General features: G+C 49.7%; 2 protein-coding genes across 9 annotated transcripts in view; one reads left to right on the forward strand and one right to left on the reverse strand.

Moving 5' to 3' along the window:
- Positions 1 to 2,533: 2,533 nt before the first annotated feature.
- Positions 2,534 to 37,314, forward strand: Smox (spermine oxidase). 8 transcript variants are annotated; one of them, XM_036184379.1, is made up of 9 exons: positions 2,534 to 2,767; positions 23,745 to 23,978; positions 28,571 to 28,797; positions 32,296 to 32,469; positions 32,611 to 33,370; positions 34,266 to 34,426; positions 35,384 to 35,427; positions 36,401 to 36,490; positions 36,885 to 36,951. In XM_036184379.1, exons 2-8 carry the CDS (start codon positions 23,771 to 23,773, stop codon positions 36,486 to 36,488), a joined length of 1,662 nt encoding a protein of 553 aa, XP_036040272.1. In that variant the 5' UTR covers positions 2,534 to 2,767; positions 23,745 to 23,770; the 3' UTR covers positions 36,489 to 36,490; positions 36,885 to 36,951. The 8 variants fall into 8 exon arrangements, with proteins under 8 accessions (XP_036040272.1, XP_036040264.1, XP_036040270.1 ...); XM_036184374.1 differs by lacking the exons at positions 2,534 to 2,767; positions 35,384 to 35,427 and adding exons at positions 20,532 to 20,944; positions 22,984 to 23,252 and having other exon boundaries at positions 36,885 to 37,314; XM_036184371.1 differs by lacking the exon at positions 35,384 to 35,427 and having other exon boundaries at positions 2,537 to 2,767; positions 36,885 to 37,314.
- Positions 37,315 to 63,410: 26,096 nt separating this feature from the next.
- The window catches only part of Adra1d (adrenoceptor alpha 1D), an 18,105-nt gene continuing 11,232 nt past the window's right edge, over positions 63,411 to 70,283 (reverse strand). The window contains exon 2 of the mRNA XM_036183097.1: positions 63,411 to 64,764. Within this exon, the coding sequence (XP_036038990.1) occupies positions 64,169 to 64,764 (596 nt within the window). The 3' untranslated portion in view covers positions 63,411 to 64,168. The remainder of the gene's footprint in view (positions 64,765 to 70,283) is intronic.

The following is a 70,283-nucleotide window of genomic DNA, read 5'->3' on the forward strand; positions in this document are numbered from 1 at the left end:
AAAGAGGGTGTGGCCTGTGAGGAAGGAGCCTAGAGCTGCTGACAACAGGTTCTCACTGTAAGGAGCAGGTAGGGATAGGAAGACCAAGTCTGGGTCTTTATTTATTTATTTGGGTCTTTGCACACTGCTGGGCTTTTCTGTTACACAAGTAACTAAATTCCCCATTTATTTGCTCAAAGGCCATCTGAGTAGTTTCCCATGAGACCAGATTAATATTTTTATTTGCCACCACTCTTTGGAGCAGGTACTATGTAGTAAGCCCATTTTACAGCCGAGGCAACGGAAACAAGGTAACTTGCCTAAGACCAAGTAACTACCCAGAGGCAGAATTCACTCAAGGGCTTGAACCCTTAAAGCCATCCATACCCACTCTGCTCTTTGGTGGAGGGTGAAGGGGTCACAGAGGAGGGGATGATGTCTACCTGAGTTTAACCCCAGGAGGACCTGGTGTTTAGGAGAGTGGGAAGAGGGACTTTGAGCTTGGTCAATGACAAGACCTTTCTGAGTGAGAAGAAACTGCATGTGAAATGGACTTGCCCCCACTGAAGTTGGGTCCTAGGTGGGCCCCTCTCTCTGTCAGGGAACATCAGAGCTCATTTCTGCAGTCTGCTCTCTGGGCCTCTTTTTTTTTTTCCATTTTCATTTGTGGTTGTATTGTGTTCCCCAAAATATTGTGCACTCTAATAATTTATCTGGGGTCAGAGAAAAGACAGACAATAGATACAGAGGCTAGAAAATGGTGGCACTCACACCTTTAATCCTAGCATTCCAGAGGCAGAAATTCCTATGGATCTCTGAGTTCAAGGCCACATTAGAAACATCCAGGCATGGTGACACATGCCTTTAATCCCAGGGAGTAATGGCAGAAAGTAGAAAGATATATAAGGTGTGAAGACCAGAAACTAGAAGCATTTGGCTGGTTAAGCTTTTAGGCTTTGAGGAGCACAGTTCAGCTGAGACACATTCAGATAAGGACACAGAGGCTTCCAGTCTAAGGAAACAAGATTAGCTGAGGAACTGTCGAGGTGAGGAAGCTATGGCTTGTTCTGTCTCTCTGATCTTCTAGCAGTCACCCCAATAACTGGCCTCAGGTTTGATCTTATTAATAAGAACTTTTAAGATTCCTGCTCCATTCATTCATTTATTTATTTTTCTATTATCAGCTTGATAAGGTATAAATTCTTATTCTAATAGTGAAATGTTGCATTGAGGCTTGTCTGGGCTTCTTTTTAAAATTCAGTTTTGGGCATTGGACCCAGAGCCTTGGATATGTTGAAAAGTGTTCTTCTGCTGAGCTACCCTCCACTCCTTGTTCCTTTGCCAAAGGCTTGTGTAGCTCGGCCTGGCCTTGGAGTTGGTGTGTAGCCAAGGCTAGCCTTGAACTCTGTAACCCTCCTGACTTGGCCTTCTGAGGCTGGGATCACACATATTTGTCACCACATCCTGTTTCTCTCCTGGTTGAACCTATAGTGCTCAGCATTGGCTGTTTCAGGCTGAAATCAGGGGAGTTCAACAGGGGTGGAGGCCGCCCAGGAAGGTGTCTCTCAGCTGATGCATCAAGAGCTAAAGCTGTCCAGCTAGCTGAGACACAGCCCAAAGTAGAGGCTTTGCTGCCACCAGGGGCTTGTATTCCCTTGGATCCAGTGCTGACCTGGTGTATTACCAATAAAACATGAAAAACTGAATAGGGGTACAGAGATGGATAAATGATTTTCTTTCTCTTTTTTTGGGGGGGGGGCGTTGTTCAAGACAGGGTTTCTCTGTGTAGCTCTGGCGGTCCTGGAACTCACTCTGTAGTCCAAGCTGGCCTTGAATTCAGAGATTCACCTGCTTCTACTTCCCGGGTACAGGGATTAAGCAGCGTTCTCAACCTGTGGGTTATGACCCCTTTGGGGCCGCATATCAGATACTACATATCAGATATTTACATTATGATTCATAACAGTAGCAAATTACAGTTATGGAGCAACCACGAAATAATTTTATGGTCGGGGTCAACACAACGTGAAGAACTGTATTAAAGGGTCCCAGCATTAGGAAGGTTGAGAACAACTGGATTAAAGGCATATGTCACCACTGCCCCGCTAACAAGTAATTTCTAAGCAATTACAATTTTTTAAAAGAAAAAAGTGCCTCTTAATATTAACTTTAGCTCTTATTAAGAACTTGAAGGTTTTACAGGGAAATACACTTTGTAAGGGCCACTTCAGACCACGGCCCTGGCTGTGAGCGGACTGGTTGGGATGTGAGTGTTCTTTCCCTTTCACCTCAGGTTCCGGGTTGACGTGGACACCCAGCCGAGACCTGAGTGAGTGGAGGCAGCGCCGGAGGAGAGGGGGGCTCTCTTTCCTTTCGAAAGGGCGGCTCCTGGGTGTGGGTAAACTGAGGCGGGCGCGCTCTTCCAGTGCCGGACGACCTCGTCGGCTTTGCGGGGCGGGGCAGCGCAGGGCTGGCTCTGTTCCTAGGCAGATGGGTGGGTGAGGCGTCCCACTTGCGAGATAGGGGAGCGCAGGTGGCTGTGTCGCCCGCGGCTCCAGGCCGGGTGGCCTCGGGCTCTCCGCCCCCGGTGGGCGTGTCCGGGGCGGAGCGCACAGGCGGGGTGGGCCGGGGACGCGAGGCGGAGCGGGGCCCCCGCACAGGCCGCGGCGGCTGGCTCGGCCCTACGGTCCCGGCGGCGGCTGCAGGAGGAAGCCCGGCGGCTGCGGAGGAGGGGAGGCGGAGAGGCCGAGGCCGCTCGCGAAGACGCTCCCCGGCTCGGCAGGGAAAGGTACGGCGCGGCCTCCCCGACCCGGGCGCGGGCAGCCACGGTGCCGCGCAGGCGAGGGACTCCCGACGGAGGCCGGCGGCGGGCGGTGGGCAGAAGCAGCTGCCCCGGACGGCTGCGACCCCGGGGTCTGGGCCGCATCCCCCGGGCGTCCCGCTCGGCGGCGCAGACAAAGCCGGCTAGACACTCGGGCGGCCCGGAGGGTGTGCGCTAGGGAGCCGAAGGAGCGCAGCTCGCGGCGGCGGCTGCGGGGGCCCGGAGTCTGCGGGTCTCTTTGGGACAGCGAGAGGAATGGGGAGCAGCTCTCCCGAGGGCCGTCCCGGGGCTCGCAGTCTGCCGCAGGCTTGGCGGGAGCCAGGCTCACGAAGGGTAGGGCGAGTTGGAGCAGTGGCTTTGCCGGGAAGGGGTGCAGAGGCCGGCTGTTGGCTTGGGGGTGGCGCGGCTGTGGAGCAGGTGAGCGATCACGAACCTCTGGGATCTTGCACCAGGAGCAAGCACGTGCCCACGGGTTGTTCGAGGAACCGACCGATAGTGGCACAGCATGGCCCCGCCTGGGGTCCGCTTGGCCGAGCTTGGGGGGAAACAGCAGGTGCTGAGTGGAAGTCAGCGGGGCTGGGGGTAAATGGAGGGTCAAGAAAGTGTGTAAATGGCTCTCATATTTGCGTTCCGCGACCTCTTCAGAGGAAGGGATATTACAGTGCCTGAAGGGCCATGCTTCCTGGTAGGCTCCTGGGCCCTGTGACTATGCCCATATGTGCCCCCAGGGTTTCTTACCCACAGGTTATGAGAACAGGCTTATGTCCTCCCTCTCGTTCCACAGTCTCCCTTTTTAGCCTTGAATCTCACCCCCTTGAAGGCAGGGACCCAATTCCCATTACAGTGTATCTTCCTGGGAAGTTCTGTTCTTAGCAGCCTCCCTAAGAGGCACCCAGGGTCTCCAGCGACACTGGCCACTCTAGCAGGCTTTGCCCACCTTGCAGGTCTCCGAAAAGCTCCGCCCCAGAGTGGTATCCTTCTCCGGGCTCTCCAGTCCCTCCCTCCTGCCTGTCTGCCTTAGCCTGCTTTATTGGAACCACTTCACTTAGCTCTTAAATGTTGGAGGGCTCCAGGCTCTGTTCTCAGCACCTCCTTTCCTGACACCCCCCCCCTCCCCGCCTCCCCGAGACAGGGTTTCTCTGTGTAGCTTTGCGCCTTTCCTGGAACTCACTTGGTAGCCCAGGCTGGCCTCGAACTCACAAAGATCCGCCTGCCTCTGCCTCCCGAGTGCTGGGATTAAAGGTGTGCGCCACCACTGCCCGGCCTGACTCCTCTTCTAATGCGACATCATCTGTTCATTTTCTACTCCAGTTTCCCTCTCTTCTTCTTTTTTTTTTTGATTTTTAGAGACAGGGTTTCTCTGTGTTGCTTTGGAGCCTGTCCTGGAACATGCTCTGTAGACCAGGCTGGCCTTGAACTCACAGAGATCCGCCAAGTGCTGGGATTAAAGGCTCGCACCACCACCACTACCACTACCACCACCACCACCACCACCACCACCACCACCACCACCCCCGGCTTCATTCCTTCTTATGATTAACAACAACAGAAACAATTTACGAACACAAAGATCTCTTTTTTGATTTATTTTATGTGCATTGGTATTTTGCTTGCATGTAGGTCTATGTGAGGGTGTCTGATCCCTTGAAACTGGAGTTACAGACAGTTATAAGCTGCCATGTGGGTGCTGGGAATTGAACCCCAGGTCCTCTGGAAGATCAGCCATGGCTCTTAACCCCTGAGCCATCTCTCCAGCCCTGAACACAAAGACCTTAAGTGTTTCATGCTCATCATTTTGAATAGCAGATTTTGTCTCTGGCCCCAGCTGGGTCTCATCACCCTCTGACTGCTTGTCCTGTCCTGCTTGACAGAAAACTAATGTGGATGAAGCAGGATCCTGAGCCCTGGGACAGGAGCCTCTCAGGTCCTGCCATCTGAAAATGGCTGGTAATCTGCCCATCTTTTAGGACAGGCAGCATGGACTCCTCTCTACCCTCCCCTCTCAGCCAGTCCCGGAACCCTTGGCTCTTTCCACAGAGTCCATCTAGGATCTGTTCCCCATGCTTTGAATCTGTTGCTACCACCTTGGTCGACTGCCCCATGCCAAGCCACCCTTTGAGTCTCTTCCCAAATGCTACAGCGGCCTCTCCCAGTGTCTCCCCTTATCTTCTTTGCATCTTTTTATTAAACAGAGCAGCAAGAATGACATAGAACATTCTGATCAGATCATTTTGTTCCTTGACGGCTTATTACACTTGAGTGAAATCTCACAACCTTCCCATGGCCCAGCTGGCCCTCTGTCACATGGCCACCGATGACCTCCCAGCCTTATTTGACTCTAGTCACCGTTCTGGTCTCTCTGGCAGACACATTGAGTCACTTCAACACCCCGAGCTTTTCCCTGGCCCAGAGACTTTGCTTGTGATGCCTTCCTTGACTTGAAGATGACTTTCCAGGGCTTTTTACTGGACATGCTTTGCTTACATTTTTTTAGTTCTAAATTTAAGTATTCCTTCCCCAGATACCATCCTAGCCTGTGCAGAGGGCCCCTCCTCTACATGTGATTCACCATAGAACTTGCTTTACTTTTTTCATTTTATGTTTAAGAGTTCATAACCCCTTGTTACAGTTGTCTGGACTTTGTTTGCCTTCTTAAGGGCTAAAACCTTGACTGGTGGGCCCAAGGCAGGTCTCCTAAAAGCTCTGTCTGTTGACAGGTTGGCTTATTGCTGTATCTGAAGCATCTTGCTTGGTGCCCTGTAGGTAACACTCAGGAAATCTCGAGCTGCAAAGGTGAGGTTCGGCTAGGCAGAAAGGCATGGATATTACAGTCAGCATGGGAGACTCCTGTAGCCTTAAGTGATCCTGAAGAGTTTTGTTTCCACAAAAGCAATTGTGCAAATTGCTGCAAGAATGTGAGCCAGCAAGTAGGATGTGAAAAGGGGAAGCTGAGAAAATAGGGTACCTTGGGGTCATTCCTGTCTAACCAGGGGAGACCAGGCATGTGGGGACCATTGTCGGCCTGTTGCAGCTAAATGATTTTCTTTGCTTTCTTGGCTAGAAATCAAGGTGTACATGTGTTTAGACTGTGGCTATACAGAGTGTAGGAAGCAGGGTCTCTAATTCAGGACATGGAGACATCCTGGGATTTAGTTCAGCCTACTCCCTTGGGTGGCTTTTGCATGTTCCATCCTAGGGGGCCAGAGAGTTGAGAGAAAGAATAAGCTGGTGTTGGGGGTGTGTCTTTTTATGAAGCCTCATCTTGCTATCCCCAGCTTTCCAGTTTGTACAGAACAGTCAGTGGAGTGTTGAATCATGGGGCTAGTACTTCAGAGTAGAGGGGGAGAGCCAGGGACCTCTGATATGGAAGGGTGGAGAGCTGGGATCTTGACAGGGGAATCTAGGATAGACCCACATGTCATACTGTGAGTCAAGTGCTGGAGTTAGGAGCTACCAGTTGGTATCTGGGGCAAGGCTGGCATGGCTAGGAAATGTCATGGACCGGCATAGGTGGGAGCAAAGAGAGCATCCTGAGTAGAGGAAATCTGGCCAAGGGCAAGTGGGTAAGAATAGGTCCTAGTGTGCTCAGTGGGCACTAGGTGTTGTTTTAAGGACATACTGCTCTCAGCACCTTACGTGGTTGCCTTTTCTTCCATTTTATTGAAGGCACGCTGCAGGTCCAGTACTACAACCAATAGTGGCAGAGTGAGGTCTGAACCCGAACCATCTGGCCCTGGGATCCAGGCCACCTTTCCCTTGCCTCTTAGATTTGGGACGGTGGAGGGCTTCTTAACACACAAGGGCCTTTCCTGCCTTGCACGGGTGCCAGATACCCTTTAATGCTGGAGCCCTTGCCAAGGTGGGCTGCCACGATTCTCCGCTTCAGGCCTCACTTTCTCTTCTGGGATGAATTGGGGTTCATACACACTGATATCAGGGTTCTGCCGAGGCCGGGTTTGTGCTTCGAGTCTAAGCACTAATTAGAATGTCACCTCGTGGTTTATGTCCCTGTCACTGCTTCTGTGAATTTCCCCTCCCCAGAGAGGACGAAGCTCAGTGGGGGTCCACAGACAAGCGAGCCTCTTCATGATCCCGCCTAGAACAGTGAGGTGGTGCTTCAAGCTTGACTCTTGGGAACCCAGCTGGGCTCTGAGGTGGGCTGGATAGGATGTGAGTACAGAGCCAAGGGATAGAGAAGAGGGACTGGAGGTGCATTGGCCTCTCTCTGCCTTTCTGTAAAATGGGATGAGAGAGGCTTTTTCTTTGCCCCTGGAGGTGGTGGAGGTTGGTAGTTCTGTGGGACTACATTCTTCTGAGGGTCTTTCTAAGAGGTGCCTGAGACCCAGGCCAGGGCAGCTGTGCCTGGGAGCCTTTTCTAGGGACACCTCCAGACACATGACCACCTCTAGGGCTCTGGCTGGCTGAGGAGGGGCAGCTGACCACACAAGGGGTAATGTTTATTACAAATCCTGAGCCCCAGAGCTTAGAGGATCTGTTCTTCCACTTGGGCAGATCCTCCATCTCCTCCCAAGAAGAGAAAGTAGGATTGTTGGACATTCTCTTCTGCATTTGGGGAAACTGAGGCACACAGCAAGCACATTGCTGTAGTTGTCAGGAGGTTCATGGAGGAGGCCTGTCTATGCCTGCGTCCTAGTTTGCTGAGTTGAATTGGAGGCTAGTGCAGAGCCTGACCTGGACCCTAGGTCGTCTTAGATGTCATTGGCACCTGGGATCTCCTGCACCCAGCCTGGTGTTCAGAGGCAGCTAGGACAGAGGGTGTGGTCCTCACTGTTCAGGCACTCAAAGAGACCGGCAGTGCCAGGTGCACTTCGGAGAGGCTTCCTGGAAGAAGTTGTGCTGTTGAGAGTGTCCCGAAGCCTTTTGAGGTGCCATTCCCAGCGTGGAAAAGGAGGTCAAGTCGGGGAAGTGGGTTGAAGCCAGGCTGGGAAAAAGCTTGATTGCCCAGCTGCAGAATCTGGACTTATACCAGGCCCCAGGGAACCACCGAAGGTTATAGGTCATGGCTGTCACAATGTGATTAGAGCTGTGGTTTTACAAATGCTTCTCAAACTTGAGCACAGACATCCCACCTGTTCGGCTAACTAAAATGCAGGTCAGTCTCGTCTGATTCAGTGGGTCCAGAGTGAGGCCTGGGAATCTGTATTCCCCCTTTCCTTTCGGCAAATGGGTACAGAATGGTCCTAGTGCTCAGTGGGTCCCCCTTTCCTTTCCTTTTCTGTCTGGCTTTTCTTTTCTTTATTCTTTCTTTCTTTTCTTTCCCGACAGTTTCTCACTGTGTAGCTGTTCTGGAACTCCCTAGGTAGACCAAACTGGCCTCCAACTCCCAAAGACCTTCCTGCCTCTGCCTCCAGGGTGCTGGGATTAAAGGTGTGCACTGTGCCTGGTTGAGGCTGCATTTTTAAGAGCATAGACCTTGCAGAATTGCTGCTCCACCGGCCACTGTCTATGCAGTGAACTTCAACCCATGTCCTTAGTTTAGATGGGACCTATAGCAGGTACTCTCAGCCCCTTGTGGGCTGTTTTGGCAGAGTTCAGGGAGCAGCCTCCGTGGGCAAAGGAGCCAATGGGGTGGGGGGTGTAGAAAGGACTCGGTAAGATAGTAGGGGAGGACGCTTGTGGGTGGCCTGCTCGGAAGTGGGGCTAGATGAGGGACCTATGCGTGCTTGAGTCTCAGATGCCGGCATCACAGGCCTGATTTCTTGGAGCTCCAAGATCACAACAGGGTGTCTGGAGTGACTGGGCCTTACACAGGGTGACGTGTGGATGACAGGCAGGACACCTTATCTCTGCCTACAGCCTAGTCTGGTGGGGGAGCCAATCTGGGGTGAGCACCCTTCCTCTAGCCAGGGCGGAGCGAGAGATTGGGACTGCAGCTGGCTTCAGCTCCAGCACAGCTGTGACACTTCTGACAAGCCCTCTGTCTTCCTGGAGCGTGCCCTCTCCTTCCTTTTGGCCCTGTGGGAGTCCCTGTTGCTGCTATTGATGGTCACATGAATGAGGCTGTGGCTGTCCTGGTCACCTCCCCAGTGTATTTGGGAGTCAGGGCCTGGGCAGAACCACCACAGGCAAGTGTCTGCTCCCTTTTGCCACCTCAGTTTCCTTGTCTGTGAACAGAGAGGTTCTGTTCCCCTGTGGAGTGATGTCACAGAGTTTGTTGGGTGGGGTTCTGTGTATTTTCTGTGTACCTAACTTCTGGTTTACCATTAAACGGTGTGTGCTAATGATGCAGTGGAGTGGGTGAGTGGTGTGGGAAACTGTCTGGCTTACCTAGGGCTCTCCTGCCCAAGGCTCCTTGCTCTCCTGGCTTAGCATAGCTTAGTCGGTTGAGGTCCCATTAGATGCTTGTACCAAGCTTGCAGTCACCTCTCTCGGGCAAAAGGTGGGACGACAGACACTGAAGGAGAATGCCACCCTGTGCCCGAGGGGCTGGCAGGGCTGGGGTTGGTCTGCTTTAAGCTTGAGTTCTACAGGTGCTCTGCCAACCCTTCGGAGGAGGGTACAGGCAAGCCTGTCTCCCCGTTTTGCCAAGTCTTCCTGAGGGGTGAGGGAGTACTATTCTCAAGGACTGCTGTAAGCTTCCTTAGGGTTAGGAAAGAAATAAGAGAAGAAACTGGCAGGTCTGCTCTGCTGTCCTGTTGGGAGGGTCAAGCTGCTGTGTTTATGAAAATTGGAGGTCCAGACAAGTTATATAGGAAAGAAAGATGATCGCATGTTTCTCCAGCTTATTTTGCTAAGGAAATGATGTGTTTTTAAAGATTTCCTACTATCTTACTGAGCAGGAAAATACCCCTTGGGATGCTGTAGTGGAAGAATGCTGCCCCCTGGGAACCGCAGACATGGATGGTGGATGGGCTCAGAAGCACTCAGGAGGAAAGGAAGGGTTGAGGGCTAGTTTCCTGAGAGAGGTGGGCTTGATGGGGCAAACACACTTAGACAGTCGTGGACACAAAGGGCTTGCAGAGGGAGGGATAGGCTAGATGGATCCCAGGTCCAGAGTTGGTCTCTGCTCTCTTCATTGGGTGAGTGATTGACGGACCCAGAAGGTCTAATCTGATGCCCAGGACTTCATGGCCACAGGCTTGGACCTTCTGATTCTGGGAGGGATGTCGGCCAGTGTCACACTGTCCTGCCACTTCCTTGATGTACGCCTCTCTCACCCTCTCATTCAGGAGTTACCTAAGCAGGTTATGATCTATTAGGCAAGAAGCTGACCCTCCCTGTGACTCAGTTTCTTATTTATGCCACAGGGATAATATATACAGCCACGGGGGCTGTGTGACGTGGAGCACCAGTTTGAAGTTTTCACCTGTGTGATTAACAAATGGATGGAAGCAGTGTCTCCAGGAAGGACCCAGGGAAGGGCCTACCCTGGATAAGGGAGGCATAGAGGCCAGCAGAGACACCCCCAGGCTGGGGTGGAGTCCTGCTGGACTAGGGCCGTGCTTAGGAAAAGGAAGAGTGGGGGGGTTAGGGCAGCGGGAACTGGCTTCGGGAGTAGTGCCCAGTGGGATGAGGAAGTAGAGGAGGGTAAGACATCACAGGCTTGGTCCTGGGGGTCAGAGGAGCCCTGTGAGAGAACAGTGGCCACGCAGGACATGGTGCTAACTGCATGTAATCCCAGTAGTAGGAAGCACCCAAGAGTTTCAGGATGGGTTCTATAGTGAGACCCTATCTCAAAACTTAACCCAAAGCAAACAAAAAATAGCAACAACAAACATGAAAACGTAAGAGACTGGTAGGAACCTGTCTTAAGTACTTAGGCCCTGAGGAGCCAAGTGATCAGGACAGTGATTAGTGAGAAACATGGCAGTGTACACAGTGAAGAGGTAGGGTACAGGAACCCCCAGTATCTTTGCCCCTTCATGGCTCAAAGCGTGGGGAGTGGTTAGGTTGCTTATGTGACTCTTAGCCTCAGAGTCTGTCATTCTGCAAAATATTAGGACCTTCTCAGAGTGGGTGTGGTCAGCACAGGACGGGGAGGAGGTGGTTTGCTGGGGTGCCTGCCCCCCACCTTCCTGTGACTGGTGGGGACGGTCTGGGCCCCCCAACCTCCCCTGCACATCTGTAGTGTGAAGAGTCTTTGTTCAGCAGCTCAGGTGGGGAGACGGTATGGCTTCCCAGCAGTCCCAGAGGAGGGGCCAGACTGCCATGTCAGGTGCTGACAAGCTGGTGCCTCTGCTGTGGGCCCACTGGGGAGTCTGGGAAGAGGATGATCCGTGGGGCCTCTCACCAGCCTCAGCCCAGCTGTGGTATGTTGTGTTGCTGTGTTCTTGTTCTTGAACAGGCTGGAGTCCTGGGATCTCTGTAAGTTGGGGGTTAGAGGACCAAGGTGAGAGGTTGAAGAAAAGCATCACATTTAGGCATAGCTGGGTGACCTGGTGTGGGGTCTAACACCCCAGCTGTTCAGTCCTCTGCCTTCGTAGGGAAGGGTGTTAAGGCCAGTATGGTTTAAGAACAGGAGAAGCCTCACTTGGAAGTGAGTTGGGATTTATTAGAAAACAAAGCAAAGAACCTAGTCACCCCTCCAGCTATGAGCTAGTTCCTGCCCCCACCCTGCATGCTGAGACTGGGGCTACTGTCACCTTTCACAGAAAGGGGACACTGGTCAAACCCAGGTTCTGCACCATCTGCCTTGATCCTCTCTCCTCATCCGGTAGTCCCCTCAGAACCTGTACCCAAACCTTCAACTGTGCCCACCCCCAACTCTGCCTGTCTGCTTGCTGTCTTGATTCGGGGGCTGAGGATGCTGTCCCTGGAAGGCTAGTGAAATCCTAGACTCCAAGTCCAATAGAGTTTAGGATAATGCTGTCAGGAGACACCGAGGATGGCCTGCAGGCAAACACTGAAGAAAGTGTAAAAAGAGTTTTCATTATTCAGTACACAGGACTCTCACTCTCCTTAACTTTGGAAAGTTAACATAAAACCATACATAATGCAAAACTTTGTGAGTTAGATTGGAAAGGGTTTGGCGTTCGGAGGGTAGCTTTGGGATGGACATTGAATGCGACCCTTATCAGAATTAAAGAGTGAGCATCAGGCTTAGTGTCTCACAGAATGGCTTTCATGACCTTTCTGAGTCACGGTTCTCACTTCTGTAATATGGCGGCATCGCTGTGAGGACTGGACCTTCCACAGGAGGGTGTCTAGTGCTACACTCGTGCCTTCAAACTTGCCATAAAAAGTCGTGGCAATGGCAGAATGCTTTGAGAGGCCTCTGACTTCAAAAGCAGGGAGTGACTGAGTCTCCTTGAACTTAACAAGAAGACTCGAAGGGGATGTCTGTTGTATAAACTCAGTGTCTTAGCTCCCCGGGTGCTTTATGGGCTACGTCACAGGCCCTAGACCCAGCTGTGGCCTTTGCTGGGAACACCATTGGCTTTGCAGACTGCTTGTTTGGGTATTGTTTGTGCTTCCTGCATGGATAGTGTGAAGAGCCCTTCGGTGGCTGGTCTCCTGCACTTGTTAGCACCCTAAAGTCACCAGGAGGGGGAAGTCTTGGGCTAGCCAGAGGAGGTGACTGACCGTCTAGTGGGGCTCATGGATTGTTACTCCTGGTGGCTCCATTTGGCCTGGCCAAGCAACATTGTTGTATCCCGTACCCTGTTAGGGCAGGAGGGGCAGGAGGAACCAGTGTGAAGGATTGAGTCTGACAGTGTTTGCCTGGCGAGCCTAAGCTAGCACCTGGGGCAGGGAGACTAGAGGGGTCTGTAGCCTACTCCGCCAAGCACCCAGGCCAAGAGGCAGGTGGCCTTCTAGTGACAGCCCTGGGTTTTGGCTGTGCAGCTGGGGTGAGCTGCCAGGCTTTGAGGTGACTCTTCCCAGCCCCAAGTGTCTGGCATAATGTGTACAGTGTCAGTCTGTAGAGCAGGGTAGGACAAGAGAAGTGTCCCCAAGCCTGGGGCAACCCTTGGGTCTGCCGCCCCGGTTGGGGTCCTGAGTAAAGACTGAGCAGAGGTTGACCCTGCCTCAGCCTCTGTCTGCTCTCTTCAGCCCTCTTCTCCTAGTCCCTCATCTGTACAGCGGGTCGCAGGATGCTTGGGAGCATGAAGGATGTAGTGAATGGAAAGCCCAGCCCAGAGCTTGGTACAGAATAGGAAAATAAAATAGCAGTCTGTCTGCTCTGGTGTTCTTCTGTTGTTGGACTGGGGGGTTCTTTTGTTAATGCAAATGCTTTTTGAGATCATGTACCTCGGCTTTGTAATTTGTGCTGTAATGGGGGGACTTTTGAGTGGTAGCTTTGCTAGAAAGGAGTTTATTGAAGACAAGGACTCCCTCCTTGCAAATGCTCCCCAGATCCAGCAGATCTTAGATGTCTCTACCCTTGTGGGGCTGAAGGGTTTCTTTGCATGCAAGGAGCACAAGTCTCATGCTGGGTTAAGTGGAGGCTCTGTGACCCAGGAGAGAGGACAGGCTTGCTGGAGGACCCCCACCCCCCACTGGGTCTACTGTCAGGCACAGTTGGGCTTTGTGCAGAGTCACGAGGGACACTGAGGGATGGGGGGGCGGGGAGCTGAGCTGAGCGGCTGAGCTGTGTTCACAGCCTCAGTTCTTGCAAGTGGTTTTGAAAGAGTCAGCCAAAAGTGCTGACTATGCTGGTCTGCTTTGCCCTAGAGCTGTGGCCAGTGTGTGGGAAGGGAGAGGAAAGAAGCCCGTGGGGAAGCCACTCCTTCATCTGCCAGCTGACACCTCCTAGGTACCTGTCTTTCAGTACTCACCAAGGGTAGATTTCTGTTGCGTCTGGCCCTGGGCATGATGACTCACATCCGGGGTGATGCTGGGTGCATTTGCCTCTTGATGTAGGTGGTGCCTAGGCAGTGCAGGTGATGCCCAGTGCAGTTCTCCTGTGTTTGGGGGGTGTGCTAGCGGCTGTGACCTGCAGAAGCCTGTTCACCTCTGGTGATGACCCTGGCAGGAGAACAGAGCCTAGGCTTCACCCCTCAACCCCTGGGGCCTGCATCATGGTATTTGGTCTTAGGTAGGTTTTGACTTTTCCCACACCCTAGACTTATCATGAGGGGTAAAAGGGTCAGCTAGATGACAAAGAACTAGTCTGGGTTTATCCTAGCCGTGTCATGACTGGCCACTGAAGTCACGCTTGTGACTTGAGCCTTGCCTTGACTCCACATCCTGCCTCTGTAAGTTCCGGGAGGTCCACACAGCATTCTCACTTCCTCTGAGCCAGTGCCTTCCCTGTCCCCCACCCCAACTTCTTTCTTTGTGGCTCTCGTAAGCTCTGACCTGCCAGACTCTTTTTTTTAAAATTATTAAATATGTTTATTTATTAAAACTTTTTTTTCCATTTTACATACCAACCCCAGTCCCCCCTCCCTCCCCTTCTCCCGCCTCCTCACCTCCCTCCCACTCTACCCCCATCCACTTCTCAGAGTGGGTAAGGCCTCCCATGGTAGTCAACAAAGTCTGGCATACCAAGTTGAAGGAGAGCCTAGCCCCTCTCCATTGTATCAAGGCTGAGCAAGGTATCCCACCACAGGGAATGGGCTCCAAAAAGTCAGTTCATGCATCTGGGATAAGTCCTGGTCCTGCTGCCAGGGACCCCACAAACAGATCGAGTCACACAACTGTCACCCACATTCAGCGGGCCTAGTTATGTCCCTTGTAGGTTCCTGAGCTGTCAGTCCAGAGTCAGTGAACTCCAACTAGCACCGGGGTCACTCTGTGGGTTTCCCCATCATGTTCTTGACCCCCTCTTCTTCCTGTCAGGTTCTTAAGGGGGCAGCTCTAGCTTTTCTGTATTCCTGGTGCCCAGGGCTGCCACAGAGTAGCACTCATTAAAACCTGCTCAATGAATAAAAGATTTGTCCCTACCACCTGGCTCTGTTTCAACGTGGATTTCTCTCACGCTTTGTGTATGCTGTCCGGTCTCTTCAGATCTGCCCAGCCCAGGCCTAGAATGCCCCCGTGATTTAGTAAGAAACTCACATCCTACCCACATGCCCTGTGCCCACCCAGACTCCACAGCCACTGGGACATGCATGGCTTGTGGAGACTGGGATGCCTGTATGCTGTTGGTTGAGTGACTCCTTCCCTTTGGAGGAGAAGGTGGGATGCGTCCTCCCTGCCCACGCTGAGATGTCTATTCCCAACTCTTTGGGCATGGCAGGAAAGTTAGGTGAATACCTCTGGGACCTGGGACTTCAGGCCTCAGCAGGAGACCTTTGGTAGGGGGGATGGGCCGGAGGCGGGGTGGGGTGGGGGCACCTTGATCTCATGTGGAGTGTTATTCTCATCAGCAGTGCCTCTAAGCACCATGTCTGGGACCGGAACTGACTCCTTCGCAGATTGTATTAGGGTCCACAGTCTGGATCTTAGCTCCTGGTTGTACCTTTGAGTTACCCAGCTGTGAGCCTCAGGACCATCCTGTCTCTATAATTTGATGGTCTGCCCTCCACAAGGTCAAATGCAGTACCAGGCAAGGCTGCATCTTGTAGGAGACAAAACATGCAAACATAGATCTCATTGAGTATTTCTGATGGGGAGCATAGGACCCAGACCAGGGCAAGTGTGATGGCTGTTCCCACTTCAGGGACGAGAAAAGGCTTTTCAAGCTTGTTCAGTTAGACCCCAGCCCTGTGTCCTGGGGTCTCTCCTGCAGGGAGAAGAGTTTCTGCAGAGGCTGCAGAGGAAGGAGAAGATATGGGTGAGTATGATGGTAAGGATGCGCACGGCTTGAGGTGTATTCAGACCTGGACTGCAGAGGACTTTGGAAGCCAGTCAGTGGCAACATGAAAGGGGACTTTGTCCATGATCTGGGCTCAGCTTCATCAGCCTCCTCCTCTGATATAGCATCAGTTCCCTGCAGTCTCTGCATTTGGAGCCTGCACCTGAAATAGCTTCACAGATGAGCCTAATGCTTGGGCTCCATTCCATAGAGTCTGACTTAAATGAGGTGGTGTGAGTGTAGGTGTTTGTAGACATCTCCTGGGGAATGGGATGTACCTGTCAGTGGGCCTGGTTTCTAGTTCTGCTTTTCAGAATGGAGGGGGATGGAGCTCCTGAATGACAGAAGTGTTACCCGGGGATCTCCTTCCCCCTCAAGGCTTCCTGGATAGGAAACTGAAGATTATTCATTATCTATTTCTGGGCAATAAATTACCTCAACGCTAGTAGTTTTAAAACAGCGAAATCGTCACTTGTAGCTCGTCTGTGAGTCAGGAATGAGGATGCAGTTGAGCTGAGTGGCTTTGATTCAGGGTCTCCCAGGAGGCTGCAGGCATCTGAAGGCTCAGGGGCTGGAGGATCTGCTTCCGTGGTGGGTCACGTCTGCTTGGCAGGATGGTGTGGCTACCGCGTCTTTTATAACCCAGTTTCAGATGTCGCATTCTATCTTTCTGCACTATCCACTTAGCTGCAAAGGTCAGGTGAAATGGAGAGGGCTACACTAGGGTGTGAGTATGGAAGGGGCTCTTGGGAGGCAGCACGCATGCATTCTGGCCTGGTAGGTCCAAGCACCAGCAGCAGGTGAGATACGGGCTGACCCTTCTCTGCTAACGTGTTCTCTGTCTTACCACAAGACAATAGGAATGTCTCTATGGGGTGGGGAGCTCTGTCAGGCTTCACATTCCTGCTTTGAAATTACTTAGTGTGAGATTACTTAAAAGGCCTGTGACCCTTCCTGGGCGGGCTTCTTCCTCCAAGCTCCACCTGCATCTTTTCACCTGGCACAGTCTTCTCTTTGGTGACTCCCACTGTGTACAGGTGGGGGCCCGTGGGAGAATAAAGCAATGTTGCTGCTATGTGTGCTCAGCTCTAGGCCTCTGTGTGCATTGTCACACAACCTGTTTCACTGATGAGGTCCCCTGTCTTAGGTTTCTGTTGCTGTGATAAAACACTGACCAAAATTTAACTTGAGGAAGAAAGGGTTTATTTGGCTTACATGTTCTGAGTTACAGTCCATGGAAGGAAGCCAAGGCAGGAACCTAGAAGCAGAAGCAGATGCAGAGGCCATGGAGGATGCTGCTTACAGGCTTGCTCCTCATGCTTGCTCAGACCGCTTTTCTTATAGAACACAGCACCACTTGTCTAGGGACAGGACCACAATGGGCTGGGCCCTCCTCTCTCACATCCTTAATCAAGAAAATGCCTTATAGATTTGCCTATAGGCAAGGTTCCTCTTCATAGATAACTCTAGCTTGTATCAAGATAACAAAAGCCAACTAACCTGTCACACATCCAGTAAGTGGTGGGAATTCAAATTACTGACGTTGAAAAGTTGGTGATCACATCTCAGGACATCCTTGAAAACTGTGGTGCTTAAGTTGGCCTGTAGGAGGGGACTATTTGTGCTTGTAAGTGAGAGAGAGAGAGAGAGAGAGAGAGAGAGAGAGAGAGAGAGAGAGAGAGAGAGCGAGCGCTCTTTGCTTGGTGATCCCCCAACTAGGCTTCTTATTGGGTCTGCCCCTTCAGGACGCTATAAAGTGCCCTATGTCTGTTCTGCCTTGCAGTGTAGCAGGAAATTGTGTCTGGCCCACGGTGCTCACCCCTCTCAGTATACTGCCCACTCCTACCCACTCCTTCCATGAGAGAGGTGTGTTCAGTGTGTGTGTGTGTATGTGTGTGTGTTGCCAGTCAAGGGCTGCCAAGAGTGCTGGCTTCCCTCCTCTATTCTGAAACAGGGTCACAAGAAGCTTTTTGAAGTTGTTCTTTTCAGAACTACATTTTGAGGGAAGAGAGGTGCGTAACAAAGGCACAGTGCTTGGAGAGAAGCCAGGCACCAGGAGGAAGCTAGGGCCTTGGTTGTCATTAGGGCTGCAGCTGGTCTGGGAAATGAGGTTCCTCTACTGTTTCCCTGTTGTGGACTTGGAGTTGCCTAATGACCATTGAATGGGGGAAGGGTGGTCAGGAGAGTCAGGTTGAGGGGCTCAGAGCCAGTTGAGATTGGGCTGGGAGTCAGATTGTGGGCATTTGATTGACACCAGGGTCAAGGTTCCATTGGGTCGGGGCTATGGCTGATGCTGGGCTCTGAGCTAAGACATGGGTTCCTTTACATGCAGTGGAGCTTCGGGATCTTGGAGGGTGACTCCACCCTCTCTAACAGTCCTTTGGGGACCTTCCTCCCTTGACCTTTCTTGTGAGGTAGCACTTACAGGTGGCCACACGTCCCTCCTGGGCTTGTGTCCTTCTCCTAGCAGTCCACAAGCAGGTAGTAGACCCCTCGATTCCCGACAGAGAAGCTTGAAGACGGGCAGGTGTCCAATGGGGCTGAGCTACGTGATCCCAGGAGGTGGGAGCGTATGTGATGCTCTTGGGATGAGTTTAGAAGTGTTGGCCGAATGAGGCCTAGAGAAAGGCAGGCCCTAGCCTAGGGATTACTTAGCAAACAAGTAGGCCATGGAGTTGGACCTCTCTGTTCTGCCCACTGTGTTCACACGTCTATTCCTGCTATTCCTGTCCATTGGCCTGACCCTCCTGGTTTGGTGCTGCTGCTCAGTGTACTCATTGTGGCCTGGGCAAGAAGGCTGGGAAGGGTCTGGTTGGGAGGCTGGGGCGGCCTGCCCCAGACTGGAGGGTGGGAGGAGGCTTGCACAGACACAGAGCCTCTTTGTTTGCCAGCACAGCAAGGCAGCTGGTGTGGGATTTCTGGGAGTTGTTTTTTCTTATCCCCTTTCTTTCTTTTTTTACCTTAGAAGAATAATTGCATTGTCTAGGGGGTCTCAAGACTCCAAATCCCTCTGCAGACCTGCCGGACAGCCCAAAGATGTTCTCCTGGACCAGTCCATCCCCCCCACTCCCCCCACTTCCTTCCTTTTCCCTTTCTTCCTACTAGAAGCTTGGAAAGAGTATCCCTATAGGGAAGATGAAGCTGTTACTGCCCCAGGCCACTAGTCCTACCTGTTGGGAGAGAGTCATGAGGTTCACAGGGCTGGTTGAGGAGGGGGTGGGTACTCTGTCTCCTGCAATTGAGGGAAGGCAGCCTGAGTCCTGGGTAGATCTCGCATGAGCAAACATTGGGCAAACATCGGGCTTGAGGGAGGGGAAGGATGCTGGTTAGAAGCAATGACCTGGTTTGGAGGGCTTCAGCTGGTGTGGTCCTGGACTCTAAAGGAAGTGAAGTGAGGAGGAGACTGGTGACCTTGGAGCCTTGGCGACTCTTCTGCAGGCAGCAGATGAAGAAATCCAGACTGAGGTGATCTGAGGGAAGAGCAGCATCCCAGGCACCCTAGGGAGTAACTTGTGTTCAGAGGGCCCAGGATGGGTAGGTAGAGTGTTTTCTGTGTCTCTGAAAGGTTGGGAGGTGATTGATCGCTAGTGGAACTGTATTTTTTGTTAGTAACGATAGCTGGGGAGCAGTGGCCCGTGGATGAGTGTGGGAGGCAGAGTTGGTCCCGGTGTTGAGGAGCAAGGGGTGTCTACCCTGGCTGGGCTGTGGACCATGCTCACTTGCTGGAGAACTGCTAGTCCGGCCTGGAATCTGGCCTTGCTCAGCGACAGGGAGGCTGCAGCCTCGGTCCTGAGATACCAGGCTGTAAGAGGTCCCTAGTGAGACACTTGTGTTCTGGGAGCCATCTGATGGCTATTGTATTTAAGAGCCAGCGTGTGGGGCCTACAGTTCACAGTCGCTTTGGGAAATGATGGCACAGCTCCTGAGTCCCAGTGAGGACGGTGCGGGTTAGAACCAGAGGCTGCTATTCTGATGTTTGGCAAGGAGGAAGTTTCCCTTAGGCCATCAGGAGGGCTGGGGAAGCCCAAGGCTTTGTAGTTTGGGATTTATGTTGTGTGTGGAGGGGAGTATCTTGGAGAACTGAGGCCAGCAGGGCCAGAGGATAAAGGGCTTTCCACGTTTGGTGTGGAGTAGATACTCAAATGAGTTGCTGGATTGTATTCTCTGGTCAGATTACTGAGGTCTAGCCAGTTAGCCTTTAAAGCAGTGGTTCTCAACCTGTGGGTTGTGACCCCCAGGGTTGCCAAATGACTCTTTCACAGCGGTCATGTAAGACTATCAGAAAACACAGATATTTACATTAGAATTCATAACAGTAGTAAAATTACAGTTATGAATTAGCGACAAAAATAATTTTATGATTGGGGGTCACCACGACATGAGGAACTGTATTAAAGGGTCACAGCATTAGGGAGGTTGAGAACCACTGATTTAGAGGGTGGAGATTGAGACTGGGTACAGGTGAGACTCAAGAGGGAGGAAGCTGGAGGGTCCCTGAGAACGTTGCGGGTGGAGGCCATAGTGTTTGGGTTGTAGGAGCGATCATGGCTTATCCCAATGGATAAAGGGGGTCTTCTTCCAAGGACACCTACAGCTCTGACTCTGGGCTGTTGAGGGATGAGTCCAGGAAGATGTGTGCTGCCTTCATTGAGTTCTGGGCATTTCTGGGAGGGGCTCAGCAGGATGGTGTGGAGGTGGTGCTGGCACTGGGCAGCAGTGGGAAGCTGTGGCCTGTGGCCAGGGAAGTGGTGTCAGGAGGCCGTGGGGTATTTTGAAGGGGGGCGCTTATGCTCTGGCTGACTTGATTCCTTGAAGCTTTGGGGCTTGGCCTGCTTTGGGACATGGATGCTGGGCAGGAAGCCCTAGAACCCCCACCCCAATTTACCATGGAGGCCAGAGCAAAAAGGCAAGTATCTATTGTTCTGTGTCTCCCTCAGCTCCCTCCTCCTCCTTCACTGCCCGGCTGAGCCAGCCCTTTTCCTTCATTCCTTTATCTGTGGGCAAGTACAGGGCATTCTGTTCTCCTGTGCATGCAGATCAAGGCGAGAGAGGGACAGCAGGCATGCACCAAGGACCATTTAAATGATTCTTCCCCAATAAGATGGTGTCTGTGTCTGTCTCTCTCTGTCTCTCAAAACTACAAAACCCCCAAAAATCCCAGAGGGGAAAAATGATAGAAACTAACAGGAAACAAGACAACAGCTGCAGCCTGTTCCATTGGGCCGCCACAGCAGGCTTTCTGGATATGCCGTCTCGTCTCGTAGTTTTTAGCTGGACCTTGGTGGATGGATACAGGGTGTCAAGGGGGCCGTGATAGACGACGTTACTCTGCTTTCTGTGGCTGTGTATGTGGTGCCTTTGGCTTCTTGTGGGTGACAAGGGTGGATGGAACTGATCTGGGACAAGGCTTCTGGAAGACCACGACTGTGGGGTTATCTGTGAAGGTCAGTGGCGCATGGGACCCACGTGGGCTCAGCTTTCCTGTTCTGCTTCCACCTGATGATACCTGTGCTCGAGGTCTCTGAGATTTGGTGTTGGGGGCTGAGAACTATTTCTGTAGTCATCTTTAAGGTGGCCTGTGGTGCACTCCAGAATCCTTTCATAATATACCTACAGCACCTGATCCTTTAGACTGATGCTGACAGTCTGTGACAGCCAAATATTATTTGACTGTCACAGCAGTGTTGTGAGGGCCTGCCAGACAAGCCTAGGAGAAGAAAGGTCAGCTGGACTTCTCTGGTTTTTTGAGATGGCGCCTTAGCGATAAGCAGGACACACTCTGGTTTTTGTTTTTGTTTTTTTTGTTTTTTCAGTAATGTTTTGCCTTATAGTCCAGGCTAGCTTGAACCTCATGATATTCCTGCCTTAGCCTTCACTACTAGAATTAGAGGTGTGTGTGGCCGTAGTCCATGTGGGAACTCCAGTTTAATCCCTGTTACACCTGATCAACACAGTAGCATTTCAAGATGTGGCTCCACCAGTAAGTTTTACAAACACTGCCGCCTTCCCATCCTTGGGGTGTCCCTGGGGCAGGGGTGCCGGCAAGGGAAATCCCCACTCTTGTTCCAGAGGATGGGTTGGGGCATGCAGCGGAGGCACGTCTCACCCGATGCCAGAACATCCTGGCGTCATTACAGCTGACGCAGGCCCTCCGCAGCTCTCCGTGTATTTACTAGCTTGTCACGGCGTCGGTGGCGGTGGCTGGCAGACTTCCGGTGGCATTGCAGCTGACCCTGCCAGCGCGTGCGATCTGCCACATCCTCACCTCTAAATTTAGTGCTCAGGGACCTGGGCGAGAGCAGAAGGGAAGGGAGCGAGAGAGTCCAGCTAGCACTGCTTGGCATGTTCCCCAGAGGGTGGAGATGGAGGAGAAGGGGAAGAGGGTAAGGGAGGAGGAGGCAGGAAAGGCCTGCGCCCACCTACTGGTGGCCTCATCCTCTGGCAAAGCTAGGATTTCCTGGGAGGGAGTCTGGGCCTTGAGCGCCACCTGCCTGCAGTCTAGAAAACATGGTCTACCCTGACTTGGCCAGTCTGAGTCTGGGAGTCGGGTAGGAGGTGGGTAGGGAGGGAGCATTTCTTTCTGAGCCCAGGCATCATATGAAGTAAGTTGGGGAGAAGCAGCCTCTCAGCCTGAGCATATTTAGGAAAAACAAAACAAAACAAAACACCAAAGCATACTTACTTTGCTAAACCTCCAAGTATCCCGAAGAAAATGGAAACCTCAGCTGCAAGTTGGCATGTCTTGACATGCTATGTAACCTCCATTCAGATCAAGGCAGATCTGTTCCCTCCCTGCAGGAAGCCCACTCCTGCCCTTCTCTCTCCCTTCCCCTCTTCCTTAATCTCCGTCCTCAACAGATTGCTTGCCTCTCCCTGAACTTTATATAAATGGACCTGTACAGTATGTGCTGCTGCTGGGTATCTGGCCTCTGGCTCAGTCTTATGTCTTCTGGCCTCTGGCTCAGTCTCATGTCTGTGGAGGGCACAGCAGCTTGGTTCTGTAGTTGCTGAGTATGGCATGGGACGAGGGACTGCATAGCTTTGGGTTCTTTCTGGATTTGGTCAGTGGGATAAAGCTATACATTTCTTTGACATGTCTATGTGGTGGGATGTGCCCTGCATTTCTGGTGGATTCTTAAAAGTGGATTACTGTGTCTGGGAAAGGTCATGTTTGCTTCATGGGTGTGGGTGAAGGTTTTATTTGCTTCTTGGTTGTGGTCCAGTAGCTTTCATCCACCTGCATTTATTTCTTGCTGGGTCTTGGTACTATTAAATTCTGCAACATCTGTGACTCAAACCTTAGCCAAGACCACTGGACTCTTTAAGTCGCTTGAGTCAGGGAATGTAAGGGATGGGAAATGAGCTGAGTATCTCCTAGATGGTAGTCCTCAGATACCTCCAAACCATCCCGCTCATTCTGGGAATAGAGGATTGACTAGTGTATTCCAGCTGTGGGTCACCTCCTTTCTTCCTGCATTACCAGCTGCCCGAAGTCTGGCGTCTTTAAGTAAGCTGGCAGAGTCTAACTGTCAATTTGATGTCTGGCCGCTGGTGCTGTGGGTCATCACAGTTCACTGTTGCCTGGGTTCATTGCTGTTTTGTGGTGACTGGGAGAAAGGACCTACCCAGAATAGCAAGGCTTGTCGGACACCAGCACTTCCTAGAGGAGTGGGGAGGTGAAGACTGTCTCTCCCTCCACATCGCCACCTCACCAGGACCCAGAAGGCCAACAGAAAGGCAAGGAGGAGAAAGGTATAAGGGGATAGAGAGTGCTAGGGAAGAGCCCAGTGCTGTGCGCACATGTGTTCTGGGCTGGTATGGGTTGAGGCCTGTGTAAGTATCCCTCGTATGTGTGAGTGCCCTGATATCTGTGTGAGCAGCCTGGCGTGGGCACAAAGAGCAGCCATGTGGAGTTGAACAAATGTCCTGTCAGTCTCCTGACCTCAGCTTTTTTGGTCATCTCCTCTGGGGTCACCTCTTGTCTCCACTTTAGGACCTGTGGACAGGGAACAGGCAGAGCTGGAGAGATCTGAGGGTGGGGTTGATGGGTTCTACCTCTGGCCTGTTGGTGGGGCCTAAGACACATCTCCCTCCCTGGCTCTCATCTTTCTTTGCCCCTGCCTGTCTCCCTTTTTGTGTTTTGGGGAGGCGTCTCTTCCTGATCAGGTTTTTGGGGCAGGGGGTGCAGCTGTGACTGTCCCTTGGGTCAGGTGAGCTGACTCCCCCCCCCCCCCCTTGTCACAGGCTCCTAGAAGGTGAGTACGGACGGTATGCAAAGTTGTGAACCCAGTGGCGACAGTGCGGATGACCCTCTCAGTCGCGGTCTGCCGAGAAGGGGACAGCCTCGCGTGGTGGTGATCGGCGCCGGCTTGGCTGGCCTGGCTGCAGCTACAGCACTTCTCAAGCAGGGCTTCACCGATGTCACCGTGCTTGAGGCTTCCAGACACATTGGGGGCCGTGTACAGAGCGTGAGACTTGGTAAGCAACACTCCGGCCCAGCCACCTCTCTAGGCCACCCTTTGTCCCCCAGTACCCTGGTCCTGCCTGAAGTCTTCCGAATTCGGTCTTGGGATACATGTTTGGTCATTCAACCTGTGTGGGTGTTTTCCAGAGGCTTCCTTTGCCCCTTGCACTGACACTCCATTTCTGGAGAACGCTGGCTTGGGGTGGACAGTGTTTGTTGGGGAGGACATACCCAGAGTCAAACTGTCTGAGAACTGTAGGGACTCATTTCTAATGTCACAGGAGGGAAATGGTGTAATTTCTGATTAGTCATTAGCTTTTAGTGTGAATTAGTGTATCATGATGGAGGTTCAGGCAACAGGAACTAAGGCTGGGAGAGGGAAGCAGGGTTTAGGCTTCCTTGTGGGTGATGTGTGGTCTTGGGATTGTCTCGATCTAGGTTGCAAATAATGAGGACCCTGGAGAAAGCAGCCAGATAAGAGACATGCTCCTGGGGTAGGGAACCGTTGCCAGGGTTCTAGAGAGTAGAGATAGTTCCTGAAATGGAGCTGCTAATCAGGGCTTCCACAGCCACAGCCTGTGTGGGGTGTTTTGGCCAGTGGTGGGTTGAGTGGGTTGAGACTGTGATGATGACCCAGTGAGACCACATGCAGTGACCTGGAGTATGTGAGTGACGTGGACACGCTAGATGTGTGTGTGTGTGTGTGTGTGTGTGTGTGTGTGTGTGTGTGTGTGTGCGCGCGAGCGCTCGCAGAGGCTAAAGGCTGACATTGGGCATCTCCGTCAATTGTTTTCTGAACAGATAGGGTCTCTGTTCTCACTGAACCTGGAACTCAATTACTCTGCTAGGCTGACTGGCCAGTAGGCCCTAAGGGTCCTCCCGTTTCTGCCAATCCCAGGTGTGCAACACCTTGCCTGGATTTTTGACATGGATTTGGGGGATCTAACTGAGGTCCTCAGGTTTTGTGGCAAGCCCTTTACTCACCAAGCCCTGCCCTCAGCTTTATCTTCTGTGTCGAGACAGGGTTTCATTCTGCAGTTCTCTGCCTCCTAAGTACTGAAGTCACACCTCTGGAGGGGTTTGTGTTTGCCACACAGAGCCTACGGAGTTACTTCTTTAGATAGGTGGTCAGGCTGGGACTCAAGGGACATCAAGACACCCTTGGGCCTTTTCTTCTCTTGTAGAGCTATGGAGCACATTAAGAGTTTTCCCCTAGAGCCATTCCTGGAAGGCATATATGAGGTTTTGTTTCCCCCTTTCATGCACAAACTAGATTGTCTCTTGGCAGTAAGAATGAAGTGCCATCCAAGCGCTCATAAAGCTGGGGCAGCCGGGGAGCCTCAGTGTTCTTTGCTCACTGTTGACTGGCTGGCAGCCTCAGGGCAGTTCCATTTATGATTCTTTGGGTGTGTTCAGAGTCTGATATAGAAACAGAAGATGGGGAGATAGGTGGCCAAGTCCTGGAGGCAGCTGACAACAGAAACCACTCAGGGAAGGCCTGGGCTGGCAGAAGGCTAGATGGGAAGGTTTGCTGGGCAGAGACGAAAGGGGGCACAGGTTGTGTGGAATGAGGAATGTGAAGGAGATAGGGGAGAGCATGCTGCACAGGGTGTCTGTGTTGTGTGCAGGTAGGCAGGCCCGAGAGCCCAGTGTGTAGTTTGACGTGCTGCACTATAGCATAGTGGCCATGTGCCTGTCAGTAGTGAGAACGGGTCTACAGCCAGAGGCTCTGAGGACACCACATGCTACGAGGTGAGTAGGCATGGGACGGCACCCGGTGCCCTTTGGAAGTACGGATGTGGCAGAGATGGAGTATAAGTGGAAGGGGCATCCTCAGTGGTGACCTTTTTCTGGTCCTCCCAGCTCCTGGCAAACCCTGATCTCACCCTGCTCCTCACCTCTTTTCATGTTTGATGAACATCTAGAGACGGGAAAGGCATCTCCTTGTTCTGACCTGCCCAGTCTCTGTGTGGTTTGGAGTTCCCTACTGTGTGTGTCGGGGCGGGGGTTGGGGGGCTTCAGTTCCTCCTTCAATTGCTGTTTCCCCCTCTCTGAACTTCTGCACTGCTGGCTATGAAGCCTCTGGGAAAGGGAGACTGCTGTGTCCAGGCACATCCACTGCCGAGCCCACCAGGCGCCAGCAGTAGCTCTGACCCCATGGTCACACAACAGGGTCTTGGTTAGTCTCAGTGGGTCACAAAACAAAATGAGTAGCCATGAATGTGAGAGAGGAGTTTGTGAGGAGGGGAGAGTGGTTGGTACTGCAATGTGTACATGTGCAGGACTGTCTAAAAACAAATTTAATTATTAATAATACTGACAACAACAAAAATATCACTGTTCTCCCTGTGCTCCTTTTGGGAGCTCAAACTAGAACAGACACTTTGGGGGCTCCAAAGCCTGAGGCTCTTGAGGTGCCCTCAGTGGCCAACAAGCAGCTTCTGTAGGCAAGATCCTGGATTTTCAGTGTTTGGTGGCCTTCAGTTTGCCAACTTTCCTACACCAGGGGGCTGGTGCATGCCTGCCTCTTTCAGAGACACCAGACTGTTCTCACCCTGCTAGCTGCAGCATGGGGTTGTGCTTTTTCTTGTTTTAGGCACATTCATGTTACAGTGTTATTTTTAGTAACTGATGGTTTAATTAGAAACATCCCAAGAAAGGGAAGGCATGCAAATAAGGAGCGCATGCCCAGTTCTTGGGGTGAGGGACAGTGCTGCCATCTTTAGACTGAATCAGAACAAGTGACCTCAGATGAAACAGCTTAACACGTCTTTTCATTTACTTACAATCTGTAGGTTGGAAGTGTGGGCAGGACTCAGGCAGGTGGGATCTTTTTCTGGCTTTGCCTTGATTCCTGCATGCCCACAGTCAGTTGGTTAGGATCTCTAAGATGTTTGGTAGGGGGTGGAGGCTTTGTTTGGTCTGGGCTTACGTTCCTAGCAAGGTGGGCCTGTGTTTTTTCCCTAGTTGTCACTTTTAGAGGCTGAGGGTAGAAGCCGGTGCTGCCTAGTTTTATGTCAACTTGACACAAGCTGGAGTCATTTTGGAAGAGGGAACCTCAATTTTGAAACTAGCCCCACCCCACCAAATTGGCCTGTGGTGCATCTTCTTGATTGATGATTGACGTGGAAGGGCCCAGTTCCCTGTAGGTGATGCCACCCCGAGCAGGTGGTCCTGGGCTCTATAAGAAAGCAGACTGAGCAAGCCCTGTGGAACAAGCCAGTAAATAGCACCCTCCATGGCCTTGGCATCAGCTCCTGCCTCCAAGTTCCTGCCCAGCTTGAGTTCCTGCCCTGACTTCCCTCAGTGATGGACTGTGAGGTGGAAGTGTAGGCTGAAACAACCCTTTGCTCTCTGGGTTGCTTTTGGTAATGGTGTTCTCTATGACAGCGATAGAAAGACTAATTAAGACAGGCCCCTTGAGGCCTTGGCCCCAAACTGCCATTATTATGATTATTTTTAATTTAAAAACCACATTCTGCTAATCAGAGCATGTCACAAGTCTAACCCAAATTCAAGAGGTAGACCCTGCCTGCTTCTGGGGGGTTGGATGGGAAGGCATGCACATCATTTTGTTAAGGGGAGGGCGTGCACAAGGGTGGGAGAAATTACTGTTATCTTGACAGGAAATTGACCGTTCAGATCTTGAGCCTGGCCTGTAGGAACAAACATCACAAGTTGTTTCTCTGTGCCCTCTGCTCCTTTTTGTTGTTTTTTTTTTTTTTTAAGACATGGTTTCTCTGTGTAGCTTTGCGCCTTTCCTGAAACTCGCTTTGGAGACCAGGCTGGCCTCGAACTCACAGAGATCCGCCTGGCTCTGCCTCCTGCGTGCTGGGATTAAAGGCATGTGCCACTAATGCCCAGCCTCCCTCTGCTCCATTGTAACCTCTCTGGAAGCTAGGCGGGGAACACTGCCTCACGGCTTTGAGGCATCTGAAGAGGAAAGTGAAGCTCAGGACAGGCAGCTCACCTCAGATCTGCTGTTTGGCTGGGGATGAGGAGGTAGGATGGGTTCCTAGACCTCTTACATCTTGGACCCAGGAGTACTCTTCAAATCTCCTCGACAGAATCTCAGGGTCTGCCCCACTGTGTGAGGATTTCAGGGCTTAACCTTCTCTGGAGCTCTGGTTTGTACTCCTCAACCCTGGGAAAAATGTTCTCAGTTGGAGTTGTCCTCTCTTTTCTGTCCTAAAAGTTTTGGAAGGGGGCCGTCTTCTGTCTGAGAGAAGGGCTTAGACTCCAGCGCCATGGAGCTAGAATAATGTTGGGAGATACCACAGTATTCCTCTTGAGTGGGCGGGGTCCAGGGGTCTGGCATGTAGTATTGTCTTGGGAGAAGGTGAGATTAGGAGAAGCTTCGAATGGATGGCATGAGGTGACATTGGGGCGCACCCAAGAGTCACTCTGGGCAGTGCCTCTCCCTGCTGGCCACCTCATCCGCTGTCACATCATGTTCCTCTATAGGCTTTAGCTGTTTCTCGGAGTGAGCTCCCAAACCCCTTCCTGCCCTGTTGAGTGTTTGTGGGTGTGTTTACGGGAAGGAAGGGAAGCCATCCTGTACCTCTTTCGAGAAACCTCTACTCTAAGGGTCTGTTGTCACCACCAGGACACGCCACCTTTGAGCTGGGAGCCACCTGGATCCATGGGTCCCATGGGAATCCTATCTACCATCTAGCAGAAGCCAATGGCCTTTTGGAAGAGACAACAGATGGGGAGCGCAGCGTGGGCCGCATCAGCCTCTACTCCAAGAATGGCGTGGCCTGCTACCTTACCAACCGTGGCCGCCGGATCCCGAAGGATGTGGTTGAGGAATTCAGCGATTTATACAACGAGGTAAGAGGAACATCGGGATGTTTGGGGAAACAACAGACGTGCTGAGCTAGGCAAGATACTGATAGATTTTTCTCAAAGAGCCCTTGAATGTCATTTGTTCAACTTTACTAGGTGTTTGGGTTGTGACAATTGTTACTATGGTTTTTTATGGATCTCAGCATTTTTAAAAAGCATTTTCTAGTTGTTCCTGATGTATAGCAGTAGAACTGATTTTAGTGCATTGATCTTAATTCCCTGATGATTATTATTTTAATTCAAATAACATATCTATTAGTATTATAATTAGTATTCTAATAATATTTTTGGAATTATATGTAACCAGCATTATTCAGGAGAACTTTTTGCACTGATGAAAATGTTTTAGACCTGTGCTATCCAGTGTGGTAGATTCTAGCTACTTGTGGCTTTTAAGTAGTTGAAATGTAGTTGAATGAAACTATGCAGGAACTAATACTAAATTCCGAATCGCTACAGGTATCTAGTGGTTAATATATTAAGAGTCCAGCCTCAGAGTATTTCTTATTCTTATGACAATGGTTAGTGTCACAATCCAGTATTAGAAGTAGCAATACTGTACATTATTATTGAAGCATCCAAGCTTTAAAACACCATCATTGTTCTTGGCGTTACCCAGCAGTGCTGTAAACTGCACTGGATAAATGTGGTAAATACATTATTATCTCCTTACTGTGATGTCACGAGCGCACTCTAGGTCAGCACGTGGACCACTAAGTACTTAGTGTCCACTTGCCAGGCTCTTGCTCTGTGGAGGGTGTTCACTCCCTGTTTTGTGTGTGTGTGAGTGCAGCACCATAGTTTATTTTCACTCACATACAAAGTGTAGTCTTACTAATGATCAGATAGTAACCGCTGTTCTTCAGAGTAGCCTTTGCTGGCCCACACACTGATTCTTGGCCATTGTAAGTGCTTTAAGCATGAATACTTAGGTTTTTATTTTTCATTTTTTAGATAGATCTCATATAATTTAGCCTGGCCTTAAACTTGCTATGTAGCTAAGGCTGGCCTTGGGGTCCTGATTCTTTTTCTCCCACCTTCCAAGTACTGGGGTTACAGATGTGTGCCACCATGCCTGGCAATGAGGATACTCTGAGAATGACCCTCAGGGTCATGACTTGTTCTCCTTCCTGTTGGTCAGTTTCACTTTTGAAAGTCAAGAATGGGGGCTGTGGGAAACAAAATGGATATGGTGGTTATCAAACTGCAGTGCTGCTTAGGTCTGAAGGAAGGTATAGGTCAGGATTTCCTTGTGTGACTGTTAGTCAATGCTGGCGACCTTTCTGAACAAAGCATGTGACACTGCCCGAGGCAGCTTTATAATAAGTGTTTCCAACAATGATGACTCTGAAGGGCCATTCTTATGGGTACATTTAAATGTGTGTGTGTGTGTGTGTGTGTGTGTGTGTGTGTAGGTCAGAGGTCAGTGTTGTTGGGTGTCTTCCTCTAGTGCTGTCTACTGTACATTCTGAGACAGTCCCTCAGTGAACTTGAAGCTGGTTCAGCTGGAACAGCTGGCTGGTGAACCTCCAGGGTCTGCCTGACTAACCTGTCAGGGCTAGGTTTGTAGATGCATGCTGGGGATTTGAACTCGGTTCCTCATGCTTAAGCAGCAAGCACTTTACTCACTGAGCCATCTCCCCAGCCCTGGTTTTTTTTTTTTTTTTTTTTTTTTTTTTTCCTTTCTCAGTGCTGGGGATTGAGCCCAGGGTCTTATCTGTGATAGGCAAGTACTGTCCCGCTGAGCTCTTTCCCCAGCCTTAGATGTAGACTGTTGAGCACTTAAGTTATGGGACCTCTCAGACCCCAAATTTTCTCATCTGTAAAATGTACGTGTTTGTACCTCCTTCCCAACGTTACAGGGATTGTAATCCAATGAAAAGGATTTAAGAAGAATTGGTGTAGTGGTCACAGGGCTGTCCCCCATACCCTCCTTTCATGTGTGGGAGGATAGTGTACCCACATAGTAGACCTATGGCCTAGTTGGTGATAGCTGCATTTGTTAGTCCTCAGCTGGACTTTATGGTCTCCAGTGACCGTGAACTGAATAGTAGTTACCATGTTGCTTATCTTTTAGGAGAAAACTGTGGGAGGAGAAGGAGAGTCCCCAGCTTGAGTTCTTGGCAGTGATCCTGCAGAAGTAATGAGCTGAGGCTCCAGCTGCTGCTGGCCACCCAGCATCGTGTGGTTATAGGCAGGACAAGTGAACAGTCTCTCTCATGCTCTTCTTTGTAATTTATGCTGCAGAGGCATCCTTATGCGCCTGTCTCGTGTGGAGGCTTTCACAGTAGTGATTGGAGGGTACCCTGCTGCCCCCTCCACTGCAGTGTAGAGCAGACGTCTTTCCCATGAATGCATTCTGGCCAAATCCAGATGCTCTTTAAGGAGGAAGATAACCACTAATCAGCCTGGCCACAGGAGTCACAGCTGAGAAGCCTGCATTTGCTATAGCCCCAGAAATGCCAGCGGTGGGTGGGAATCATGCTGCTCTCTTTCTCACAGTGTTTCAGGGACCCAGGGCCTTGGCATGTGTCTGCTTCTCTGCCTTGGCCTCTACCTCCCTTTCCAAGGCCATTTATTTCTTACAATGTTCTCCTGGTTGCCTCTTCACCAAACTAAGCCATTGCAGGTTTCTTGACGGCCCCACCCTCCATCTTTGTACAGTTCCTCTGTAACCATCTCCTCTCATTGCCAGTGTTGTGTCTCCTAGCGCATCTGGCTTGCCTGGGTTAACCTCACCACCCCCTGGGTTCTTCGCTATCATAGTGTCATTACATCTTGGGTGTGGAGCCCACAAATGCATGCTGAGTGAATGCTGGGGCTGTCTAGGGGTATTCTTGCTCAGTGTTTGAGGGGGTGGGAGTGGGGGACAGACTGTCAGGGAAGGAAGGCAGAAGGACCTTGTTTCAAGGGACTGATGGTCACTGTGGATAAGGAGTGGGTGGGTGTGATGGCTGAAAATCTGCTCAGTGGTCTCCGTTTCTTGGCCTGCTGGGGCCTCCCAGAGATGCTCCCTTCTGTGTGCTCTTCCCTCTTCCTTCCATGAACTTCAGACAAATGACAGGGCTCGCAGGGAGCTGAGTAGTGCAAGGAGGAAGGAGGATATCTATGGGGGGGGGGAGCTTCCTACAGCTGGGTCTTAGCAAAGGTGAATGTGTGCAGACCAGATTCTCCGGGGAAGTGTGGGGCCCTTGTGGGCATGTACAGAGCCCACGAAGAGGCAGCTCCTTCCCCCGGCTTCTACAGTTGGAGATGATTGTGGTTTGCTCTAGGAAGTTGTCCTAAGAAAGCTTTAGGTCCATTGCACCTCTCTTACAGTCTCGGAGGTGAGGAGCTGGCTGACCAGGGCAGGTGCCCTGCTCAATTTCATGCAGAAGTCACAGTTGCACAGGGACACCTGGGAGCAGGTGGCTTTCTAGTTGGGCCCTCTGTTTGCTGCGGATGGTGATACGAGTGCTCAGTCTCCAGGGGTCTCTCTGGCAGGTCTATAACTTGACCCAGGAGTTTTTCCGGCATGGTAAACCAGTCAATGCTGAGAGTCAGAACAGCGTCGGGGTGTTCACCCGGGAGAAGGTGCGCAATCGCATCAGGGATGACCCTGACGACACAGAGGCCACCAAGCGCCTGAAGCTCGCCATGATCCAGCAGTACCTGAAGGTATCTTTGCTGTGGAGTGTAGATGCAGGGTAATAAAGACCAGTTCTGGGGGAGTCTGGGTCCTGAGGGACGCGCTGCTCTGACCTGTTGTTCCTTCTCTGGCCCTGCTGTCACCTGTCTTCTCTCTGGGTCTTCCCCCAGGTGGAGAGCTGCGAGAGCAGTTCTCACAGCATAGATGAGGTGTCCCTGAGCGCCTTTGGGGAATGGACGGAGATCCCTGGCGCCCATCACATCATCCCCTCGGGCTTCATGCGAGTTGTGGAGCTGCTGGCTGAGGGCATTCCCCCACATGTCATCCAGCTGGGGAAACCCGTCCGGTGCATCCACTGGGACCAGGCCTCAGCTCGCCCCCGGGGTCCTGAGATTGAGCCCTGTGGTGAGGGTGACCACAATCACGACACTGGGGAGGGTGGCCAGCGTGGAGAGAGTCCCCAGCAGGGGAGGTGGGATGAGGATGAGCAGTGGCCGGTAGTCGTGGAGTGCGAGGATTGTGAGGTGATCCCAGCGGACCATGTGATTGTGACCGTTTCGCTGGGTGTGCTCAAGAGGCAGTACACCAGTTTCTTTAGGCCATGCCTGCCCACGGAGAAGGTGGCTGCCATCCACCGCCTGGGCATTGGTACCACCGACAAGATCTTCCTTGAATTCGAGGAGCCCTTCTGGGGCCCTGAGTGCAACAGCCTGCAGTTTGTGTGGGAAGATGAGGCAGAGAGCTGCACCCTCACCTACCCACCTGAGCTCTGGTACCGCAAGATCTGTGGCTTCGATGTCCTGTACCCGCCAGAGCGCTATGGCCACGTGCTGAGCGGCTGGATCTGCGGGGAGGAGGCTCTCGTCATGGAGAGGTGCAATGATGAAGCCGTGGCCGAGATCTGCACTGAGATGCTACGACAGTTCACGGGTAGGCCCTGTGCCCATGCTGCTCCCTGGGGCCTGGCTGCTCTCTCAGCTCTGTAGCAGTCCTAAATCTTTAAGACCTTGGCACTGAGGTGGTTGTCCTACCGGGAGAGCCCCTGCAGGGAGCCATGTTCAGCCTGTCACCTCAGTTGATGACATTTTGAATGACTCAAAATGATGGCTCTTTGCACTAAGGACTTCATGGTAAAAAGGACTCCAGTGTCACCATCAGCATGAGCTGGCCATTTTCTGTTGCATGGTATCTCATAGCTCATTCAGAGGTAGATTTGTTTTACTCCAATAGAGTGAATTTTTTTTTTTTTTTTTTTTTTAAAGACAGGGTTTCATTGTGGAGCCCAGGCTGGCCTGGAACTCACTGGGCTGCAGCTAATTGGACTTTGAACTCAAGATCCCCCGTCTCGGCCTTCTAGTGTTGGGACTCAGGCATAGGCTATCATACCCAGCATCTTTGATTTTTAGTTGGTTATTTTCTGCCCACTATTGCAGGAGAACTTCCCAGGAGCCCAAGATATTAGAAAAGAAAACACGATTATCTGAAATTGTTTTAAATGCTGTTGGGAATCAATCCTAGGGCCTCATGAGTGCTAGCCATGATATCTACCCCTGAAGCACCTCCCCACCTCCAATAATTCTTTAAAGTAGGAAAATCAAGGCCTTGAGATAAGTAATGTTTGTTTTCTGGGGTTCATCAGGAAGTGGTGAGTGGGAATACAGCTTGAGCCCAGCCCCCCTCATTTCTCTCAATCTTTTATGCCTACCTCCTGGCTGCCTGACTCTCCTGGAGCCCAGGAGGTAGGTAGATTGTCTGTCTTGGGGTGCCTTCCATATGTAGCCATTTCTTATGCTTTCTTGTCCTGGTTCTTCTGACTTCCCGACAGGGAACCCCAATATACCAAAACCTCGGCGAATCCTGCGCTCAGCCTGGGGCAGCAACCCATACTTCCGAGGTTCCTATTCATACACACAGGTGGGCTCCAGTGGGGCAGATGTGGAGAAGCTGGCCAAGCCCCTCCCCTACACAGAGAGCTCCAAGACAGCGGTGAGTGGGCTGTGAGTGGTGAGGATGGGCCTTGGAGGGGGCATTTGGCGTGTGTCTGGTCCAGGAGAGAAGGCTTGGGGTAGTGTTCACTGAGGGTGAAGAGCGATGGGGGTGAATCCCATCGTGAAAGTGAAAACAAGACAACACTTAACATCTGGAAGAAAACGTTAGAATCACATAGAAATTTAACATTTCCTTGAGCTCCTGAAGCATTTTGAATCATTGCTCCCTGTGCTGGACAGTAGGCCTTCAGCCACAGTTAGATTGAATCAGTTAAATAGAATTTAAATTAATGAATTAAAGTTTTAGTTCCTTGGTTGTACAACTTACATTTCAAGTTCAACAGCCTCATGTGCCTAATTGTTCCTATATTGGGTTATGTAGTACAAATGGTCCATTGGACAGCAATATAATTATTTCCCCAATATGTTTAGAGAACAAAATTGGGGTTGTAGCTCAGCTGGTAGAGTACTTGCCTGGCATGCCTGAAGCCCTGGGTACAATCCTCAGCACCTCAGAAACCCTGTGTAGTGGTACATCCCTACAGTTCTGTAGCACTGCAGAGGCAGAGTGGGGGAGCTCAGGAGCTTGAAGTTATCCTTGGCTATATAGTTCAAGGTGAGGCTGAGATACCTAGACCCTGTCTTAAAGCACAGTAAAAATTGGGTAAGGGAACTCACTGCTAAGCCTGATGGCTGACTTCAGTTCAATCCCTAGAGGTCATGTAAAAGATCAGGAGAGAATTGATTCCTGCATGTTGTCCCGATTTCCATTCTAACATGGTGGTTCATGCATGCGCTCGTGAACACACACACACACACACACACACACACACACACACACACACACACACATTATGTTAAAAACTGAGAGAAATATGCTCCCAATAGTAAATTTTGTCCACTAAGTGTGAACGAACATACATTAAATGTTAAAATGCAACAATTATATTTAAAGGAATTCTTTGGAGTCACTGATGAAGGAGATTTCTGTCAACTAAGGTATGTCTGTCTAGCTTTACTCAGAGTGGGTGTCTTCCTACAAAGGAGACCCCTGGTTGTAACAGAAGCAAAGCAGAGCAGAAATAATCAACAGCGATCTGCAGGATAGTGGGAGGACCAAATATTGTTAACACCTGCCTTCTGTGCTCAGTCACTGTGTGGTCCAAGAGGGCTGTGAGAACAATGGCTCTTATGTGCTGATAGCAGGAAGAAAAGCACATGGACCAGAAAGGGATTCCTTGGAGCTGAGACAGCAGTACACCTGAAGCCTGTTATCTAGAACCTAGACACATGATTACACATTGCTGACAGAGAGGCCGAGCCATGTCATTTATGTTTTGAATGACTTTGGAAGGACTTGAGCTGGAAGTGGTGGTGCACACCTTTAATCCCAGCACTCAGGAGGTAGAGGCAGGTGGATCTCTGTGAGTTCCAGGCCAGTCAGGCTACATATTTTGAGACCCTGTCTCAAAACAAAAACAAACAGTTACAAGAAGAGCCAGGGCTTAACTAAGGAGGGAAGGGAATAGTGGGTGAGTGTGGGAGTGGGCAGCTTGTGCTTGGCCACAGCCCCATCCCTCTTTCTGATTAACGACCTCCCCGAGCTCCTTATTGGTGGGTGCAGCTCACCTGGGAGCTGTGAGGGACACGTGCTCTTAGTATAGACTCAGAGTCAACATTGCATTCTTAGAGAAAGCCCCTGCTTGGGTTTGGTGTGCAGGAAGCTGAACCGTCCTTGGACTCACCAAGGCACCTGCTTTCTAAGTGTGGTGACTTTCCCTCTGGCTGAACCCCTTTGCCTCTTTACTCACCCTCATCCTTTGAGACGCAGTGCAAAGGCCCTGCCCTCCAGGAAGCTCTGGGATCTCCCAGATGTGACCCTCTTCTCTGGGCCTTCAGCGCCTCACCCAAACACCATCATCACATACGACACTGTTGAGTAACTGGGTTTCATGTCTGGCTTCCCCACCAGCATGGAAGCTCCACAAAGCAGCATCCTGGTCACCTTTTATCATCCAAGTGCCCAGAACAGTCCCTGGACCCCAGTAGGGGCTCCATAAAGGTTTGTTAAGTTACCACCTCACTTTGTCTACACTCTTCCAGATTCTCAGTGCTCACACTCATAGTTTCACTAAATCTTTACAGCCGGCCTCAGGAGTAGGTGGTATAAATCTATCTGGCTGATAAGAAAATAAAGGCTTAGGAGGGCTAGACTATTATTAAGAGGTGAATGGAGCCTTTGGGACCGTAAAGCCAGGACTTGTAACAACCTTGGGACAGAAGGAACTGAGGCATGATGTACAGGGAAGGGATGGGAAGGGGGCCAGGTAGGTGGGTGGGACAGAGCCTGCATCCCGCTCCTGGTGTCTGCCGTGTAGGAATCGGGTTCCAGGGCAGACAGGGAGCCCACCACCCCTGCGGCTTCTGCACCCTCACTTCCACTTCCTCCCCCTTAGCCCATGCAGGTGCTGTTCTCCGGGGAGGCCACACACCGCAAGTACTACTCCACCACCCATGGTGCTCTGCTCTCTGGCCAGCGCGAGGCGGCTCGTCTCATTGACATGTACCGAGACCTCTTCCAGCAGGGGCCCTGAGGGTGTCCTCACTGCCAAATGTGTTCCTTAAAGACCCACTAACTCGTGACTGCTGGTCCGTTCCCTCGCCCATGTACTTGTAATTTCCTGATTGTCTGTAGAATGGAATTTTATCTTTTGTAGTGGACACTGGGCTGGCTTCAGACCTGGCCCTACAGCTTTTCTTTGTCTCCAGGCTGGGTTATGACCAGGTGGGATTTGGCTTCCTGCTTCCCCCCTCCCTCCATGTTATTGCAAGTGCCTTCAATACTTTGCATTTTGGGATAATAAAAGAAGTGACCCTTCCCATGCTCCTGGCCTCACGTCTCAGTTCATAGCCTCTGTGTGTGCATTTGTTTAATCACATCTCTGACTAGGGGTTGGTGCGAGAATTGTGACGGTGTTTTGAAAGAGAAGGTGCTTAAGTTTACCGAGATATCCCTTTACAGACCCTTCTGTCTATGCCTGCTCAGTGAGTTCCCCTGGAATATGTACTTCTCTCTGCCCGGGGCCCACTCCCTTAGGATGGGCCTGGTTCTGCCCACTTGCCCTTCTTGAAGCTTGGTTGGATGACAGGTTGTGTTGAATGAAGGTAAATTCTATGGCCAGATACCCCAATTTTGGCTCCATGCCAGAGTCTGATGAGTTCACTGCTGGCCACAGGGCAGTGAGTCTGAGTTAAACTAACAATATGTGTTGGATGTCTTACACAACAGAACTTAAACAGTGTCACGAGGGCTCTCCTTTGATCACTGCTGGCTGCCTTCTCTGTGGCCCGGGTTCTTTTGTCGAAGCCACCTTTACTTCCTATGAACTTGTGTTGAGAGAGGCTGGCTAGCTTCCATGGTCCCTGGATTTCTTCACCAGCTGCAGCAGGTTAGACAAAAGCAGCCGCAGACATAAAGTAGGAGGGAAGTAAGTAATTACCAGGTGCCGGCGTTGTAAAGAACTCCGTGAGGGCAAGGAGGCTCAAAATGTTTATTTGGTGACTGCATGTTGGGGACTTTTAGAGGTGTGTGTGTGTGTGTGTGTGTGTGTGTGTGTGTGTGTGTGAGAGAGAGAGAGAGAGAGAGAGAGAGAGAGAGAGAGAGAGAGAGAGAGAGAGAGCATGAACATTCAGCACCAGCACCAATCACATGCTGGCAGGGTATCAATCATAAATGGCTAGGCACAACCACCATTTTGTTTTTTAAACGTTTTTTTCTTTCTTTCTTCCTTTTTTTTGGGGGGGGGGGAGACAGGTTTTCTTTCTCTATGTAAAAGCCCTGGCTGTCCTGGAACTCACTGTGTAGACCAGGCTGGCCTCGAACTCGGAGATCCACCTGCCTCTGCCTCCTGAGTGCTGGGCTTGTTTTTTAAACTTGAATGTGTGTGGATATTCTGCCTATATGTATGTATACCTGGTGCCTGCGGGCCAGAAGAAGGTGTCAGATCTCTGGAACTGGAGTTATGGAAGGTTGTGAGCATCATGTGGGTGCTGGGAACCAAACCTGAGTCCTCTGGAAGAGAGCAGTAGTGCTCTTAATTTCTAAGCCATCTCACCAGCCTCACTCACAGTTTCATGGTACAATGAATGCCAGTCCTGGTTGGAAAGGATGATTTATCTCTGCAGGCAAGCGAAACTTTAACGTTAGTGTGCTTTTCTCTCAGGTAGGCAGTGAAGTCTCCCTTCACCGTAGTCCAGACCATCTTTCATGTTGTACTTGAGAACGTGAGGCTGTTACACCAAAATAATCTGAAGTCGTTGCTGTAGAAGGTGGACATAGGCACAGCCATAACCAAAGTCTATGTGGCAGATTCTACTATGGTTGGCCACATGCTTGCCAGCATTTTACTCCTGGTTTCTACCCAAGAAAAGTAAAAGTACAGATGTCCACTGAAGTGATGAATTCATAATTGCTAGAAATTGGAAACAGCCCGTGTACTCCAACAGAAGAAAGAATGGACTAGTACATGTTATGTAAATATAGTAGAGTATTGTGCAGTGGTGGAATAAAGCAAATGGCTGTTTGCAACATAGTGGGTTAGTCTCAACAATACTGAATGAAAGAATGTAGGCACAAGGCCTTGCATTGAGTGCTTTGTTTTTATTACAAGTTCAAGAATCTGCAAAAGGAATCTATAGTATCAGCAGTGAGAGATGGCAATAGTCATCGGGAGCTGATAGATTTATATGTAGGTAAAAAACACATCAAGCTGTGCACTGAAGATTTCTGTACTGCGTGTGTGCCTCAGTTTCAAACAAGCCATATTTGAAGACGGCTTTCTTGCCCTCCCACTCCCAAACATGGTCATGTTGGCCCAACTCATTTCTTTCACGCAGCAGAGAGGGCTGACAACATCTTGAGAGCGGATAAAGCGAGGAAGGACTCACATCCTGTATTAGTTACTTTTCCATCACTCTGTTAAAACATCACAATCAAAGCAAATTATAGAAGGAAAGCTTCAACAATTCTAGAGGGGAAAGAGTGGTTGATGGTGGAGTGGAGGCAGCGGATGTCAGGCATGGCGGGGGAGCGGAAGCTGAGGGCTCCAGCTTAAACTGCAAGCCTGAAGCAGAGAGAATGAACTGGGAATGGTGAATAGCTTCAAAATTTCAAAGCCTGGGTTTTGGGTGGCTAGAGAGATGGTCAGCGGTTAAGAGCACTGGCTGCTCTTCCAGAGGACTCAGTTCAATTTCCAGTGCCTACATGGTGGCTCACAACCATCTGTAACTACTGCGGTTCCGGGGGTTCCAACATCCTTTTCTGGCCTTTGCAGGCACTGCATGCACATGGTATATAGACATACATGCAGGCAAAACACCCACACACATAATTAAAAGAAACCTCAAAGTTGGATCCCAGTGACTGACTTCCCCAGCAAGGCCACACCTCCCAAGCTTCCCCAAATAATCCACCAACAGGAACTAAATGCTGGAGTTTATAGGGGATCTTTCTTTTCTTTTCTTTTCTTTTCTTTTCTTTTTTCTCTTCTCTTCTTTCCTTCTTCCTTCTTTTTCTTCTTCTTCTTCTTCTTCTTCTTCTTCTTCTTCTTCTTCTTCTTCTTCTTCTTTTCTTCTTTTCTTCTTTTCTCCTCCTCCTCCTCCTCCTCCTCCTCCTCCTCCTCCTCCTCCTCCTCCTCCTCCTCCTCCTCTTCTCCCTCTCTCTCTTTTAAATTTTTTTTTTCCTCGAGACAGGGTTTTTCTCTATGTAAAAGTCCTGGCTGTCCTGGAACTTGCTTTGCAGACCAGGCGGGCCTCGAACTCACTGAGATCTGCCTGCTTCAGCCTCCCAGAGTACTGGGATTAAAGATGTGCACTACTACTGCCCAGCCATATTTCTCATTTAAACCATCATCTAGCCCACTGGTGGCTGGTGATAAAGACTGACCTTGAGTTCATATAATAGGTTATTATTGTATTAGGTCTGTTGCCTGTGACCCCTCATCCTTTGTATCTACAACTGTGAGGGTTTCATAGCAGAGGTACCACAGTTCTCAGAAGGACTTCTTTAGGGCTCTCCTGGGTCACACAGCTTAGGGGACATGCTGTGTGATGAAGGGAGGGGACAACCAAAGGAGGAAGCCAAGAGACCCTTGTGAGATGCAGATGGGGACAGGTGAAGAATGGAGGCCGAATGCCGAAATGGTCAGCCCTCTAGGATATCTCCAGGATGTTGCCTTCCATCAAATAGTTGTGTCCTGTGAGAAGTGTGCATGACACAGTCCCCAAAGAAGATTCGAGGCAGATGGACAAGGAAGAGAAAAGCCCTTCAGAAGGAGACACTACCTCTAACAGGCGTGTGGGATGCTTCCTTCAAGCTGATAAAGTTTCTGAAAGCAAGTGTGGTGTCGGCTCTGTCTAGAGTGCGACACTTCTGTGAACACACACCAGGGCTGCCATGTCATTTCCATGGCCTGGAAGTTCTCTTGCAAAAAAAAGTTTGTATCCTGGAGTCTTGTGTTGTAGGCACTGGGGACTCCAGAGTTAAGGTTTTCAGCTGTCACTTGGTGGGAGTCTCAGACACATTCCACAGGGGTCCTGGGCAGTCATTGTGTCTGCCATTGCCACTGTGTCACTTATGAGTGACTGTTATTTTTCACATGATGGCAGCTGCCTAGAGCCTAGGGTAGGAGTGAGGCATCTCAGATCGAAGTCTCTGTGTTAGTCTGCTTTCATTGTTGAGACAAACTGCTTGAGGTAATTAACTTAAAATAAGGAGCCGTTTGTCTTGGCTCATGGTTCCAGCCTGTGGTTGGTTGGCTCCGTTGTGTTTGACTAGTAGGTCATGATAAGAGCATGTGGTGGAGGACTGTCTGTCTATGGTGGCTGGGAAATGAAGGGGCCAGGGCCCTAACATGCCCTTCAAGGGCATGCCTAAGATGACCTGGGTACCCCCCCACCACCAGGCAGCCCTGTCTCTTAAAGGTTCCATCGTGTCTCAGTAGTGCCACAGACCAAGTCTTAACCCATTGGCCTTTGGAGGACGGTCTAGATCCAAACTGTAGCAGTCACTGTGTTTTGCTTGGGCTTGTTGGGATGGGTAAAAGGAAATCTCCAAGATGTAGTATGAGACAGGCTGTTGGCTAGTCCTTAAGAATCACCCGTCTAGTTAACAGTTTTTCTGTTATGACAGTGGCAGGAGGCTGGAGTTTTCTCTGGGTCAGCCTGTTTATTGAGCCCATTTGTATAGGGGAGCAGGCAGGATGTGTCCTGCTAAGGTGACCATGACATCTAACCTCACGCTATATATTTAATACTAGGCAAAGCGCTTGGTCACTGCCCTGTTCCCTACAACCGAAGTAGAGGTAGGTGGATAAAGCCATGATCATGTCCCTTTATTCTAGTGTTGCTGGTAGTAAAGAACACCCCACACCTGCTCTCAAGGCGTGCACAGTGTGGGCATTTTATTTTGGAGATTTGGGGCACATGTGAGTTGGGCCTGTTGGATTTGGGGTTCACCCTCCATCCCACCCTCTACTTTTTGTCTTGCATCTACTACTACGCCTATCCCAGTATGTGGTGCCACATGGGATCACACAGCCGTCTAGACACCCAGCTCGGGGCCATGTCACCACACTGTCTTCTCATGTGTGAAGGACTTCAGTGTCCTCTCAAGCTGCGTGGGCAGGGAGCTGTCCTTTGCTTATGAGTTTGGGTTGGGCTTCTCTCGTGTGTGTCCTGACTAGTTGTACACTGCTCTGGGGGTTGGGATTTTACCTTTGCCTACGCTTCACCTGGGCTCTTCTGAAGCTAGTCAGCATGGTTCTGTCGTGGACCAAGCCAAAGCAGCAGGCTCTCCTGGAGGAGGAGGGCTGTGCCCACCCACTGACCAGAGTAAAGCGAACAACACAGGCCATACAGTGCCGCCTACACCATCTCTCCACAGACATAGCTGGGCCAAAGCAGAACTCCCGTCCCTCCACAGTGTAATCCCGCCACACGCTTCCTCATCCGAGTGAGTGGTACTGCCATCCTTTGGCTTCAGAACACCCAGGTCACTATCTACGCCACATCATCTGAATTGCTATAGATGAGTCTCGTCAACTCTCCTTACACATTTGGAATCTAATCGTTTCAAACGCCCCAAGGTTCCTGCATATCTGCTTTGAAAGGCTGCAACAGCCTGCTAGATGGTGTTCCTCCATAACCCCCTCCTTCAGCCCATTGGCCACGCAGCCAGGATGGCCAGTCCAGCCTCCCTGGTTTCCGGTGGCCACTCTCACACTGGAGAACCAAGGTGCTGCTTGCAAGGACCCTCTGAGATGTCCCAAGATCCACTTGCTACCTCCTCCCCCCCTCAGTCCTGGTTGCTCTCTCTGGAACTCCCGTCCCACCTTGCTGCGTGAAGATTTCCACTCAGACACTTTCTGGGGACACGCCCCAGAGCTTCCCTTTCCCGTGGTTCCTACTCCGTTATCTTCCTTGGCCAGTCTTCACAGCTTTTATTCCCCCGTTTGTTATTTGGTGTCTGTTTATTTATGCAGTTCCTGCCCATCTTCCCACCCTGTGGAAGCGCCAGGTTCACTGCTGTGTACCCAGTGCATCTAAAATAGTGCCTGATGTAAGAGCAGCTGAACACAAAACGTTCACAGAGTTGGGAAGGGAAGGAGGACGCCATGCAAAAATGATGTCAACCCTGGAGACCCACTCTCCAGTGCTGGTGGACTCTGGGGCCTGCCTGGTCAGCTTTCTCCCCTTAGATTTCAGAGACTCCCCTCGTTCCCACAACTCTGTTCTCTTTACTGTCTCATAGGCCCGTCTGCCTCATGGACCAATAAAAGCTGACTAGAAGTCACTTCCTCACCCAGACTGCGAGCTCTGCAGTCTCCTGGGGGAATTCCCCTGCCTCTGCTCTGGTAACCCTCCACCCCTGTACCCCAGCCTCTAACTTTGCAGGGACTTTGTCTGACTTTCCAGTCATCTGTGTCCCTGCTTTCCTCTCCACAGGCAAGCTTCACATACCATTGTCTACACCGGTGCTTCCCCCATCCTGCTGCACTCACACCAGCAGCTGGTGGTAGGGATCTTCCAGTTGCAAAGAGACACAAGGCAGACTGGCTCCCTTTCTCACAAGGCAGGTCCAGAGGGGCTAAAGCCTGTTCTCTGGAAGAAAGGCCAAGCCATGGACCAAGCCGTGACCTCTGGCACCACCTTCTGGCCATATGGGAACACAGCGCTTGCTGCATTGAGAGGGATTCTCTGAGCCTTTCTGAATTCAAAAGAATGACTCAAACAAGTCATCATCAGGGGACCGCCCTTTAATTAATAATGAACAAATAATAATATTGTAATTGTATCTCTTCCTACATTGCCATTGACTTTTCATTAACAATAAAAAGAGGCACCGTTGGTCCCTAATACGAGGGATTTTCTTTTTGTTTATTTGTTCAATCATTCATTTGTTGTTGTTGTTGTTTGAGTAGATGTTTAGTTATTTCATTTATTATGCCAGATTCTGAGCTGAGAAAGTTTAATTACGCTTCAAGAAATTCATTTACAACTGAGCAGTGGTGATGTACTCCTTTAATCCCAGCACTTGGGAGGCAGAGGCAGGCACGTCTCTGGGTTTGAGGCCAGCCTGGTCTACAGAGCAGGTTCCAGGACAGCCAGCAAAACCCTGTCTCAAGGGAAGCTGAATGTCAGAGTTATGCACACAATACTGATATGCGTTGATGCATATGATGCAAGGGTGAGGAATGAGTGTTAGGTATAAATATATTTATTGTGTCCCATTAAATCTGGCTACATCATGGGGACACAATAAGGTTTCATTAAAAAGAATAAACTTATTTACTGGAATGTAGTTGTGTATAAGTTATTTTTCTGTTGCTGTGACAAGCATCACGACAAAGGTGGCTTACAGAACAAAGGGTTCAGCTTGACTGACTGCAGAGGGATGGGTCCATCGCCATCTTGGTGGGGAGGGATGGCAGCAGGCAGGCATGATGCTGGAGCAGGAAGCTGAAGGCTCACATCCTCAATCAGAAGCAAGAAGTGGAGAGGGAATTAGAGTCTCTCAAAGTTGCCTCCAGTGACATGCTTCCTCCAAGGCCCAACCTCCAGAATCGCCCCAGACAGCGCCACCGGCTGGGGACCGAGTGTTCAGACACCTGAGCCTGTAGGGGGCGTTATCATTCAAACTGTTGCGGGAATCTTTCTGGAGTAAGCACTATGGCAGCAGTGAGTGGGAAGAGAGGAGATGGTGTTGGTGGACCCAGCCCAGGATAGCGCCTCAAAGCCTTCGACATAGGGTCGGGTTTGTATTCTCATTTTATACTCTAAGACCACAAGGTGGCGCTGTGAAGCAAGCAAGATTTTATGGACCTATAGGAAGCAGTTGGAAGGTTGTTAAGGACAATTGTTTCAGTTATTCCTCCAAGTCATTCTGTTTTAGGTTGCAAGTGAAGTCATGCTTGGCAAATAGGCAGTACAAAAAGTGCTTTAAGTAAATCACTAGATAAGTCCATGTCTAATACCTGTTTTTTTTCTACCTTATTCTACTTTAAAACCACTACAAATTACACTACAATACACAGATCATGAGTGCTGTGCTTTAAAAAATTTGAAGCTCATTGTGTTACATTAAGAAACAAAAGTGGTCTTTGTGTCTCTCCCAGTCATTAACCTTACCAAGGATGTGTCCATCAGCTTTCCGCAACTGTGAGAAGATGTCTGAGTTGATTGGCTCATAAAGAGGAAAGGTTTATGTTGGGTCCCAGTCTAGGATGTTTCTACCCAGGGCCCTGCGGACATGGACATGTTGCTTTGGGGCCTGTGGTGAAGCATTATGGAAGGAAGTATCTGGAAAAGAGGGAGGGAGGGAGGAGGGAAGGAAAGAGGAAGTGAGCGGGGAGACCTTGCACTTTGGGGGAACATTTTATATCCTAATCAGACCAAAGGGCTGCCACTCTCAAGACACCTGACATCTTAGTTTTAAACTTGCTCATTTCTTTAAAAAAATCCATTAAAATTTTTTTGTTTTATTTTATGTGTATGGGTCTTTTCCCTGCATGTCTGTGCACTGTGTGCATGCCTGGTGCCCACAGAGACCAGGAAAGGAAGTTACAGACGGCTGTGAGCTACATGTGGGTGCTAGAAACTGAACCTCTGAGAGCAGCCAGTGCTCCTAACCACTGTGCTTCTCTTCAGCCCCAGATTTGCTCATTTATGTATTAATGTAAACACACTGTCTTAATTTCTTTTCCCGTTGCTGTGATAAAATGCACTGACAAAAGCAATTTGAGGGAAAAAGTGTTGGTCCCCCTCATGATTAAGTGGGTCTTCCCACATCAGTTAACATAAGAAGATAATCCCCCACACGCATGCTCAGCAGCCCACCTCCCAGGTGACTTAGATTCATCAAAGTGGTGAGACTTAGACCCTTAGGACTCCACCCCTGGTTAGCTCCACGCCAAAGCAGTCTTTTTTGTTTGTTTTGTTTTTTGTTTTTTTTTTTCCTGGTTTTCCAAGACAGAATTTCTCTGTGTATATTGGCTGTGCTAGAACTCACCCTGTAGACCAGGCTAGCCTCAAACTCAGAGATCTGTCTGCCTCTGCCTCCAAGTGCTGATGATAAAGGTGTGCATCACCACACTGGGCTCAAAAACATCAATTTCAAGCTACAACCTTCTACCTCTTGTCTCAAGGAGTTCATAACCATCTTATATTATGAAATGCGTTTAGTCCAACTTTAAAGTTCCCATAGTCACTAACAGTTCTGACACTGTAAGGTCCAAAATCTCTTACTTGTCAGCTCCTGTAAAATATAAACCAGTTTATTTCCAACATAAAATGGTGAGGAGTAAACATTCCTACCTCTGCCGTGAGGGCTAGCTTCCAGCAGTACAGGGCTCAAAGGGAATCCATAGAGCCAGTGTACTAAGACTTATTTTTATCTAAGGGGGTAGGGGAAAAGACACACTCTTGATGGTTTCCTTCTGTATTCTCTTTTATTTTTTCTTTGTTTTTCCTCTACAGCTTATATATTCCAACAAAATCTTTCAGGCAATATAAAAATTATAATGTGGTTACATTTTGTTTTTCAAGTGAATGGTTATAATGAATACAGGTAAAAACAAGTTTTTCATCTTCCCTACATGATTAAAACACAGTCATGCCAAGCACCCACACACATTCACATCTAAGGAACTTGTTATAGATAACAGAGTGGGCAAGCAGGGCATTTTCTCGGCCACTTCTTTTGCTGGGAGGCTGCATGTTGTGGTTACAAAGAAAGGATGTGTGTGGAGGTCAGAGGACAGCTTTGTGAAGTTGATTTTCTTCTACTATGTAGGTTCTGGAGATTGACCTTAGGTCATTAGGTTTGCTTTTACCTGCCAAGCCATCTTGCCAGCCCCTGATTTGGTTCTGACTGTGATGTAATCAACAGGGCTTGTAAAGGTTTGCGTAGCCTGAGACTTCAAGCTTTGACGAACTCAGCAGACAGATTGTTTGCAGATCTAGCTCCATTCCATGCCAAAGCTCTCCTTGGTGCATGTCCTATGGTCCTGGCATCTGAAAAATACTGGACTCTCTACCAGGGATTCATCTTCACAATTTCACACAGTGGCCTTCAGGGCCTCTCTTTAGGGACTCTGACCCTGCCACACACTGGCTGCTTTCAGCTACTCTCCATGACCCCCTCAACCTTGCAACTCTCTCACATCTTCAAAACCAGCACCACATGGATGAGTCCACCAAGCTCTGTGGCTAGCACAGGGTGGATCTGGGACCCCTAGGACCACAGCTACGTCAAGCTATGTCAACTGTGTGTGCCAACCCCGCCCTAGGCAGAGCTTTAAAGGAGCTCTGTCAACTGAGGCTTTCTTTCTTTAAGTGAATTTAGATCTTTATAAGATGAAGCCACACCCCCAAGAAATGGGGTTTTGCCCTCTGGACGCCTTGTTGTTTTAGTGCAGTATAGGGGCCTTCTTGTTAAGGCACCAATCTTAATGGATAGAGCCGCCTTGTTGACTGTGTTCTCTTGACCAAAGCCCACTCACACCTTTCCCCCACAAACTAATCAATCCATTATCTTTAAATTCAACTTTACTCAGGTTCCTAGGACAAAGACAAAAAGAAGCCAATTCTTGGCCAAAATATCACACCAATGGCCCTATCCCAGCTCCAGCGGAGTCCCTGTTCACCCCTGCACTCTCATAAATCCGGCCTAGGTTGCCACCTTTCCTCTCGGCATTCTTGCTTCCCAGCCCCCACCAGAGCGGCCATTAAGCCCTGCCTCCTGCATTCAATGGCTTTTCTAACCAAAGGTGCCACACTCTTCTACAGCCCTGCCACAAAACAGCTGCAAAGGCTAAAGAACCAGCCGGGCTTTTCAGTGACACCCCAGTTCTTTCTAACGCCTTCCCACCTAGTTTCTTTTCCTGTTTCTGTAATAAAATACACAGACAAAAGCTACTGAAGGGGAAAAGGATTTATTCTGGCTCGTAGTTCGGGGACACAGTCCATCTCAGAAAGGAAATCAAGGCATCAGAAACTTGAGGTGAGCGATGGGTTAATGCATGCATGCATGCCAGCGTTCAGCTCTGGTTCTCATTACACAGCCCAGGACCCACCCACAATTAAGATGGGGTCTTCCCACATCAATAATGGAGTCAAGTTGGGCCCCCACAAACATGCTCTGAGGCCCATCTCCCAGGTGATTCGAGATTTTGTCAAGGTGACAGCATAAACTTGAGCTTATAATCATATCTTTGTGATTTGTCCGTGTGGTTCTGCGCAGCAAGCATTTATATGTTCTCACTGCAGATCACAGTCTGTTGTGTGATTTATAGATGCACTCTGGTGATGAACAAGACATTAGACTTGTTTCAAGTGACTGTGAGCATTCTAGTATATGTCTTCTCATGAATACAAACGTATTTCTATCGAGTATGTATCTAGGGGAAGAACTGATGGGTAACAGGGTATGAATAGGTTTGGCTGTGGAAGTTCAAAGTGTAGTGGCTCCAGGCTCCTGAATTTATACCTCTGCATCTTTTTTGTAGAGAAAACTTGACAGCTCCCTCCTCCCCACCCCCTTTTCCTCCTCTCACTTTCAATTATTGCTTGTATTTTATGAGTGTTACTTAGAACATCTTGTAAATTCTTCTCTTTGTTTTCTGCCCATTTCCTGGTCCTTAGAACCATAGCCAGAAAGCCAGATATCTCAGGTCCTTCTCCAACCTGAATCTTAACAATTTCTTTTTCAAACTCCTAACTCACTATGTAGAGCAGGCTGGCCTCACAGAGGTCTTGCCTGCCTCTGCTTCCTTAGTGCTGGAACTGAAGCTGTGAGCCACCGTGGCCAGCTTAAGAATCATTGCTTTTGCCGGGCGGTGGTGGCGCACGCCTTTAATCCCAGCACTCAGGAGGCAGAGCCAGGCAGATCTCTGTGAGTTTGAGGCCAGCCTGGGCTACAGACTGAGTTCCAGGAAAGGCACAAAGCTACACAGAGAAACCAAAAACAAAACAAGAAGAAGAAGAAGAAGAAGAAGAAGAAGAAGAAGAAGAAGAAGAAGAAGAAGAAGAAGAAGAAGAATTGCCTTTTAAGATTGTTTTCTTTTGTTATGCTTACACAAAACAATAGCTTTCATTTTAAAGGGAACAAGAGATAGTTTGTTCTGGAGCCATTTTGAGTGACATGGCTGGATTGCCCACAAATTCCATGCTCCAAAGTGGAAGCAGTTTCATGAACTTTTTATAGTTTTACAGAACAAGGAAAGTAATAAATTAAGGCAAATTTAAAATACATTGGTGGGTACATCAGAGAGGCAGGTACAGCAAGATGGGGGGAGCTTTTCTATAGTCCCCAAGATGCTATCTGATGACATTCTTAGCTTTTGGGTTGGTGCAAGCTAGTAATCTGCTTAAGTTAATAGCTTCTAAGAGGAGTTTTATCTATTAGTCACAGGACATTAGTTCAGACACTGAGGTGGGCAGAGAATGGCTGTTCCAGAGGGCTAGAATTAGCCCAAGAAGGTGACTAGCCTTTTGGAACTACAACATTCCATTATCTCCCTAGTACTGAAATTCTAATCAGCTGATTGGTCTCTGCAGATACAGCTTCTTTTCAGGGGTTTTTGTTCACAATCAGCATACATTAATTGTACAAAATAGTGAGTTTCATTGTGACACATTCATGCATGTGTGTGACTTAGTTGTACTCACCCCCCGAGTTACCCTCCTCACTCATCCCCTGCACTGTTTCTATATTTTCTGTAAACAATGCTTTGTTTCTCGTTAGCTCTTGAAGTACAGCATGCGGAGTGCAGGGCAGTTCTCTGGTTGATCTTGGACTGACCCAGATGTTGCCTCTTTCTAACCAATGGTCCTCAAAATGTCAAATGTGCTGGCAGCACAAGGCCCTGAGATCTGGAGGGTCTTGGAACTACCCAGGCTCTGCTCCAGTACCCTTGGAATCAGGGTATCCTCCAGTGCTTTGGTCGTGCAAGTCATGTCCAAGGTTAAAATGCTGCTCTCTGGAGTCCCCATTGAGCTGTAAGTGGAACATCCACAAACAAGATTACGTCTGCCCTGAGCCATTTCCAGGGCCTTGGGGGAAGAGCTGGCAATGGACCCTAGGCTTCTGCTGTCCCTCGGTGCCTGTCTGTAAGTAGGAAACCCACTTTGTATATTCTTTTGGCTTAGGATATTCTATCTCACTGGACTCCAATTAGGAACCGGCACCAGTATACATGTTTTATAGAATTACTCAAAATACAAATATGTGATGGATAAACTATCGGAGTGCACAGTGTTGTACAACCGTTCAGGAAGAGACATAAAACATTCCCATTATGACTCTCCAAGTTCCACTCTGTTGCTATCTGTCACTGTGATGAAACTCTGACAAAAGGCAACTTAGTGGGGTGGGGGTGGGGTAGGGTCATATGACTTACACATTCAGGTCGCAGTCCCTCAGTAAAGGAAGTCAGGGCAGGAACCCGAAGCAGAGATCATGGAGGAACGCTGCTTTCTGGCTCTTTCACTGGCTCACTCACAGGCTTATGCTTATACAACCAAGGACAACCTATACTGCCCACGGTGCATCCATTATATCCATCAGTTAATTCAATTTTGTCAAGACAGTCCTCTACAGACATCTCCATGGATCAATCTGTTAGACAAGTCTTCAACTGAGACTCCCGCCATCCCACCCCAGGTGATTTTAAGCAATGTCAAGTTGACAGTTAATTCTAACTAGACAACTGCCAAAGCCCATTTCATGAACTTCCATAACAGAACCCCAGGAGCTGGGTTGTTTATAAAGAATAGGAGTGTGTTTTGGTGCACAGCCTTGAGAGGCTGAGAAGACAGATGAGGTGCCAGGATCTGTTTAGACTCTGGTGCCACCTCCTGTCATTTCAACTCATGGTAAAAATTAGAAGGGGAGGCAGGTGTGTGAGAGAAGAGGCTCATGAGATGTGGGCTTGTTTTATAACAACCACTTATCATGAGAGCTGGACTCACACAAGAAATGATCCATTCATGAGGGCCATTCCCCTGGCCCACTAGGTTCTACCTCTGATGTACAGGACTATTGGTGAGGCAAGCTGCTCTCCTCAAGTATCCTGCTCTTCCTTCCAACTAGTTGTAGGAAATTTTACCCTAGTCACACATAGCCTTGTGGCCCGGGATAGGGGAGCTCTCAGGAAGGGGTAAAGAAAGTAGATGGAGGAGGAGGGGACTTTGTTTATGAAACTACAGGAAGTCATCATCCATGTTGGATGCAGACCTTCCAGGGTGGCTGTTTCAGGTCAACCATGCACCAGACCATAACCCTCCATCCATTGCTCCTGTAACTCCAATGAACTCATTGGTTCCCTAGAGTGAACTTTGGTTTGTCTTGGGGACTTTAGAAGCGGGACATTGTTTACATCTTCCCAGGGAGGGTGTTTTAACAACAACATCCCAGTACCTCAGGTTTTGAGGACACAAGGCTCTAGCTCATGCGTGTTATTGGTAAACACTCACTAGACTTCTCAAACACAAGTGCCTCTGTCTTTCCCAAAGGACTGGACCCTAATGCTTTTAGCTTGAAGTTTCTCTGGTCTTGCCTAACCCTAGGGTCCAGAAAAATCTCTCCCATCCATAGTCCCACAGCCGCTTATAAAATAATCACTCAGAGGCTTAATATTAATTACAAACTGTATGGCCTATGGCTTAAGCTCCTTGCTAGCTAACTCTTATAACTTAACTCAACCCATTTCTATTAATCTATGTATCTACACATGTTCCAATGGCTTTACCTGTGTCCCATTACATATTGCTCCTTGAATGGTGGGCTCACATCTCCCCGGACTCTGCCCTTCTCTCTGTATCTCTGCTTGGATTTCCTGCCTGCCTCTAAGCTGCCTTGTCATAGGCCAAAGCTGCTTTATTAGCCAATGGGAGTAACACATATATTCACAGCATACAGAAAGACATCCTAAAAAAAACATGCTATTGTTTTTTTATTTGTTTGCTGGCCTTAAAATGTCCATTTTTGGAGCAACAACAGAATATATATATTGAACTTTGCTTCTCTCATTAAGGATAAGTAAATTATGAGAAGATTAGAGTCAGCCATATTGTGTGTGACTGTATTTAAAAAGACTATTTTATGTGTGTGGGTGTTTTGCCTGCACATATGTCTGTACGTCAAGCCTGGTACTTGCAGAGGCCAGGGCAGTGTCAGATTCCCTGGAACTGGAAGTTACAGATGTTTGTGAGCTGTCATATAAGTTCTGGGGATAGAAGCTCAGTCCTTTGAAAGAGTAGCCAGTGCTCTTAAGCACCGAGTCATCTTTCATCCAGCTTCAGTTCACATATTTTTGCATGTACTTGTTTTCTTTAGGTGGTATTGATGTAGAAGAAACTCAAAGTGATGGAATTGGTGTTATAAAGGATTTACTAATAGATTTGTTTAGGAGACATTAAGTCATACAAGTGGAATTTAGCTAAAGAAGCTCTGCCTCCAAAATACCTGAAAGATAAGTAGTTATATGCTAGCCAGGTGTTTTAATTAGGGTTTCTATTGCTGGGAAGAGACACCATGATCACAGCAACTCTTATAAAGGAAAACATTTAAATGATTCACTTACAATTCAGAGGTTCAGTCTATTATCATCATGGTGGGACATGGCAGCATGTAGGCAGACATGGTGCTGGAAAAGGAGCTGAGGGTTCTTACATTTTGACCCCCAGACAACAGGAAGTAGTCTGAAGCAATAGGTGTGGCTTGAGCATATATGAGACCTCAAAGTCCACCCCACAGTGACACATTTCCTCCAACAAGGCTATACCTACTCCAACAAAGCCACACTTCCTAATAGTGCCACTCCCTATGATCTTATGGGGGCCAATTACATTCAAACTACCCCATTCCACTCCCTGGTCCCTATAAGCTTGTAACTATATCATAATGCAAAACGCAATAGTCAGACTTCAAAAGTCTTCATAGTCTGTCACAGTCTTAGCAAGGTTTTAAAGTCCAAAGTTCAAAGTCTCTTCTGAGATTCATGAAATCTCTTAACTGTAATCCTCTATAAAATCAAGATCACATACTTCCAACACATAATGTCACAGGATATACATGACCATTCCAAAATGTAAGGAAGGGAGCATACTGGACCAAAGCAAGACCAAAAACCAGGTGGGCAAACTCCAAACTTTGCACCTCCATGTCTGATGTCAAAGAGCTCTTCAGATCTCCAGCTCCTTTCAGTTCTGTTGACTGCAACATACTTATTTCTCTTGGGCTGATTCCACTCCCTGTTAGCAGCTCTCCTCCTCAGGTATTCCATGGCTCTGGCATCTCCAAATCAATACAGGCTTCACCTTCACAGCATCATGCAATGACCTCTCCAGGCCTCCATTCAGGAACATCCCTGATGCATGCCTGGCCTCAGCAGCTTTCATTAGTAGTGGAGGCAAATTCTATAGCCCCTTTCTTCTATCTTTAACTTCAGAACTATGTGGCCAAAGCTGCCAAATTCTGCTGGTTACTGGGGCTGGAACCCATGGCTCCCTTGTTCAATTACATCTTAACCAACTTCTTGTTTTTGATGGTTTCCTTTACTGCATAAGTGTGACTGTCCTGAAACTGGATCTGTAGACCTTGATGGCCTCAAACTCAGAGATCTACCAGCCTCTGCCTTCCCAGTGCTGGGATTAAAGGTGTGCATCATATCACCCTGCTTTAAGTTGTTTTTCGATTCCTTTTCACAAGTTGGAAATTTAGCTAGGTGGGCTCTTGCCCTGAGGTCACCACTACCTTTATTCCACTTCTCAATCTGTTTATCTCCTTGAATACAGGACTTAGCTCCATTCCACTTCCTGGTGCCCCTTTTCTCCTCAAATTGTACATTTTCTTTTTTCCTTGCTCAGCTTGCTTCTTTTCGTCATAAATCTGTATGAGTGACCAGTAACAACCACAGAACAGAGTCAATACTAGGCTATATTGAGATTAATGAAATGAATCCAAAACTTTTCACTTTAGGCTTAGGTAGACTCCAGAAAAGAGCAAAAATCAGGCATGTTCTTCACCAAAATATCACAAGAATGATCTCTAAACAACAAACATTTATTTCTTCTGAAACCTCTTGTGCCAGACCCTCACAGTTCATCAAATCACATTCAGCACCACTGTCTTCCATGCTCCTACTAGTACGGCCCCTTAAGCAGTGCTTAAAACATTCCATTCCACTGCTTTTCTAACTCAGAGTACCAAAGTCCAAATTCCTCCAAACAAAAACATGGTCAGACCTATCACAGCAATACACTGGTAACAACTTCTGTCCTTAGGGTTTCTACTGCTGGGAAGAGACACCATGACCACAGCAACTCTTATAAAGGAAAACATTTAATTGAGGCTGCTTATAGGTCAGAGCTATGGTCCATTATCATCATAGTGGACATGGTTGTATGCAGGCAGACATGATACTGGAGAAAGAGCAGAGGATTCTTACATCTTGACTCATAGGCAACAGGAAGTGTTCTGACTCACTGGGAGTGGCTTGAACATATATGAGACCTCAAAGTCCACCCACACAGTGACAAACTTCCTCCAACAAGGCCATACCTACTCCAACAAAGCCACACCTCCTAATAGTGCCACTTCCTATGAGCTTATGGGGGCCAATTACATTTAATCTACCACACCAGGCCTATTAGAGATAAGTGAAATTTAGGATGCTAGGATGTAAATGTTCACTCACACTCAGTAGGACTGACCATCCATCAGTATGGCACTGATTCCCATACCAAAGACATACTTCTAACAGGCATGAGGCAGGTGTGGAGTCACAACCCCCCCCCCCCCACTCCCCTGCACCCTTATCAGGAAAAACATAATTCTACCAGGTGGGAGTTGTGGGATAATCTTTTTGTACACTGTAAAAATGTGTGTCTGCCTAAGGAATCTTCTGAGTGGTTTAATAAAGAGCTGAATGACCAATAGGCAGGAGAGAATAGGTAGGACTTCCAGAGAAAGAGAGAAACTCCAGAGGAATCTAGGCCCAGGGAATTTGCCAGTAGACTCAGAACAAGTCTGATGTGCCATACCAAGGAAAGATAAAAGCCACGTGGCAGAATATAGATTAATAGAAGCAGGTTAATTTGAGTTATAAGAGTTAGTTGGGGACAAGCCTAAGCTAAAGGCCAAGTTTTCATAACTAATAAGAATGTCTCCATGTCATTTGGGGGCTGGTGATCCAAAGACAGTCCAACAAGAAAGCTTACTACTCGTGGGTGAATGAAAAAAAACAAAACAAAACAAACCAACAGCAACAAAAAAGGAAGGGCATGGCTGCTCCCAGATATGGTGGAAGAGAAGGTTTATTGTAGATCAAAGGAGTTGGGAGTTCACCCAGCTGGTTTTTGATCTTATTTAGGTTTATCATTATTTCCTCACTATGCTCCCTTCCCTGTGTTTTGGAATGGTAACATACTCCTGTGACATTATATGTTGTAAGTACGTGATCTGCTTTTTGATTTTGATTTTTACAGGTAAGTACAGTTAAGAGATTGCCATGAGTTTCAGAAGAGACTTTGGACTTTGAAATATGTTTGAGACTGTTATAGATTATAGGGACTTTTGAAGTTGGATTGAATGTATTTTTTGTATTATGACATCGCTCTAAGCCTTTAGGGGCCAGGGAGTAGAATGTGGTGTTTTGAACAAAAATGGTCCCCAAAAGGAGTGGTACTATTAGGAGGTGTGACCTTGTTGGAGGAAGTGTGTCACTGTGGGGATGGGCTTTGGGGTCTCTTTTCTCAAGTTTCACTCAGTGTGACAATCAGTTGACTTCCTGTTGCCTGCAAGATGTAGGACACTTGGTTATTTCTCCATCACCATGCCTGCCTGCATGCTGCCATGTTCCCTGCCATGGTGCACTGAACCTCTGAACTGTAAATGAGCTACCACAATTAAATATTCCCCCTTATAAGAGTTGCCGTGATCATGGCGTCTCTTTACAGCCATAAAAAACCTAACTAAGACAGAGGTCATTAGAATAGACCCTAATTCAGCAACAGAGATTAGGATGTAGACAAACCGAAATGATGGCTGAAGACACAGGAGTAAGGTCTGTTTGTAAACCAAGGAGAGAGGTCTTTAGAAGAAAATGACTCAACAACATCTTGAGCTTGGATTTCTGGCCTGTGAATTGTACGGAAATAAATTTCTGTTATTTACCTCGCTCCACCGGTCTGTTTGTTTGTTTGTTTGTTTACAGAGGCCCTCACAAATGAACCCGTGTTTGTCTATGCAACTTCAGACAAGAGAAGGAAGTGAGCATGCGCCAACAGTCCTTGCATGTTCTCCTTAAGCTTCTACACTTTGGCAGTCACCATGACAACATGCTTGGGCTAGGCTGTGAGGCATCTGGAACAGAACCAAGTCACTCTAGTCATACTGGAGACAAGCCAGGCTTGGTCTAGGTCACTGACCAGCCAGAGACACACAAACCTAGCCAAGGTCAGCTGACTACAGACGTGTAAGCAGTCAGTGTCATTTCTGAATGACCGAGATCTCGTGTTTGGCTGTGACACAGCATCTTTGTGGTGACAGAAGGCAGTGGCACAGGGATGCCCATGGCTGGCCAGCCTTGGAAGAGGGAGAGGGAGTCTGGGAGAGCTAAAGTTGCAGGGTCTGGCTATTTCCTAGGAGGTGGAGCTGAAAGACTGCTCAAGAGTGCCTGAGAGCCACTGCCAAGAAACCAGGCCCTCAACAGTCAACAGGTTGGAGAAAAGGTTCAAAGAAGCAGAAATGTGATCCTGTGACTCCTTGTCAGGGTCATAGCCACCCTCTGGGTGTCACCTTGCCACTTCACAGTTATACATGTGGTTGAGTCATGCAGTATTATCTGGCTGCTGGCCCTGAATGGTCCCACTTTTGTGTAAAAAAAAAAAAAAATCTTTGCTTGCTGGAAGCAAAACTGTCAACATCAGAAGTGGGTCCAGGTTCCTCAGGGTCACTGAGCTTTTCATTAATTACACCTGGAGCTCCTGGACACAGGGTAGAGTAAGGCACAGGGTTATATTTGCCAGGAAAGTTGGTTCCTTGTGATACTAGGAGAATTGTTCAGCAAATACTCATGTGCTCTTCCCTTGGGCTAGAGTCTACTTCCTGTCCCATTGATTGTTAGGTTGGCCATGTGAGAAATGCTTGCAGTTGTGATCTGTGACTGTGGTTGTAGGTTGTTTCATAATAGTATGATAATAGCTGGTAGATACACCTTTTATTGGGAGAGTCATCAGCCCCAGAAGGGTATTCCTGGCCACTGGTAATAGACTGGGAGGTCACTCAGGGTGCAAGTGTGACCTCACCCCAACAGGGAGCCTGGAAGGACTAAGCCACAGGGTTGGACCCACAGAGGAGGCATTTCATGGCATAAGGGGTATGTTGCTACAGGCTATGTTTTGAAGCCAATGAAAATTCTTGGGTAGTTAGTTCGTTAATTCTATGGTTAGTTAATTCTATAATTAATTTCTAAGCACTTAGAAAGTGCTTCACAGGATGCTACTTTAACTTGGAAATGTTGGCTTTGATCAAAACCAAATCAATCCAACATTAAAACCTCCCCAAGGGACAAAGGACTCCTAACAGGGCTGACTAATTGGTAGCTGGGGAGGAGCCTGTGAGCATGTGTGGCACCTGAAAAGTGGGCCTCATCCCTGGCACACCCCCAGAGCCACCCCTTCACTTCCTATGCCTGAACTGCCCCACAAAGCCATCTCATTTCCTGACAGTTAAAACTGCCACAGGATGTGACATCCTTGGTGATCTTCGGACATTCCAGGCATCCTATCAAGTCACGACTTTTGGCATCAGCTGTCTCCTCTGCCTGAAATGCTTCCTTTCAGGGACTTGCTGGGCTCGCTTCCTTAATGTCTTCAGGCCTTTTCTTGCACATCACCATCTGCTGAGAACTTCCACGTGTTCTAGGATGTAATGTCCCTATTTCTCCCACTTCCTTTATGTTCTCTTTCCTTATTTTATGCAACCTACCATAGGGTTTGCTTAGTTTATCATGTATCCCCGAGACACCACAGAACAAGAATTCCATGGAGGCTGAAGTTTTTGTCTGTTTTTCTTCTTGAAAATTGTTTTATTCTCACCTACTTGGTATATGGTAGGTGCTCAGTAAACATCAAATGCATGAATTAGTGACCTCACCTAGGTGTTTGCTGCTGGTTAGAAAGTACTAGCTGGTTGGAGGGTGTCAGGAGGCATGTGGATCCCTCCTCTGTGGGTAGAATTCACTACAGACACAAGCTTGTCCACCAGGGTGACCATAAGATGTTCCCCGAGAGCTTAGAAATATAATCTCTTGATTGTCTTTTGGTGTTCCAGTCTGAAGTGGACCCATGACAGATGGCCAACACAGTGAAGAAGAGGAAAGCATTGGGGAGGAAACACGGACTTGGAAAGGATTTAACACCACCTCCAGGTTGGAGAGGGATGGAGAAGGATGCATTATGGAAGACGGGCAGGGATGCATCAAGGAAAATAGAGAAGAATGCAGCATGGAAACATGCAGGATGTACTAGGAGGTAGCTCACTGGCCCAGGTCCAGAACCTCCGTCTCTGCCTTCCAGCTTGCTAAGTTGCTTTCAGGCTTCCCATCAAGTTCATTTCCAGTCATTAGGGCGCTGACTTGTCTGGTTGGAGCTTACAGACTTCACTTCCCAGTGAGTGCAGTGAACTGTGACAGCCCAGGCCACCAGACCTGCTTCCTGTAGTTCTCACATTGAGATCTGGCACCTTGCCACAGGTGGCTGGTTAGTTTCTGGTTTTCTCAAGTCTCTTTCTAAACCCTACATTTGGCCAATCTGAGAAAACATCCTCGGGACAGATGCATTCCAGAATCACTCCTTTGTCATAGGGACTGGTGAGGGGGGCTAACTCTTAGTTTACGGCTGTCTGAAGATGAAATAACCCATCACGATGTACAGTGAACATACACCAATAAAAAGTTAAATAACCAGATACAGGCTTGAAATGCGTTGCAGACAACCAGGACTGCCTGCCTGGTATTTTTCTGAGGCTTCTTGCTTGCCGGAACCCTGTTCTGGTCCAGGTAGTTCTACCAGGAAGCAATAAATGATTCCTTTATGTTATGAGGTCAGTAGGCTTTTCCTGTAAAGGTCAAAATATATTTGTGAATCAAGAGGCAAAACTGAAGATATTAGATGGTGATGTTCACATATTATCATAAAATATTATTCTTTTGACTTTCCCCCATTTTCAGTTTGTGGGTGTGTGGTGGTTTGAATAAAAATGGTCCCCATAGGCTCATAGGGAGTAGCACTATTAGGAGGTGTGACCTTGTTGGAGTAGGTGTGGCCTCTTTGGAGGAAGTGTGTCACTAGGGATGGGCTTTGAGGTTTCAGAAGCACTAGCCAGACTCATTAGCTCATACTCTCTTCCTGCTGTCCACGAATTCAGATGTAGAACTCTCAGCTACTTCTCCAGCACCATGTCTACCTGTGTGCCACCATGGTTCTTGCCATGACGATGACAGACTAAACCTCTGAACTGTAAGCCAGCCCCAATTAAATGGTTTCCTTTGTAAGAGTTGCTGTGATTATAATGACTCTTCACAGCAATAGAACCCCTAACTAAGATGGCAGTACTAAGTCAGGTGGAAGTCTGAATTTGGTTGGCAGAATTTGGGGGACCCTTTCCTAAACCAATCCCACAGACTCTCCCAGTCTTCCATGCAAAACCTCTGGCAATTAAGAGAACGTGTGAGATCGTAGGGGAGCTGTGGTTCTGGATGCTGGATGACTGGAGGCAGGCACTAGCTGTAGCTGAAGTTCGGAGTCTCTCGTTCTCAACCTTGAGCAACATGCCATTGGTCACAGGGCAACAAAGAGGAAAAGCCCTCAGTGAAGACCGTGAAGCAGACAGTATAAGCTTGGGAGTTCTAGCAACCCATTTACCTTTTAGCTTGTCAGGTGAGAAAAACGCCTTGTATCCCACAGGGAGAGAGCAGTGTCTTTAATGCTCACGGCCTCCTTAGCTGATCCAGTGTGCTGAGAGATGTCAATATTACCCATCCTCGCCTCCCACTTTCTGAGCACCTCCCTTCCCCCATGCTGGTGTGCAGATGGCATTTATTCTCTGTGACCATTCTATTCCCATCTGCCTCACCTGCTGTTCGACTTGACCCCAAATCAGCCAGTCTGTGAGCTGGCCAGGGACCCATGATCTCTTCGGCATGGTTGAAAGGATGAGTGGCACCAATCTGATTCATTCTCAGGGAAAGGAACTAATGGATGACATGATGGCTCGGTGGGAAAATGTGCTGGCTGCATGAGCCTAGGGACCTGAGATGGATTCCTGAAACCCATGTAAGAGGTGGAAGGAGAGAACTAACTCCAGAAAGTTATCCTCTGAACACACACACACACACACACACACACACACACACACACACACACTCCAGTAAAATTTCATTGGTAGAGATATGTTATGAAAAGAAAAGGAATTAGGACTTTCTTTGGTTTCTGGCAGGGTAGAAAGGAGTGAACACAGACACCCGGGGGGAGCCAATTAGTGGGGAAAGAAAGCTGTGTAAACAGGGCAGCCCGTGTGCTGGCGATGCTTCCGGTGTATTTTACTCCCAGCCCGTTTCTTTGAGAGCCAAGTTTGTGTGGCTCTGTTTCCTGGACTCTTTATTGGTACACCCTATCCCCTGATATTGGGGATCAGAGCTAGGGCCTCATGCCTGAGAGGCAAGCACTCAACCACCACCACTGGGCTGAAGGTCTCGTGTCTCCATTTCAAATGTATCCTGCAGTTTTCCTGTGGGTCCTTTCAGACCAGAGTCATTTTAGAATGTAGGTCTCTGCCCTGGTCAGCATTCTCTTAGTTTCCTTGTTCTTGAGGTACAGGTCTGGATGGGGGAAGGGAAGACAGGAAGCTCAGACAACCAGAAAACAGCACCAAGCTCCTTTCTCAAAGGGCCTAGCCCTCAGTGGTTCTCTGTGAGCTATTCCAGGCAGAGAGGCTGAGGACTGATTTAGCCTTTTCAAGCATCTGGATTTGTGCTTCTTTGGAGCCACAAGAAGCAGAGCAGGAAGAGGCCAACTAGAAAAAATTCCTTCCAAGTGGACAGACGGTGACCATGTAGTCAGTCCCCTAGGGGTATAAAAGGATGGGAATAGAATCAAGGTCAAGAGGGGTCTGAGGAGTTGGAACTGTGATACAAGGAAGGATGATGGAGATTTCAGACACTTCACCACGGACCTGTCAGCAACCAGAACAAGAGGAACCTGGGGACTGGTTGATGACAGGGGCCTAAAGGGGGAGGGGCTGGTCAACCGGAAGGCGGGTGGAGCGTGTGTTACCATAGAAGTGCAGGGCATATCTGTGCTTGGGGACATAAGGACTCTCAGTGCACTGAACACAGGCTGAGTGTGAGTGACCTGAGAGGCTGTAAGATTCTTGGAGCTTGTTCGGAGATGGGACTCTGTGAAGAAGATCTTGGAAAGATGCAAAACCAAGAAGCCAGAGAGTGGAGGTGGCCGGGCATGCTCAGGGGCCCTGTAGGAAGGAAATGGACTTGGGGTGGGCCTAGGAGGTTGACCACACGTCTGGAGCTCAGGACAGTCCCTGGGAGTCATTTCTGTGTAAGTGGTCATTGATGTGGAGTGGATGAGATTATGTGGAGAGTTGAGAAGAGGAATGTAACCCTCGGGAATGTTTAAGGGTAGAGGGGAGCCTTTGGAGGAAGGAGAAGGGAAGCAGGAATGAGCAGGAGTTAGTTTCAGCAGACTCTGAATATCAGGAAAGGGGCGGCACCAGAGCAGATGTCATTAGCATGGGGTTGAGCCCAGGGAAACTGGAGGTTCCCTGGTGAGTTGCAAAAGCACCTAGGTCCAAGGAAGCGTGTAGGAAGTAAGGAAAGGTGAGTGGTTAGATGGCAGCTGGGATGTGGGGGTAGGAGGCGAGAATGAGGCTAAGGAGGGGCCTGAGGACTTGGACAAAGAGCAGTGCCCTTGTGTCAGTCTTTGTCCCAGCTCCTAGAACCATCCTCTCCCCAACCACGGGTGTCGTCTTCGGGCCTTCTCCTCAGTCCTCCACGCACTGCAGAGACAGTTTCTAGACAGATTTGTAGGATGGGCTGAGGGGCTGAAGCACCCAAGGGCCCAAGAAATGGTGCATTCTCCCAGATTTTCCTGACGTCACGTGCAATCTCCCCTGACCCCGTCACTCTTCTGTCCATCCCTCTTGGCCAGGAGCCTGTCCTGTCCCAGGAGTGAGGTCAGCAGCAGCGCTTTATTAGCTGTGAGAACAAGATCCCTGGAGGCCTCTGCTGAAGATGATCTCTCTGGGCTCTGCAGCCTTCTGCACCTCATTCACACCCCGTTCCTGGTGTGGGGAGCAGCAGTGTGCCCAGGGGATAGGGTCTCATGAGATGATTATCATGCTTGGCACAAACCCAGAGCAGGCTGCCAATTCCATCACCTCCACTCCCACTGGGTGGGTCCCCCAAACCTAGGCAAGCTTATGAAGCAAACCTGGCTCACTCCTACTCAAGAGGTCAATGCTCAATTACTTGACACTGGGGGCTATTCGCTCACGGATTTCTGACTGCACCCATGTATTTCACCTCTGTGAGAAGATCTGTCTCTGAGCTTTAAGAATGTCAGTAGGTACAAAGGGGACTTTTTTTGGAGTACGTAGCACATTCTGAGTACCTCCTATAACTGTCCCTCTGCACCTAGGAGCGTAGGGGAGGCCAGTTCTGAAAACCCAGATCCCAACTCACTTTGTAAGCCGCTTCTTTCTAAGCCCTGCTACCATTTCCTTTTCAACCTTGTAAAATTATCGCGCAAGGTCTGCAATTGTGATGATGCTTCAGGTAGACTACTCGCTTAGAGCACAGACACTTTTGGTTCACAGCACCTATCCACGTTGGCCCCAGTAACCGGCTCTTCCAGTTTCAGGGGATTGTTCAGATAGCTGTCCTTCTAAGGGCCCGCTGGTCACAGGTTGGGTAAATGTGGTTGGTATTCTCTTTTTAGGGATGGAATTGCTTATGATCCTGGGATGTATGCCTAAAGAAAAATGACTCCTAGGTGTGCGTTTTCTCATCATGCACACACTTGTGTGCGTGGGTGTGCATATCTCTTCATGTATTGTCTTACCAGTTGCACTGGTAGCCACTATGTTCCCTGAGACCCTCAGAGCATCACAGATGCATCTAGGGAGGCGGACAAAAAGAAAGTTTGTGCTTATGTGACTTTTAAAGGCCAACAAAGTCCTTTCACCTTGCTGAAAGACCCAAAGGACAGTGGCCAGAGGATAGTGACCCCCATGGATGAAGGAGAGAACAAACTCCCAAAATGTGTTTCTGACCTCTACAGCACTGCCCCCTCATAAACCCTAAAGGGCAGCAACGGTCAGAGAGGCAGTTATGATAAAACTAGCAAAGTGAACATCGACTATCCTGTGTTGGTCTAAGGATTTTAGAAAAAGGAGGCTCTATATGAATTACAGGCCAAAGATGGACAGTTTGCACAGTCTGAACAAAATATAAGTACTCTTACCAATAAATAGGTTTCAAAATGATAAATAAGGCTCTCCCCTGTCGGCAGCCTGGAATCCCAGTGAGAAGTGGTGGGCACAGACAGGTACAATGAATTATGTACAGAGTGTAAACAGTAAGGCCCCTGGGGGGGTAATAGTGAGGGCTGGGCCAGGTGAAGGGTACATACAGGTTAGGAATGTGAAGAGGGGGCAGTGGGCCAAGGGAGAAAAACAACAGATTTGTATGGCAGGCATCATCCAACATGCCACCAAAGCTTGCAGGATGCAGTTCCTATGGTAGGTCCACTGACTTCCTCCGGGTGGCAGCAGGAGTACAAACTGTCCACTGATCTTTTTCCTGGGAGCAGCAAAGCAAGAATCTGTTCCTCTTCCTCCCCAAGGAGTGTGGCCCTGACTTCAGGACCCGCTGACTAAGCAGTTCTCAAACTGGATGAGAAGGGTGAACCCTGCAGTCTTTCCCTTCCAGGAAGAGCTCTGGACACCTGTGTTCCATCAGGGGATGCCATAACTCACCACCTTGGAAGTGCTCTGGGGATGGAGCCCCCCGCGTGGGCAGAGCCCTGGATCCCGAGGCAGCATCCCACAATGCACCCCATCCCTGGCTCCAGCACTTCCCCTAACCTGGGTAGGTCTCGGTCCTTAAATGTCAGTCTCCCGGAGATTGCTGTAGTCGGCTGGTTCATAGGCAGGGCAGATGACCGCCTCTGCCCGGTCGTGGGGAACGCTTAGAGACACCGCCTCTACCTCCGATCGCAGGGTGCACGCAGTCTCCGCGCGCCGTGCGCCCCCGGAGCGGATCTTGTGGGACAGGCTGGACACCTTCGCACGCAGCTGGGTCGTGGGTCTCTGCAGCGGCCCGAGCAGTTTCCACTCCCGGAGGGCGGAGGCTGGCTTTCGACGGCCGGAGACGGGAGCCTGCGCCTCGGACGTGCCTGCGGAGCCCGGGCCCGGGTGTGCAGTGAGGGCCAGGGGGGCTCCCGGGGGTGCGACGCGCAGGCTGGGGGCACAGTCAGGATGCTGGTCTCCCGTCGAGGCTCGCCAGTGGTGGCTGTAGACGCGCCAGAGGCGGCGGCGGCGGCGACGACACTGGCAGCGCAGGAGGCGGAGGAAGGCGCGCTTGAACTCGCGACTGGAGCAGGGGTAGATGAGCGGGTTCACACAGCTGTTGAAGTAGCCCAGCCAGAAGATGACCTTGAAGACGCCCTCGGATGGCTTCAGCTGCGGGAACAGAGAGCCTGCAGGGGACAGAGACGCGGGTAGTTAGCGGATGTGGGTTGCGGGGAGGCTGACAGCTGCCTACCTCAGAAGCCGAGTCACTGGCAGCAGCAGCAGAGCTCAAGCGGACCTTTCTTCCTGTTTTCCGAGTCCGACCTGATCGTTATTTGGGCACAGGCAACAAATCCTGACCAGAGTGAAACCAAACCACACGCAGCCTCAGTTTCTCCATCTGCAGTCTTCACTATGGAGCTCAGTTACTGGGGTCTGTGTGGAGATCTCTTCACGATCCTCTTCTCTGCAAAGGGCACCTTCTAAAAGACACCAGCACGTCCTGTTCTTTAAGGCGTTGATGTGGAAACACAATTCTGCTACAAGTTCCATGGAAAATATTTTGACTAGTTTTTTTTTTTTTTTTTTTTAAACAAAATGAGTTCATTTGCAACCTTTTTTTTGGTACGGTGTTTTATGGCACTCTCTCTCTGCAATGTTCTCTACTGCCTAAGCACAAAGAGAAAGAAGCCTGGAATTAAGGGGTGACCAAAGTTTGCCCACTGTTGGGTGCTGTGGAGGGGTCAGAAGGTGTTGCTGCGGCCCTAGGTGACAGTGTGATTACCATGGAAGGGCAGGGCTCAGTGCAGGCTCAGGGGCACCTCGCAGCCATCCCAGAGGCACTATGCCCCACTCATTAACCACCTTGCATATCACCTACTATCCACGTGGAGAAACCAGTTCCTGATGCTGAGAGGGCAGGAGGAGGCAGGGCAGCACCCACCGCACAGCTCAGCCTTTGACATCTTGCTCATGTCGTCGCCGACCCCTGGAAATCTCACTTTCTTTTTCTGCGAACTAGAGACGACAGTAATGCTCCTCTGGATGGGATTTCATGCAGATTCATAAATTTCAGAGCTCAGTGCTTAGCAGAATTTTAATCCAAACGTGTTGGGCTGGGAGTATAGATCAGTGCTAGAGAATTCCTGCAACACTTGAGAACCCCTGGGTTCAATCCCCAGGACAGCAAGCAAGTCAACTAACCAACCCACCTACTCACCCACCCCTGAGATCTTCTTCCACCCCACCCCGCTTCCTGTGGCTTTTCAGAGAGGGCATCACAGCTCTGGGAAGGGAACCTAGCATCTGTATCTAGAGAGTGGGTTTGTGGGTACTGGGGCTTGTAAAGTCGGTTTCCCCTGGGAGAGGTGTTATTCTGGAAAATGCCAGAATGACCTTATCCTGAAGGAAGATAGCCCTCAAGAATAGCATCCCTCAACGACTGCAAAGCCAGGCCAAATGCTGGAAATAACATTCCGACTCCGACTACAGTCTTTTCTGTTTCACTGTGCATGACACACCAGTGGGCTATGCTTTCCAGCGCTTGTTGCCAGCCTGGTTTTTCTTCAGATTTGTGGCTTGTTTTAGTACTGCCCCAGTCTTACTACAAACATCGATACTTTAATTTATGTACAACTGACTCGTCCAGAGTCTCCCTGGAACGGGGAGTTCCTCACACACCGAGGGGCTGGGATTCAAAGGCAGCCTTCCAGCCACACCAGTTGCCTCCCTTGAGGTCTGACTTCGAGTTCCCCCAGAAGCAAGCTCTGGGACAGGGTTCAAGTGCAGATCTTCAGTCTGGAAGGGAAACACCTGGTGTCGGCGCTAACACAGGGGAAGGAAGGAGTCCAGTAAGTCAGCTGCTAACATGGGAAACTGAGCCCCAAAGGGGCTCTCTGGGTTTCCCCACCACTGCGGAGGGATGTGGGTATCTACCACTCTTTTCTACCAATCTTCAGCTGTTTTCTTCAGCTATCAACTTTTCTCACTTTCTGCCTACTTTAGGGATGGACTACAAGGATGAATACGCTACAGAAACCCCTGGGTAAGCGATGCAGGGAGGCACTCAGGAGTGGGTCTGAGCAAACTGAAGGTCCGAGGGAGATGGACGGTCCCTCAGCCTCACCACAACTGGTCCTTACTCTCTTTCTGACCACTGTGCGCTTAGAAAATCCAGGCATCTGTGCTGCAGGTTGCAGGTTCCAGGGGCAGCAGGTCTTGGGAGATATTTCCTGTTATGGTCCCAGGTGAGGACCATGCCTCTTCTTCCTGGAATGGTGCTCCAGCCTCCGCCTCCCTGCACCCCTTTGCTCTCCCTCTGGCAGTCCCTCTCCTCTCCACACTTTCTCTGAAGCTCACACATGTTGCAAGGATCCCTAGGGTCTGAAGGGGTATAGGCACACTCCTTCCTGCTGCACAATATGTGTGGGGTGGAGAACTCTCTAAAGACCCGTGAAAACGGGCACTTGCCAGGGCCAGTGCTGCAGAGGCATCAGTGGACAAATCCTTCTCTGCCACTGCCAACTCCCTTGAGTCTGCCTGAGACAGCTGTTGGGCCCCCCAGCTGCTCTGCCTTCTTATCCCTCGGTGCATCAGCTCTGTCACAAGTGCCCTGGGAGCCCCATCCTCAATGTGTCCCGAGGTGGGGCAATGTGTAAGAGCTAGGGGCCTTGCGGAAGGTGGGTGGGTTGTGGTGGCTCCACTCTCATGGATAGATTAATGCTGCCTGGTGGGAGGGGCCAGGTCTTGTGAGGCCGGAATAGTTCTCACGACAGTGAGGTATAAAGCATGACCACCCCAGATACCTGCTCCACTTGCACACAGCCATTCCCCTTCTTGCTTCTTTTCCAAGCTGTGATGCTTCTTCCACATGCCCTTCCTAGATACTGATGCTGATGTTGTTTGAGTTTCCCAGCTACCAGAACCGTGATGCAAATAAACTTCTTTTCTTTATTGGTAATTAACCTCCGTTGTTTTGTTATAGTAACACAGTACAGACTAAAACGATGGAAGTCTCATAGGAGTCTGGGAGTCAGGGCTGCTCTGAGCACTAGGGTACTCTCCTTCTTGGCTCCGGTGGGCTCACTCTCCATCCTGAACATTGTCCTCTGATTTCTTGCAGGCACAAAGTCCAGCTGGGCAAACTTTAGAAGTTCTTTTTACCGACGAGGCCACTGTGTACTGACTCCACTTCCCTCCTGTGCGTTGTAGCCTCTCCCTTTCCCTGGGTCCCCAGTGTCACAGCCCTGCTCTAGCATCTTGCCTAATGCGTGTCTTTGTACAAGCCACGTGACCAGTCTACTGTCTGGTTGTGTTCTGCTTGCGATGGGATCCCCACTCTTGCTTTTGAGCCCCAGATGCTCTTCCTACACACTGGGCAGTGACAACTTCCCATGTGGTGTCTTCCACCCACTTCTGACCAGCAGAGTGACTTACGAAGCCCTTCACCCCCAACACATCATACTCACTTTGAAATGCAGTGGGTACTGATCACCCATAGACTCTCCCCATGTGGCACCCCACACTATACCTGTCATCAATTGTTGGTCTCTGAGTCCTGATGTTTTGCCCTGCTTCCTTGTGACTGTGGCCCAGACCACCAACCCTGTCTAATGGCAGCGCCTGCTCGAGGGGTATCTCCACACGGCAGCTGGGGGTCCCTGGCAAGCACAAGCCAGAGCTAGTCTATTCTTTAGTTATAGGCTCTGTATATTGCTCACTGCAGCCTCTCACATCCCCCTCTCTTTTCCCTTATCGGTAGTGTGACCATGTGCCAGCTCCGTTGCTTGTTCCTAGCATCTGCATCCTTCTCTGCTTAGCGGCCACTCATGTTGTCAGCACCACAGCCGTTTCCTTCACCACCCTCCCATATCCCCATCCAGCCAGAACCTAACCTGTGAGCCACAGAATCACAGCCTGTACACAGGTGGGGCTCTGACCTTGGATCTGTCCGAGGAGGCTCCGGCTCTTTCTTTCCCCCAGCTCAACTGTCCTAACATCCCCCTTCCCTCCCATCTCTGTCTCCCCAGCTCTGGGGTTTCATGCTCCCACTCCTGTGTGTCCAGCCCTTTACACAGGTGCTGGGGATCCAAATTTGGTCCCTGTACTTGTATGATAAGCACTTTATTTGCTGAGCAGTCTCAGCCCTTCAAATGACTTTTGAAAAAAGGTAAACTGATCTTGTTAGTCCCCTGCTCAAAACTCTCTGGCAGCTCCTCTGTTTTCCCCAAGGTAATGGGGTGGGGGTGGGGGTGGGAGTGGGGGGTATAATGTGCACAACTCCACATGCCCCACCCCCCTCTATGGCAGCCACTGTCTTCCTTGTTGCGTCTCACCCACACGGACCTCAGCTTGCCCTCAGAATCTTCTTCCATCGTCTCTGCAGTAAGGCTGCCCAGACTCTACACCTAACTGGATGTCTCCACTCTGCTTACTTCTCACTTAGCACTATTGTGTTCCAGTACTCACCGCCTTCTCCAATCCTGCTGGAGTCACAACTCAGCTTCTCTGTCCCCCATCCCCTTCTACCCTGGGCCGGTGACGCCAGGACAGGACTTCTGTCTACTCCGCTTGGCCCCCGCTGAAGGAGTCTATACCACACATCTAACCATGCCTAGCTCCCCTTCTAGCGGGTGGGCCCTCCACCGGGGCTCCTGGAGCCGGGTGCCTCTCTATTCATGTCACTTTGCTTAGTGGGGCTGCAGCACCCCTGACAGCCTCCAGCCTCCACCTGTCCCCTCCAATCTGCCCACCGCTTCAGGGAGGCTTTTTCGTTAAAATGGTTTCTCTCCTTTCCTCTGACCCTTCTCAGGGGTACTCCACAGCTCCAAGAACATGCTACAACTCCTATAACACAGGGAGACATAGAGCAACCTTTGTCTTGCCTTCCTCCAAGTTCACACTTAGCCCCAAGCAGGTCCTCCTACTCCTCACCTCTCAGCCCTGCTCAGTTTCCATTCATTTGGCTTGGTTGTACCCACTTGCCTTCCCGAAGTCCTGTAAGAGGGTTGTTAGTTCCCTGGAAGGCCCATGTGTTGAAGGTGTGCTCCCCCGTCCATGCAGCCACTGGGAGGTGGTGGACCGGCCAAGAAGAGGAGACTAGCCAGAGGATTTTAGGTCATGGGGAGTATGGCTCCTCTTCTGTTTCCCAGGTACTCACTGCTTCCATGGCATGTTGCCTCACCTCATGCCCCAAACAATGGGTCAGCCAATCACGACTGCAGCCTTCCAAACAGTGACCCAAAAGAAAGCTTTCTCTTTTTCACTTAGCTGTCTCAGGATTTGTCACGGAGAGGGCAATGCTGACTAATGCTGATGTGGTGTAAGAGGTCTAGCTTAGTGTCCTGCAATGTGGCCACTGCTGGTCAGAAAGGGGCCTGGTCAGCAGGTAAACCCTACTGGCTGGCCCAGCTGGGCACATACTGGGGATGAGAAGGCGGGGTGGGGATCTCTTTGCAGCCTGGTTTGTCCCAGCCAATGTTATTTCCCAAGGAGCAGAAGAGCAGGCTGAGGAGGAGCTGCTGGGATCTGGGGTAAGTCAAGAGAGGCACAGGAGCAAATAGGCCAAGCCCTGGGGAGGATGGACAGCTCTGAGGCCGAGGGGCAGGCTCTGTGATTAACAGCCTCTTCTGGCAGCCCCAGAAAGGAGCATGTCCTTGGCAGGCTGTCAGAATTCACAGCCAGCCCCGAGCAGAAGTTGTAGCTGGCC

The sequence above is a fragment of the Onychomys torridus genome, chromosome 4 (assembly GCF_903995425.1).
Source record: "Onychomys torridus chromosome 4, mOncTor1.1, whole genome shotgun sequence".
Classification (NCBI taxonomy): Eukaryota; Metazoa; Chordata; class Mammalia; order Rodentia; family Cricetidae; genus Onychomys; species Onychomys torridus.

Coding starts and splice junctions, on each gene's coding strand:
- Smox (XM_036184371.1), top strand. CDS start 23,771: ATGCAAAGTTGTGAACCCAGTGGCGACAGTGCGGATGACCCTCTCAGT. Junction 28,798..32,295: donor TCAGCGATTTATACAACGAG/GTAAGAGGAACA, acceptor TCTCTCTGGCAG/GTCTATAACTTGACCCAGGA. Junction 34,427..36,400: donor CAGAGAGCTCCAAGACAGCG/GTGAGTGGGCTG, acceptor CTTCCCCACCAG/CATGGAAGCTCCACAAAGCA.